This window comes from Symphalangus syndactylus, chromosome 2 (genome assembly GCF_028878055.3).
Source record: "Symphalangus syndactylus isolate Jambi chromosome 2, NHGRI_mSymSyn1-v2.1_pri, whole genome shotgun sequence".
Classification (NCBI taxonomy): domain Eukaryota; kingdom Metazoa; phylum Chordata; class Mammalia; order Primates; family Hylobatidae; genus Symphalangus; species Symphalangus syndactylus.
In genome coordinates, this window is record NC_072424.2 from 90,665,118 (window position 1) to 90,737,206 (window position 72,089).

The following is a 72,089-nucleotide window of genomic DNA, read 5'->3' on the forward strand; positions in this document are numbered from 1 at the left end:
TAACAACCAGAAATGTCTCCAGACACTGCCAAATATCCCTTGGAGGACAAAATTGCTCCTGAATGAGAACCACTGGTCTATAGTCATGTATTTTTTTTATACAAAAAGGAAGAAGTATTTTGGAAGCATGTCCTGTGATAAGCTATTCATAAAAATAGTAAGAGTTTGTTTTCTAATTAATTAATGTCCCAGAAGACCTAGAAACTTTGAGTATTCATCAACATAGACACAGTAACTCATCTCTATCACTTGAATACACCAAGACATGCATATATTGTCTTCATCAAGTTTACATGGATGTTTCTTGTTTGAAATAACTACTGTTTAAAGTTTTATCAAACAATTTAATGGTTAATGGAATACCTACCATATTAAAATATTTATGATTATACCTATTATGTATGCTCTCAGAAGATTACTGGAACATAGTCTTCAAATAATAGTGGTTAATGAATAGTGGTTAATGAATTTTGGTTAATGAATAGTGGTTAATGAATTTTCTGTGCTTTTTTAGGTATTTACTTAATTGGAATCACTCACCATATTCTTCAATTTGAAGATTAATAATACTCTGTTGGAATATGACAGAAAATACACTATTCATGGAGTTTACATATTTTGGAGAACTAAAAATATTATGCATCAATTTACATCAGATGCCTAGGACTTCTCTTTGCATAGCATGTTAGAATTTGAAGAGACATGCGAAATAATCTTAGGTCCTGCCACTTTAATGGTTTTGAAACTGAGGCTTAGGGAGGTTAAATAGTGTCCTCAAAATAGCACAGCAAGAGAAAGTTCTGTGACTAGATCCCAGGTGTCTGGAATGCTTTCCAGTGGCTTCTTCACCATGTCATGCTTATGGTGGAAGGCAGCATCTCAGCTCTGGGTCTACATTTAATCTATTTCTATATTTTGAATTTAATAATATCAATGCAGAAAATACTGGCTTGCCTAGTTATACTGTCAAAATATCGTTTAAAACCTTAAGACCCTGCTTGTTAGTTCAGGTCCACCAGACTGCCTACTTAAATAAAACAAGTAAAAATGATGGTGAGAAATTCTTAAGTACCTGTTTGATGAAATATCACTTGATAATTCTGGAAAGCTTTCCTGTTTATTTGAATATTATAGCATTTAATTGGAATTAAATGAATGCCTGATGTTGATTTTCTTAAAAAAAGAAAAATTCTGTTGCATATTTATTGCTACACTTATTTGTAATAAAGTGTGATAAATTCTCTCAAACATGACTACAAGGCCTGCCATGGCATGTGTTTTGTCATTGCTGTTCAAGTTTACCAGGTGCTGTGTGTGATAGTTCAATTACCTAATACCTATTTATAAAATCAAAATATCGCAAAATGTTTGTTCCTTCAGCTTTGGGCTCAATTATAAGAAATGTGAATGCTGAAATTCTTTTGAGATATTTGATTAAAATAGGACCATCAGATAATCCACAAGATGAATAAATTATTTTTAGATGTTCATCAAAATAAAAATTGATAAAAAGTACTCCTGTCGGGATGCTGCAGACCTAGGAAGGTGGTCTCAGTTTGAGATGAGCTATTCTAATAACAATTCCCTTGCTATTTATAAAGAATGATATAACTGGCTCTGACCATTGAAATCACCCTTTAAAATCTTCTGGCTCACTAAAACAATCCCTTTTTCATTCTATTCAAGATACTCTAACTGAAAAGTATTTTGACTATCCTTATATAGAGTTAATATAACCTCAACTTCAAATGTTATACATTTATCTTCTAGTGGGCTTTATTATATTATAGAAAAATGGGACATTGAAAACATAATAAATACTAGTTTGAAATGGGCAGAGAGAAATTGAAAAAAGATATTTAAAAGACGGAATGACTGTGTAGACAACTCCAACATACCATTTCCAAGTCTATACCATAATTCTGCTTTCAATTAGACTATTCTTGGATCAATCACAATATATTTATTTCAAGTCAGAGCTAAATACCTATGTCCTGTATGTGTTATGGTACTTGATATAATGGTACTTGATGTAATGGTGTTGAGGCTAGAAAATGAAACCTAATGTGATCACAACTTCAATGAGTGTGAGCTGAAAAAGCTGCTACTTAATGCTGGTCTTTCTACAAGTGGAAGCTTGAAGTTTGCTTCTGTTAATTTGGGAAAAAAAATCTTAATTTTTTTAAGTTAAACAAATGAAAAGTAATTACCCACCAATATTATTCATGAAGAAAACTGTTAAGTGATCTTAGAAGAAAATGAGATGCTTAAAAATTAATGTATATATGTGGAATCAGAACTGTAACTCTGTAGATTTTTTTTCATTTATTTGTTTTCAATGGGGCATTGGAATTTGACCCTGTGATCTCATTATATTCTCCCAGATTGGGACGGACTCTGTTAAGCATTATATTCTTCCAGATTGGGATGGACTCTGTTAACCCCATTCCAAGAAGAAAGCAGTTTCAGAAATAGTTCCTTTAAGTGGATGTGAATGAGAAAGCTTCATGTAAAATGCATCATTGTAGAATTATCACAACAGAGAATGAACATCTATGCCTCTCTCTATTGTACTGTAATACTGTGAGGCTGGGCATTAGCTTTTTAGATGTTATAGGGATGTGGAGATGTCTTTAAATTGTGAACTAAACTGCTGAACTGCAATCTGTGAGCCCAGTGAAGGTAAGCTACATTTATAGTATGCTGGGGGTTAACAGAAAACTGGAAGAATCAAGGCATCTCTTTGAATCCTTGCTACTGCATTTCGTAGCTGAGGCATTGAGTCATTTAAATTTACTGAACATCAAGTTCCACATATGTAAAATAAGGAATACAATACTTGGCTAAGAGATTTGTTGGTAAACAAGCAAAAGGGCTCAAAATTTGGGAAGTATTAGAAAACTTATGTGCATGCTAAATATCAAACCAAACCCACCTCATCATGTGAGGACATTCATTTGTTCTCTCTCTCTGTGTGTCTCTCTCTCCTTCATCAATTCATTGATGTGAGCATCCATCTCTCTCCAATAGAACCTTGGATTCTATTTTTTAGCTTTGCCTCCTCTCAGGTGACTTCTGAGCCTCTGACAGGCCCCTTGGCACAATTTTACTTCCCTATTGGCTTGGAAATAGTGTAACCTACTCTTGTGACAGACACCGAAGGGCCCACACAGTAGAGAACATTCAGGTGGCTATCACGAGGAACTAAATACACAGAGGCTGGTGCTAGACCCAATGTATGGATAACTGGCTCTTTTCACTCTACTTTTGGCTAGTGAACACAGCTGTCAACTGGTACTCCATTCGAGACCTGATAGACCTGATGTTTGATGGTCTTGGCCATGTTGATAATGTCAATTCATTCATTACTGGGAAACAGGAAGATAAACTTTTTACTTTCCCTTTCATAAATTTGAAATTTTTTGTTATCATTGATTTCTGCAGATACAGAGAAAGAAAAGACTTCTTTGAACTCTTTGAATAAGAACAGAATTCCCTTCTACCCTGTTTCTGACTTAATACTCCAATAAAAGCTAACCTTTTAACAACAGCAGCTGATACTTACATAAGATTCACCATGTGTAAGTTCTAGAACCAGTTAGTTCCTATGTACTATCTTAGTTAATACACACTGTAAGATTATGAACTAGATAAAATAATATTTTTCTGCATTTTAGAGATGAAAAAATATATTCTACAGGGTCAGAGTTAGCCTGTATGTTTTCAATAATTTTTTACACATTTGCTTTTTTTTACTTGATGATATATTGCAAACATTTACCTGTGTCATTACAATTTTTTCAAAAACTTACATTGGATCGATTGAATATCCCATGATATTCTATCAGTTAGATGTCTCAAAATTCAATCAACAATTCCTCTATGATTTAATGTTTTATCTGTTGAAAGTTTTGCTAATACAAATAAGGCTGGCATGAATGTTTTATAAAATACTTTTTGTCTGTATTTTTCATATTTATAAAAACATTTCTTAAAGCAAAATTATAAATCAAAATGTATGATCATTTTTGAGACCCTTGACTGATTTCCAGACCGTGTATCACAAGTCACAGTCCCTCCAACAGTGTAAGAGATGATCTCATCACACTATGGTGAATATGAATATTCAATCATTAAGAAAGAAAAAGAGTAAGAGAAATGAAAGTAGGTATAGCATCATTATAATCATTATAATGATTTCTATTCCAATCATGTGATTTAAATGTCTGGATCTTTCTTCTTTAAACATGTATATAGCTTTTAATTTTGTAATATTTTAAAAATGAATTCTATATGACACTAATATAACAGTAACTTTTTCTGTTAGATTTTAGGCAAACATTTTAAAATTTTATTTGCTTTTTAACTTTAAAAAATTTATACTCATAATTTAATTTTTTTTCAAATTTAAAATGTACCAAATAATCACATGAAGTTGTATACTTCATACAAACAGGGTTCTAATCTTCACAATCCTTCCTGTTTCACATTCTTTAGACTACATACTTAGTAATCTCAAATAACATATTCATAATTTATATTTAAAACATGATGTCTTTGGGTAAATCAATTCATAAATATAGACATAACAGAGACACACACACACACACACAAAGAATATAGGTTTCTAAGCTCCCCAACTTTTCTTTTTCTTTTTTTTTTTTTTTTTTTTTTTTGAGATGATGGAGTCTTGCCCTGTCGCCCAGGCCAGAGTAGTGCGGTGGGGCCATGTCAGCGCACTGCAAACTCCACCTCCCAGGTTCACGCCATTCTCCTGTCTCAGCCTCCTGAGTAGCTGGCACTACAGGCACCTGCCACCACGCCTGGCTAATTTTTTTGTATTTTTTAGTAGAGACGGAATTTCACCGTGTTAGCCAGGATGGTCTCGATCTCCTGGCTTCTTGATCCACCCGCCTTGGCCTCCCAAAGTGCTGGGATTACAGGTGTGAGCCACCGCACCTGGCCTAAGCTCCCTAACTTTTCTACTTAAAGTATTTTTCTGCCAGTGCTTAAAAACTCATGTAAAGTTATTTGTAAGAATTAGGTTATGATAAATTTTCTTCACACTCTTTCATTTTAAGCCAATATTGTACTTAGGTTATATTGTGCTTTTTGCTTTCTATCACAGTTTAGTAGACTTAAAAAAATAAAATGATATCTATCTACCTGTGTACATTAATACAAATATACATGTTTGTATCACATAATTGGAAGAGCTTGGAAGGAAAAGATTTTTATTCGGAGGGCTGCTATGAGCACAATATGATGGAAATCATTTGTCGTTAAATCAACAGAAACGGACTTAAAGAAGGCAACTGCCTGAGACCCCATTTCAATGAAGGAAGAAAAGAAGGAAGTCATGTTTTGATAAAGCTATCAGAATTTAAATATATGTACTAGGATTCCGTATCTGTTTTGGTTTAAAGAAAGAATTTTTAGTTGGGTAAATCTGACAAGATTTGAAGATAAAAACAAAAAAAAATCTGGATCTCGTCTTTCTCTTATAAAGTGCGGTTTCTTCACATCACTCAGGAATGTTTATTCCAACTTAAGGCAGAACAGAAAATTGATTAATGCTGACTGCTCTCCTGTGTCTCTGTACTGTGTTTACCTGAAATACAAACCACAATTTCAATAAATGGGTTTGTCTGATAACAAAAAATTGAATCTCTCTGAAAATTCTGAATAAAATGTATGTGGTTTGGTTACATCTCTTTCCTACAGGAAAATGTACATAGGTAATATCATTTTCTAAAAATGAATTAAGAAGAAATGACCAAGAGCTTATTAAATAAAGAGTGAAATTAGATAGGCTTTAAACCCCCCAAACAATATTCTCCTATGACTTAACTTCAATTAATATTAATTTAGAAAACCTTTTTCTTTCCCCCATAGGTAGCTTTTAATCAATTTTTCCCCTGATTCAAAACTATTGGATACTTAAGGCAGATGCAATTCTATAACCTTCTTCTTCCTCTACTACCCTGTAGAACAGATGATACAAATCTTTTCCCTGTGTTCAGATGGAATGTTTTATAACCACGTGGTGAACTGGTAGCTTGAATTTTGTACACTGCTACTTGCCATACTCTCTTCCAGCCCATGTTCTAGATAATGCGTTCTTATATTGAGGTTATTTTGGAACTGAAACTCCTCTGGATTTGTTCTGGTGCATTTTTGCCTCATGCTTCTAAAGTTTTCGTTTAAAAGCTGTGGGTTTTTTTTATGATTTAAAGCCAAAAAGTATATGCTTGTGCTTAATGAGTAGTTCTATTTTTAATTTTCTGAAGAACCTCCATACTGTTTTCCATAATGGCTACACTAATTTACATTGCTACCAACACTGTATGAAATCCATCTTTCTGCATCCTCTCATTTCCAAGAGTGATAAGAAATCCAGTGTAACAACTGTATAAACCAGAAGAATCAAGATTTGCATATTAAACACAAACTGTATTGATTTTCCATGAGAAGTCTGCTCTGTCAGTAGTCCTCTAAATTATGATGTCTGTATGGTTATAGATTCAGAGCATGAGTGATGATGGTCCGATGTTAGGGAGGCCATATTTACAGCCAGAAGAGTATTTACCCCAGACAGATGAACTTTTTGTTTTTGTGATCTAAACAATAACAAACAACAAATTTAACTTTTAGTAATCGTTTTCACTGATGTGCACATCACTGAATTAAATTCTATTCCAAGGGAAAAATACGTGGTATAATGATACTGAAGTCAGTAGTTCTTGACAATCTGAATCTTATTTTGAAACCTTGTTATAAGTCAGTTATGAGACAAGTTGTAGATTTTTATTGGTTCTTTGCAATTAGAGATTGATATGAGATGCTACTTGTTCTGGCTGACAGTTGATAACAAACACGTCCTGTGAATATGTTTGAGAAAAACGACTTGTTATGAGGTTCGTTGAATGGTAGTAAAACCGAGCGTAATTTACCAGCAGTATTATTCACTCTAAATTTCTCAGTTACCCCATCTGTATTTCCTTCTTTATTTTCTGTCAATTTTTCTCTATCTCTGCCTCTCTCCGATGTCTCTCAAGTAAATTGCTTTTCCTTTTCTTTCTATTTCATTTAACAAATACATTTAACAAATCGTTCTTAAGTGTGTGGTATGTGCCAGACACTGAGTGTATGCTGGGTATGGAGTCATGACTGAAATAGTCTCCATTCTAAAGAAACTGTCAGTAGTTAGGGAGTGTTTATTTTTTATTTTATTTATTTATTTATTTTTTTATTATACTTTAGGTTTTAGGGTACATGTGCACAATGTGCAGGTTTGTTACATATGTATCCATGTGCCATGTTGATTTCCTGCACCCATTAACTCGTCATTTAGCATTAGGTATATCTCCTAATGCTGTCCCTCCCCCCTCCCCCAACCCCACAACAGTCCCCGGAGTATGATGTTCCCCTTCCTGTGTCCATGAGTTCTCATTGTTCAATTCCCACCTATGAGTGAGAACATGCGGTGTTTGGTTTTTTGTCCTTGCGATAGTTTACTGAGAATGATGTTTTCCAGTTTCATCCATGTCCCTACAAAGGACACGAACTCATCATTTTTTATGGCTGCATAGTATTCCATGGTGTATATGTGCCACATTTTCTTAATCCAGTCTATCGTTGTTGGACATTTGGGTTGGTTCCAAGTCTTTGCTATTGTGAATAGTGCCGCAATAAACGTACGTGTGCATGTGTCTTTATAGCAGCATGGTTTATAGTCCTTTGGGTATATACCCAGTAATGGGATGGCTGGGTCAAATGGTATTTCTAGTTCTAGATCCCTGAGGAATCGCCACACTGACTTCCACAATGGTTGAACTAGTTTACAGTCCCACCAACAGTGTAAAAGTGTTCCTATTTCTCCACATCCTCTCCAGCACCTGTTGTTTCCTGCTTTTTTAATGATGGCCATTCTAACTGGTGTGAGATGGTATCTCACTGTGGTTTTGATTTGCATTTCTCTGATGGCCAGTGATGATGAGCATTTCTTCATGTGTTTTTTGGCTGCATAAATGTCTTCTTTTGAGAAGTGTCTGTTCATGTCCTTTGCCCACTTTTTGATGGGGTTGTTTGTTTTTTTCTTGTAAATTTGTTTGAGTTCATTGTAGATTCTGGATATTAGCCCTTTGTCAGATGAGTAGGTTGCAAAAATTTTCTCCCATTCTGTAGGTTGCCTGTTCACTCTGATGGTAGTTTCTTTTGCTGTGCAGAAGCTCTTTAGTTTAATTAGGTCCCATTTGTCAATTTTGGCTTTTGTTGCCATTGCTTTTGGTGTTTTAGACATGAAGTCCTTGCCCACGCCTATGTCCTGAATGGTATTGCCTAGGTTTTCTTGTAGGATTTTAATGGTTTTAGGTCTAACATTTAAGTCTTTAATCCATCTTGAATTAATTTTTGTATAAGGTGTAAGGAAGGTTTTTACATATAACACTCCCTAACTTTCTAGCCATATGTAGAAAGTTAGGGAGTGTTATATGTAAAAACTGGTGGTTTATTCTGCTTCTGGACAACATGGTGAGCTACATTGCTCTGTAGAACCAGTCACTGGACAGTAAGAAAGGTTGATGAATTTGGAGTCAAGTCACACATTGCAAAATTCTGGTGAGCATTATTCACATTTTATTCTTAATAAATGACACCTCCTGAAATACACAATGCAATGTGAATTGTGCTCCCTGGAGTGTATAAAGTCATAGAGAAACTCTACTCAACCACAAATAAAAAACTGAAAAATCTTGGAGAGACCAAAGGTGTTCATATCTTCATGGAACCAGGGTAGTTGGAGGTAGGGAAGTTTTCAAGTTAGGGAAGGCCAGGAGCCTCAAATAAAATGCAAGATGAGTTGGCCTTCCTTTTTGTGCCTCTTTTCTTTCCCTAAGCCCTCAATTCTATGGGCAGGAATATAAAAACACCCACTCTGAGGTAAGAAAAGGGAGAACTGTAGTCTGGTTGTGGCGGAGGTCCTCTATCTGTGAGCAGGCACAGCCTGAGGAGTTCCTGAAAATTCTTGCATCTCAACCCTTTTTCCCTACTGCATGAGCTAATAAGAACAGAAAGTAAGGGGCCAGGACGAAAGCAATGACAGAGTGAGAGTTACTACAAGTTCCCTGGCAGTGAGACAAGGCTGGAAGGGCTATGAGTCTATGATACAAAGCGATAATTATCTCTCTTCACCAAGAGGTGCACAAGTTGCAACCCAGGTTTTTGTCACTCTTCTGAATAACAAATATCAGTCAAAGCAATTGATAGATCGAATAAAATTCGAGTTCCTAGTTACTGAGAAGCTTAAACACAATGCAATAAAAATCACTATTAGAAAAAGTGATACCTTAAAGGCAAAACAAATACAATAGAAATAATAAAACATTTAAACTTGGAATCATAAATACATTCAACAGATAAACGATTAAAACATGAAGTAAAACATATTTTCAAGAAAATGTGCAGGCATTTTGGGAAATGTCTGAAATGAATAAATTTTTAAAAACAATGAATCGGTTGAACGACAAAATATATACAGTAAAAAAAAAAAATAGTGAGCTGGAGATTGAATAGCAGAACACTCCCAGAAGGAATAGGAAAGGATTAATTGGGGATGATAGGGGAGAAGGGCGGGAGAAAAATAAATGAGTTAAAAGGGTGTATATTGGCAGAATTTTGAGCATCTGGATGACGAAGTCACCAGAGTATTTTTGGATGAGGAAGTGTATCCTAAACAAGACTCCAAAAAGTACAAACAACGAAGAGAAAAACTGAAGGGTGTGATTTTATCACAATCGAAGACTTACCTTCTAGGAGAGATATTAAAGATAAAACTACAAGTGGGAAAAACTATTTGCAGTGGCTAAAACACAGAAGAAATTTTAACCTGTATGTACAAAGACACCAATGCACTGCTGCTGGAGATGTAAATTGGGGCAGGTATTCTGGAGAAGAATTAGGAAACACTACATGCAGTTATAACTTTTCAAATATGAAAGTTGTATTTGATAGACATATTTGAAATGACTGGAAAAGAGGTAATTATGGTGAGAAGGGAACTGAAGTGAAATAAAGATGACTGGAAAAAAATAAGAGAAACAAAAATGAACTTTGGAAAATGAGTATAGAATGTCATAAGAGAAGTATACTACCAATACTACCAATCTATCCATCATTATCTAAAAGAAAAAATAAATGAATGACTTTAACAGGGAATTATAGCCCATACTAACAGATAATCACCAGATGTTCTTTTTGGTGGTGACTAAGGGTGAGGATAATTTTTGTAGTCTTTCCTCTAGATGATAGTTTTCAGGAAAAAAAAAAAAATCCAGAGGATGTAATGCTTGAAGTGAATCTTCAAAGATAAATAAGAATTAATGCATTGGACAAAAGTTAACTGGGGAAAGGGAGTTTAAGAATGTAGGCACTGTGGCCAGGTGTGGTGGCTGACGCCTATAATCCCAGCACTTTGGGAGGCCACCTCTACCTCAGTTCATTCTCCATAATTTTTTCCAGAATAATATTCCTAAATGCAATCCGACCATGTCACTTTTCTACTTTAACTTGCTCAGAAGCTTTCTTTCAGGATAAAGCCCATGATACACCCTTCAAGGCCTTTCATGATCTGCCTTTGACTAAATTTGAAACTATCCTCCTTTTCTCAACCTAGTGACCTACAGAGAGTGCCCTGAATGACATCTGTTCTTTAAGGCCTCTGTATTTTTTACTGGCAATACAGTGACTACATTCTTTTTTTTTTTTTTTGAGATGGAGTCTCCCCTGATCGCCCAGGCTGGAGTGCAGTGGCAGGATCTCGGCTCACTTCAACCGATGCCTCCCGGGTTCAAGCAATTCTCCCACTTCAGCCTCCCAAGTAGCTGGAATTACAGGCACCCATGGGTTCCCTTCTTACCATAATTACCTCTTTTCCAGTCATTTCAAATATGTCTATCAAATACAACTTTCATATTTGAAACGTTATAACTGCATGTAGTGCCTGTAATCCCAGCTACTCAGGAGCTGAAATGGGATAATTGCTTGAACCCGGGAGGCATCGGTTGAAGTGAGCCGAGATCCTGCCACTGCACTCCAGCCTGGGCGATCAGGGGAGACTCCATCTCAAAAAAAAAAAAAAAAAAAAAAAAAAAAAAAAGAATGTAGGCACTGTATTGCCAGTAAAAAATACAGATAACTTAAAGAACAGATGTCATTCAGGGCACTCTTTTGTAGGTCACTAAGTTGAGAAAAGGAGGATAGAGTTTCAAATTTAGTCAAAGGCAGACCATGAAGGGCCTTGAAAGGTGTATCATGGGCTTTATCCTGAAAGAAAGCTTCTGAGCAAGTTAAAGTAGAAAAGTGACATGGTTGGATTGCATTTAGGAATATTATTCTGAGAAAATTTATGGAGAATGAACTGAGGTAGAGGTGGGTATGGAGTCTGGGGAACAAGGTAACCAAGCCTTACATAGAGGCTTATTGCCATAATCCTACAAATACATGAGTGAATCTGATAATAGACAAAGTCAATGGAGAATGAGATGAAGAGGCAGAAGGGAGAGACTGAGGAAGTAGAATTCATAAAAGTAGTAAAGGTGAAGGGATGGAAGAGAAATCTCAGTCAAAGTTTAGATTTTTATTTCAGTGAGTGAAGGTAGAAAAAGCAAAAGGAGTTGCAAATGGGGCAAGGGATGTGTGCTGATTTTGGAGCTTCCTACAAGATAAAGAAGTGTTTGACAAATTTCTGCAGTAATGATTTGAAAATGTAGGCATGGAACTCTGAAGAAAGACTGAGGTGAAGTAGGGATTTAGCAGTCAATAATGTACGACATGGATGTGAGCAAGATTTCTTTTTTTTTTTCTAATTTCATTTTTTGACTTAAAACTATCATTAATATTATTTTTGATTGAAAAATTATAATTGTTGTGCACATGTACCCTAGAACTTAAAGCATAATAAAAAAAGAGAAAAAATATAATTACACACATTTATGGGATACAATGTGATGTTTCAATATATTTTCACAATGTGGCAAGATTAAATCAATCTGATTAACATATCCATAACCTTGATTACCATTTTTTGTGATGAGACATTTGAAATTTACTCTCTTAGTTATTTTGAAATACATAACACATTATTATGGATTATACTCACCCTGCTGTACAATACCTCTCCAAACTTATTTCTCTTATCTATCTGAAACTTTATATTTTTTAGCCAACAACTCCTCATTCCCTTACTCTATTACCCTCCAACCTCTGCTAACCATCATTCTATGGGTTACCATGCCCAGTCACAGTGCCTACATTCTTAAACTCCCTTTCCCCAGTAACTTTTGTCCAATACATTCTACTCTCTACTTCTGGAAGTTTAACTTCATTAGATTCCACATATAAGTGAAATCATATGGTATTTGCCTTACTTTGCCTGGCTTATTTTACTTAGCATAATGTCCTCCAGATTCATCCATGGTGTCACAAATGAGATGGTTTCCCCCTTTTTAAAGGCTGCATAGTATTCCATTGTGCATGTATACCACGTTTTTCATCCATTCATCCGTTGATGGACACTTAGGTTGATTCCACATCTTGGTTATTGTGAATAATGCTGCAATAAACATGTGAGTGCAAATATCCCTTCGACATATTGATTTCAGTTCCTTTGGGCATATACCCAGAAGTGGGGTTACTGAGTCATATGGTAGTTCTATTTTTAATTTTCTGAGGAACCTCCAAACTATTTTCCATAAGCGCTTTACTGATTTACATTTCTACCAACACTGTAAGCAATCCATCTCTGTGCATCCTCTCTAACATTTATTTCTTTCATCTTTTGGAGAAAAAACATCCTAACAGGTGTGAGGTGATACCGCATTGTGGTTTTAATTTGCATTTCCCTAATGATTAGTAATGCTAAGCATTTTTCCACGTTTCTATTGACCATTTGTATGTCTTTTGAGAAACATCTATTATGGACTTTGCCTACTTTAAAAAAATTAATGCATGTTGTCAACCCAAACATTGGGTTGTTTTTCTTGCCATTGAGTTGAGTTTTTTATAATTTTTGGATATTAGCCCCTATTAGATATATGGTGCTAGAGTATATTTGGATGTTTGTTCCCTCCAAATCTCATGCTGAAATTTAAGCCCCAGTGTGGCGATGTTGGAACGCAGGGACTAGTGGGAGGTGTTTGGGTCATGGGAAAGGATTCCCCGTGAATAGATTAATGCCCTGACTGGGAGCGGTAGTGCATTTTCACTTTGTTTGCTTCCACTCTGCTAGTTCCCACAAGAGCTTGTTGTTAAAAAGAGCCTGGTACCTCTCTCCACTCTCATGCTTCATTTTGGTCCTTGCACACATCAGCTCTGCTTTGCCTTCCACCACGAGTGGAGGCAGCCTGATGCCCTAACCAGAAGCAGATGCTGGCACCATGCTTCTCATACACACTGCAGAACTGTGATGCAAATAAATCTCTTTTCTTTATAAATGTCCCAGCTTCAGGTATTCCTTTATAGCAAAACAAAAATGAACTAAGACATATGGTTCATAAATATTTTCTCCCTTGCTGTGAATTGTTTTTTTGCTTTGTTAATTGTTCCCTTTGCTGTGCAGAAGCTTTTTAGTTTGATGCTATCTCATCTATTTTTGCTTTTGTCACCTGTGCTTTTGGGATCTTATCTGAAAAATCATTGCCCAGAGCAATGTTGTGGAGCTTTTCTCCTATGTTTTCTTATAGAAGTTTTACAGTTTCAGGTTTATATTTAAGCATTTAATCTATTTTTGAGTTGACTCTTCTATGTAGTACAAGTGTCTAATTTCATTCTTCTGTATGTAGATATCTAATTTTCCCAATCCCACTTACTGAAGATACTGCCTTTTCTCTATTATGTGTTCTTGGCATCTGTGTCAAAAATCAGTTGACAGTAAATGTGTAGGTTTATTTCTGGTTTTTCTATCCTGTTACATTGGTCTATGTGTCTGTTTTATGCTAGGATGATGCTGTTTGATTATACTTGCTTTATAATATGTTTTGAAATCAAAGACTATGATGTGTCTGGCTTTGTTCTTTCTATTCAATATTGTATTGTTTTGGCTATTCAGAGTCTTTTGTGGTTCCATATGCAGTTAAGGGTGGCTTTTTCCATTTCAGTGAAAAATGCTATTGAAATTTTTATGGGGATTGCATTGAATCTTTAGATTGCTTTGAGTAGTATAGACATTTTCACAATTTTATTTCTTCCAGTCCATGAACACAAAATATCTTTTCATTCATTTGTGTTTTCTTTAGTTTCTTTTATCAGTGTTTTATAGTTTTCAGAACACAGGTCTTTTGCCTCCTTAGGTAAATTTATGCCTAAGTATTTAAATTTTGCCATGGTAAATGGGTTTTTTTTCTTAATTTCCTTTTTAGACAGTTTGTTGTTAGTAAATAGAAACAGAAACACTACAGATTTTTATATGTTGATTTGGTATCACGTAACTTTACTGAATTAATTTACGAGTTCTAACAGTTTTCTAGTGGAGTCTGTAGTGTCTTCTCTATGTAGGATCATGTTTTCAGCAAAAAGAGACAAGTTCACTTCTATTTCTTTCTTTTGCCTAATTGTCCTGGCTAGGACTTCCAGTACTATGTTGAAAAGAAATGCAGAGATGGTGAGATCCTTGTCTTGTTTCTAATCTTGAAGTAAGAGCATTCAACTTTTCAACCTTGAACATGATATTAGCTAAGGGTTTATCATATGTGGCTTTTGTTGGGTTGAAGTACATTTTCTCTGTACCTAATCTGTTCAGAGTTTTCATCAAGAAAGGGTATTGAATTATGTCAAATGCTTTTTCTGCATCTGTTAAGATGATCATGAAATTTTTATCCTTTATTTTGTTAATGTACTGTATCACATTTATTGATTTGCATATGTTAAAAAATTATTGCATTGTAGGGGTAAATCCCAATTGATCATGGTGAATTTTTCTTTTAATATGTTTTTGAATTCAGTTATATAACATTTTGTTTGCAGATTTTTGCATCTATGTTTAGCAAGGATATTGGCCTATATATATTTCTTTTCTTGTAGTGTCCTTATCTGGCTCTTATCAGGGTAATGCTAACTTCATAAAATAAGTTTGGAATTATTAGCTTTACTTTGATTTTTTTTTGAAAGAGTTTGAAAAGAATTGACATTAGTTCTTCTTTAAATGTTTGGTATAATACAACAGTAAAGCTAATCAGTTCTGGACTTAAGAGGAGACTTTTTATTACACATTCAGTCTTCTTGCTCATTATTGGTCTATTCAGATTTTCAATTTCTTTGTGATTCAGTGTTGGTAGGTTTTATTAGTTTAGAAATTTATCCATTTCTTCTAGATTATCTGATTTGTTGACATATAATTTTTTACAATAGTTTCTTATAATGATTTGTATTTTGGTTATATCAATTGCAATATCTCCTCTTTCATTTATCATCTCATTTGAGTAGTCTCTCTTCTTCCCTAGTCTAGCTAAGGGTTTGTCAATCTTATCTTTTCAAAAAAAACCAACTCTTAGTTAAATTATTTCTCTAGTCTCATTTCATTTATTTCAGCTATAATCTTTGTTATTTCCTTCCTTCTGTTAAATTTGAGGTTACTTTGTTCTTTTTCTATTTTTCTAGTTTTTTGAGGTAAAACATTAGAGTATTTGTGATTTTTTTTCATTGATCACTATAGATTTTCCTCTTAGAATTACTTTTTGCTGCATTCTATGTTTCGGCATGTTATGTTTCCATTTTAGTTTGTCTCAAGGTATTTTTTTAATTTGTTATTTGATTTCTTTTGTGACCTATTGGTTGTTTAGGAGCATGTTGTTTAATTTCCACATATTTGTGTATTTTTGAAGATTTCTCATTATTGATTCCTCATTTCATGCCATTGTTATCCAAGTAAATATTTCATAAGATTTCAGTCTTCTTAAATTTATTAAGAATTGTTTTGTGGCCTAACATATAATCTATCTGGAGAATGTTCTATGTGCACTTAAGAAGAATATATATTCTGATGCTATCAGATAGAATGCTCTGTACATGCATATTAGGTCCATTTGGTCTACACTATAATTGAAGTACAATATTTCTTTACTGATATTCCATCTATATATTGAAAGTGGGGTACTGAAGTGGCCTATTATTATAATCTTGTAGCCCATCTCTCCTTTTAGATTATTAAATCATTGCTTTATATATTTAGATGTTCCAGTGTTGGGCGCATATATATTTACAATTATGATGTCTTCTTGGAAAATTAACTCCTTTAGCACTATTTAATGACTTTCTTTGTCTCTTTTTATAGTTTCTGACTTAAAGTCTATTTTGTGTGATGTAATTATAGACACCTCTTCTCCCCTTTGGTTTCTATTTGCATGGAATATCTTTTCCCATTCTTTTTATTCCATTCCTTTCAATCTATGTGTGTTCTTACTAGTAATGAATCTCCTATAAGCAACATATGGTTGAATCTGGTATTTTTTGAAATCCAGTCTGCCACTCTATCTTTTATAGGGGATTTTAATCCATTTACACTCAAGGCAATTACGGATAGGTAAGAATCTGCTATTGCCATTTCATAATTGGTTTTCTGATTGTTTTGTAGGTCTTTTGTTTCTTTCTGTCTTGCTATTGCTATTGTGATATTGTAGTGACAGTATCACACTACATTCCCCTCTATCTTCCTCCTCCCCTCTGTGGTTGCATGGTTTTCTATGGTTGTTTGCTTTGAATTCTTTCTTTTTATAGTCTGTGCAACTACAATAGGTTTTTGCTTTGTGTCTACCATAATGCTTACATAAAATATCTTATCCTTATAACAGGCTACTTTAAATTGATAACAACTTGCTTTTAATAGTATTCAAAAACAATACTTTCACTCTTTCCCATCTTTTATGATTTTGATGTTATAATTTATATTTGTTTTTATATTTTTTATCCCTTAATAATTTGTTATAGCTACAGTTGTTCTTAATAGATTTGTCTTTTAACTCCACTAGTAGGGATAAAATTGTTTTACATGGCACCCTTACAGTATTAGAGTTAGTATGACTACATATGATTTATGTCATCAAGTTTTTTACTTATTTTATGCTATTAATTAATAGTCATTCATTTCAGCTTAAAGAATTCCCTCCGACAGTTTCTGTAAAACAGGTCTGGTGGTGATGGGCTCCCTTAGCTTTTGTTTATCATAAAAAGTTTTTACTTCTCCCTCATTTTTGAGGGGTATATTTGTGGATAAAGTTCTTGGGGCAGGTTTTTTATTCATTTTTGTTTGTTTGTTCATTTTTTCTATCAGCACCTTAAATATATCATCCTTCTCTCTCCTGGTCTGTAGAGTTTCTTCTAAGAAACGTGCTGAAAACCATATTACAGCTGTCTTCAATGTGATGTATTTCTTATCTTTTGCTTCTTTCAGTATTTTTATTTCTTTGATTTGTTGTAATTTGCTTATGGTATGTGTTGGTAAGGTCCTCCTTGGGTTTAGTTTGATTGTGACCTCTGAGCTTCCTGTAGTAATATTTCCCCAGAATTTTGAAATTTTCCATCATTATTTTCTTGAAATATGCTCTCTAGTCTTTTTACCTCTTATCTCCATGAGGACCTCTTATTATTTGAAGGTTAGTTCACTTGATGGCATCCCATAATTCCTGTAGGCCTTCTTCATTCTTTTTTATTATATACTTTTTCTTTTTGTTCCTCTAATTAGATAATTTGAAATGTTCTGCTTTAGACCTCACTGATTCTTTTGCTTAAGTCAGCTATTAAAGCTTTCTAGTGAATTTTTTAGTTCAGTTATTATATTTTAATCTCCATGACTGTATTTGTTTTTTATTACTTCTATTTCTTTTTCAAATTTCTCATTTTTGTTCTAAATTGTTCTCCAAATTTTAATTTTCTATTTGTATTTTCTTATAGTTTCTTAAATTTCTTTAAGAGGATTATTCTAAATTATTTGTCATTTTATAGATCTTCATTTTTTCTGGGTCCATTACTGGAGATTTATTATTTCCTTTTGGTAGTATTATATTTCCCTGGGTTTTCATAATCCTCGTGTCCTTAAATTTATGCCTGTACATTTGATAAATGTCTGTCTTCTCTGGCCTTTGCAGATGTTCTTTGGTGGTGATAGGCCTTTACTATTTAGTTTAGCCTGGGATTTTGTATGGTTTGACTAGTAGCAACCATGAAAAAGCAGACTTTGGTGTCAGGTTTTCTAGTTGGGCTGGATCATTTCTGTGATCTGAGGTTAAATGGTATTGCTGGTTGTGCTCCATGGTCCACTGAAACCACTGACTGAACTTTGTTGTCAGATGGGAATGCTGGCTGGTCTCTAATCATCTCTGTTTGAACAGGGTTGCAGGCTGTCTTCCTTGAATGGGTGGTATTGTTGTTTAGAATCTGTACTTGGGCATTTCTATATGATGGGTTCTGAGGCTGGATGAGGTCTCTGGGTTGCTGCTTGGCCATACAACATGAGCAGGGCCAGAGGCTGTGCTCCACAGATAGGTGTAGACTTGGGCTTGCCTCCTGGCAAAGCACCAAGACTTGGTAAAGCCACCACACTGTGGTTAGCGTTGAGTGGGGCCAGATGCTCCCTCTGTGGGTAATTACTGACCTGCAATTGCCTCCATGCTTTGAATACTTAATGGAAACGTATGAACTTAGTTGGACCACCCTCTTGAGTTGAGTGGGGTCAGATGTTCCCTTTATGGGTAATTGCTTACCTACAGCTACCTCTTGATCTAGGGAAGACCTAATGAGAGTATCCAGGCTCTGTGGGAAAATTGGTTAGGGGTTTAATCCTAAAAGACCCCTGAACCGTGTTTCCTGCAGTGCAATGCTATTGGCTAGTTATTTGGGGTGGCATTGCTGTTGGCTGGAATGTAGAAAAACCACCAAGAACTGTGCATTGGTCACTGTGAGCCCCACTTTCATTTTTTTTTTTTCTGACTGACCCCAGGGAGTCTAGCCCTGCTAGTATTTCTAATACTTCTTTTGGAATGAGACAGGAGTTAGCCTCCCGTGAACAGTCCTAGAACAGTGGTGGAGCAGAATGTCTGCCTCCAACTCACTTTTCCCATTGTAGAAACCGAGAGTCCAGAGGAATTATCTGGTGCTGTGCCAGCTTGAAGGAGGGGTAGCACAGTCAAAGAGAGCCATTCATTTTATCATTCAATAGCAGCTTTCTTGGTTCTATAGTCTAAGAGAGTGTATCAGTCTGATTTCTAAGATCTGGGGTATTTACAATGATAGCCTTGACTGTGGGTAGTTGCTAGTTGGATTTCTGTGGTTGCAGGGTGAAGCCAAAGAGCTCCTATTCTACCATCTTCTTGACATCACTGCTAGATGAGATTTCTTCAGAATGGGTTTTGGAGTATGCTACAAAGGTGGCAGAGGATAAAATCTAAGGGAAGAGTTAGAAGAAAAGGAAGCCATAAAATCACTATGCTTCAGTAGGTCTCCTTTATTAAGTTAGAAGGTTTTTATTTGGGAAGTCTCCTTTCTTTCTTCCTTCCTTTCTTTCTTTCTTTCTCTTCCTTCTTTTTTTATTATCAGTAGCTATTGATACATAAATTAAAAAGTATTCCATCAAGTCATTTAGGGAAAATATTACATCTTGTCTTCATAGATGTTATTTTACATATTTCTCCATACTGACTCAATTTGGGCCTCTATTTGGGCCTCTAGTCCAGCTAGTTGTGGAAAGTCTGGTATTGACAATTCATAAGCCTAGTGACTTCCAGGTTAAAAATGGAAGACTCAAATTAAATTAATCTGTACTTCTTCACTTCCTTTATTTTCTCCCCCTCTCCCTGGAGGTGATGTAAATTATAATGGGGGAGGTACTTAACATATTATTCTGTTACCTGGGGAGGGTCTTCAATGAGTGCCGTCATCCATTTTTAGAAGCTTCTACCAAGGTGTCATTGATCTTGCCTGCTTTTCAGCATTGACTTTTGTTTTCGCTTTCCCAGCCTTAGCCTCTACTGGTCAAATTCCCATGTGCTGTGGGTCCCTGTCCTCACTCTCAGTTCCTACAAATTTGTCAGCCAGCTGATTATTTTAGAGAATGCTTTAGAACTCTTAGGTGCTTTTCCACCACTGATTCTGGTGCATGCACCTAAGCACCTCCATCAGCTGTAGTTCTTGACAATTTCAACCTCCTGTGGCACAGGGGGGTTCTCTACGAGGATTTCATTTTCTCCAGGGATGTGGTCTCTCTAATTCTCAGAAACCTGGACAGTATCACACTACATTCCCCTCTATCTTCCTCCTTCCCTCTGCAATCATACTTTTTCTCCTTTTAGGTGAGTAAAACTAATGTATTTCACTAATCTCTGATGCATGATTCATAGCCTGTATCTTGAACCTCACAACTTTGCTCTTGATATGCAGAGGCCAGTTATCTGTAATTCCAACAGTAACATTTTTTATTCTAACAAAGGCTGCATATTGCACATCAAAAGCACATTAACCTTAAAACTACTGTCTGCATTTAATTTAAAAAATCTATTTAGCTTGGCTCAAAATCAAGCTTTATGCTCGAGGCCACCACATATAGAAAGTGAGAGATGCTACCTTAATTATGAGGGAAAGGAAGGACTACATAGAAAGCTGTAAAACAGCAAGCTCTTAATATATATCACCATATTATCCCATTATTATTTGATACCTATTTATGTATTAGCCAAAATAGGCTTTCTTCTGTAACAAAGACTCCAGAAATTTAATGCAATAAAGGCTTATTTCTTGCTCATTCCCAGAGCAATGCAAGAAGGTGGGGGATGGGAGAGTAGATGGTAGCGATACTCATTTAGGGACCTATGGTCCTTCCATCTGGTGGGTCCACTATCTTTCAAGGCCTCAGAGGATTCCACTGGGTTTCTGCATCTGCCAGAAGGCAGGAAAGAGAAAGTGAATGGAAGGCCCATGAGATATTTTATGGATCAGTTAGTTTGGTAGGCAGAATTCTGAGATGGTCTCTAAGATTCCCCACTCCCTGGTATACACACTTTTTGATTATGAGATATTTGACTCCTGTGCTTAGGCTATGCTATTTGGCATAGTTGACTTTTAGAAAGAGAGCTTATCCAAGTGGGCCTGATCCAATTACATAAGACTTGGTCAGAGACTGGAAATCAGAGACCCAAGATGAGAGAGAATTGATGTGAATTAATTCACATCAAGATTTAAGATAAAATACTTACATGTAAAACCCAAAACTACAAAAACTCTGGAAGACAACGTAGGCAATACCATCCTGGACATAGGAATGGGCAAAGATTTCATGACAAAGACATCAAAAGCAATTGCAACAAAAGCAAAAATTGACAAATGGGATCTCATTAAATTTAAGAGCTTCTGGACAGCTAAAAAAAACTATCAACAGAGTGAACAGACAACCCACAGAATAGGAGAAAATATTTGCAGACTATGCATCTGACAGAGGTGTCTAATATCCAGCATCTATAAAGAGCTTAAATTAACAAGAGAAAAACAAATAACCTCCTTAAAATGTGAGCAAAGGACATGAACAGACACTTTTTCAAGAGAAGAGATTCATGTGGCCAGTAAGCATATTTTATAAAGCTCAGGATCACTGCACATTAGAGAAATGCAATTTGAAACCGCAGTGAGCTATCATCTCACACTAGTCAGAATGGCTACTATTAAAAAGTCAAAAAGTAACAGATGCTGGCAAGGCTGCAGAGAAAAGGGAGCACTTATACACTGTTCATGTGAGTCTAAATTATTTTAACCATTGTGGAAAGCAGTATAGTAAGTCCTCAAAGAGCTAAAAACAGAACTACCATTTGACCCAGCAATCTCATTACTGAGTATATACCCAAAGGATTATAAATCACTCTACTGTAAAGACACATGCACACACATGTTTACTGCAGCACTATTCACAATAGCAAAGACATGGAATCCACCTAAATGCCCATCAATGATAGACTGGATAAAGAAAATGTGGTACATTCTATACCATGGAATACTATGCAGCCACAAAAAGAATGAGGTCTTGTCTTTTACAGGAACATGGATCAAGCTGGAGGTGATTATCCTTTGGAAACTTACACAAGGACAGAAAACAAAATACAATATGTTCTCAATTATAAGTCGGAGCTAAGTGATGAGAACTCATTAAAACAAAGAAAGGAACAACAGACACTAGGGCCTAATTGAGGATGGAGGAGGGAAAGGGGCAGAAAAAATAACTATTGAGTATTAGACTTCATAACTGGTTGATGAAATAATCTGTACAACAAACCCTCATGACAAAGAGTTTACCTATGTAAGAAACCTTCACATGTACCCTGAACCTAAAATTAAAGTTTAAAAAAGTAAAAAAAAAAAAAATGAATTAAGATAGAAGAATGAAAATTAAGAATTGAAGCTAGAGGGGCTACATGACAAAGACCTGAGAGCAATCTGAAGCAGACAGACAGCTTGTAGGGAAATTAGGATCTCAACCTACAGCTTCAGGAAATGAATTTTGCCAACAACCAATGAACGTGAAACATCCTGGAACTCCATGTAAGAACAACAGGCATTATCTCCCTAACCTGTCAATATCCTGTGACATGATGAGCAGAGTATCCAGTCATGCCATACCCCAAAATCTGACCTAAAGAAACTGTGAGACAACTAATTTGTTTTTGTTTTGTTTTGAGACGGAATCTTGCTCTGTCACCCAAGCTGGAGTGCAATGGCACAATCTTGGCTCACTGCAACCTCTGCCTCCCGGGTTCAAGTGATTCTCCTGTCTCAGCCTCCCGAGTAGCTGGGACTACAGGTGTGCACCACCGCTTCTGGCTAATTTTTTTATTTTTAGTAGAGATGAGGTTTCACCAGATTGGCCAGGCTGGTCTCGAACTCCTGACCTCGTGATCTGTTCCAGGTGTGAGCCACTGCACCCAGCCTAATTTGTATTTTGTTTTTTTTTTTTTTTGAGACAGAATCTTGCTCTGTTGCCAGGTTGGAGTGCAGTGGCACGATCTCTGCTCACTGCAACCTCCGCCTCCCAGGTTCAAGCGATTCTCCTGCCTCAGCCTCCTGAGTAGCTGGGACTACAGGGGTGCACCACCACGCCCAGCTAATTTTTGTATTTTTAGTAGAGACAGGGTTTCATCATGTTGGCCAGGATGGTCTTGATCTCTTGACCTCGTGATCTGCCCACCTTGGCCTCCTACAGTGCTGGGATTACAGGTGTGAGCCACTGCGCCTGGACTAATTTGTATTTTTTAATGTTGCTAAGCTTGTGGCAATTTCCTATGCAGCAACAGGAAACTAATACCGCTTGGAAGTGACTTACTTCACTTTCGTCTACACTGCATTAAACAAAATTTAATCATTCGAACCCATCTAACTGCAAGAGACACTGGAAAATGTAGATTAATTTGTTCCTAGGAACAAAAGGAAATGAATTGTTCAGCACATAGGAGTGACTTTGCTATTGTTATTTATTTTAGCCAAAGATAACCAAGTCATATTCTCTGGGGCCTTTAAAATATACATCCTGATACATTGCAGTATTTAATATGATTCACTCATTTTGTTTTCTCACGATAATGATAAGTGTAATGTCAACCATATTTAATGTTTAGGCCTGATTTTCATCTGAATATATTAGGTGAACTTCAACAAGTTGTTTTGCCGCTCCATTTCATTTCTGCTTCTATATAAAATAGCAGATGGGTAATCCAAATCACACATAAAAGGACAGACACTGAACCTTTAATAGAACATCTGAGAAGGACAACTTAGGTACTGGCTTAACAGACATGGAAATTAAAACTATTCCTTCTTGGGTCGTGTCAATGACCATATCAATGCACTCTGATATTCTCAATAGGAAAATCAATATAACTAACGCTTGGGTTCATTATTCTCTCTCTGCCTTTCTTTTAAGAAATGTTTCTGACATAAATTTAATGTATAGTTAACACACGGAAATGTGATGGTGGCTTTTTGCTTATTTTGTTCTGAATATTCTCACACAGATCTTATCCACAAACATATTTTTTATCAGTTACAGATGCTCACCCTCCAACTGACGTTTTTGTCTTCCGTTCTAGACCTGTGTTTTCAGTTTCTTAATCAACATTTTTACCTAGTTATATGAAACAGTTTCAGACCTAATAATATTTCAAAAATTGTACTCACCATATTTCAACCCAAACTCACTTCCAAACCTTATATTTCTTATCTTAAAGAATCATATCACATTCATTCAGTTCCAAGTTGGAAATTTGAGGGTAATCTTGAACTCTTCTTTTTCTCTTATGTCATCCTGTCACCTAGTCCTATCTTCCCTATGTTCCACATAGTATTCAGATCTTTCCTCTGCTCCCCATTTCAACTAGATTTCATTAGCTCAGACCTGCCTTATTTCTCTAGAATACTAGAACAGCTTTTTAATTAATTTCCCCGACCCCAGTTGGATTATCAGCCACATAGCTGTGAGAGTGATATTTCTAAAATGCAAGTCTTATTAACAATGCTTAAAATCATTTAGTGGCTCCTTTTTGCAGTTAGGTAAGAGTCAAAAGTTTTAGATATTTACCAGGGTCCTTATTATCTATATCCTACTTACATTTCCATCTAATCTTTTGCTACAACCTCAAGAGATCACTCTTAACCAGCATTATAGAAATTCTTTCAGTTTTCTGATGGAGGCGTACTCGCTGGCACCTTTGAGTCATTTCAGTATCTTTTTCTTAATTTACATTTCAAACTTCTTGAATAATAATTACTATTAAAGACTTTAAATCGTATCTTTTCTTTGACGAGTTTGTTAACTTTCTTGGATAAAGTGAGGTGCTCTTGAGAAAATTTGTAACTATGGGCCTCTACCATGATCATCTTTCCAATTATGTTCTTATTGCCAATTTTTGAAAGTCTCCTACAGTTACTAGATGTTTTGGGAGGTGAGGCCTACCCACTCATTTAATCTCCATGTACTCAGACAATAGCTTAACACATAAAACATGGGAGGCACTCAAAATTGCTCTATGAATGGACAAATAAATGAACCACAGGGAGGGAGTTAATTTGAGAGAAAGTTGTCGGATATAATTCAAAACACATAGTAACTAAATGTTTGAGAAGAAGAATTGTGGTGGTTTATTCTACTTTCTTTTTTTTGGTCTTGACTTTCAGAGTGATGCTTTCTTCTTTATACTTCCCCAGAGACAACACGTAATAGGTAATTCTGTGTTGAATAATAACCAGAATGCAAAATTATTATATTACTTTTTAAAAAACGGCTGTTCGTAACAAAAAGTAACAGACAAAGATTTGAATGAATCTTTTGAAATTTTATGTAATTTCTATTTAGACTAATTTATATACAAAGAAGGGAGTAAGTAATTTTTTGTCATTCAAAACAACTAAATATTTCAAGCAAACATTTTAGGATAAATGATCAACATCTAAAATTCCTTAAAAAAGTGAAATATGCAATTCAGTTCTTCAAGAGGGGCTTTTTTTCTTATATTTAATTTCACTCAGGAAGATATGGTAAATTATTGTCAGGTGTAGTTAAATTTTGTAAAAGGCCTTTTTCAGGAAGACAGGCATTATAGCAAGGTTGTATTTCTTCCTTGATTCTGGAAATTGATATACTGAAACAGTTCATAACAGTAAAACTGTATCTAAGTTTTTGTTTTTACCAAACTCAATGCTCTGTAACATAGTCCCCAAAACAAATAATGGGGAAAATAGTTTAGAAACAACGAAATGTTCAAGACTGAGGCAATCATGTTTGCACCGGAATCCATGAAAGCTACAGTTTCAATAGTTCTGAGATTCATTATATAGGTTTTAGAGACAGACAAAGAGAGAGGCAGAGAGAGAGAGAGAGACAGGGTGAGAGAGAGAGAAAAAGAAAGAGGGAGAGAAAGAGGAGAGGGTGGAGAGACGGAGAGAAGGACTAAAACGTGCACTTGTATGCATGTATTTATGCCTAATTGCCTTATCTTTGTATGAATAATCTATAAAGTCAAGCTTATCATTTCAGTGAGTCCTTTAATCATGCACAGTGTCAGTTAAATAAAAATTTGGCCTTTCCCCTTTCCTTTCCCCTTACTTTCTATATATAGAATTTGAGCTGTATAAAAGTGAAATTTTACTCAAGGATTAACCAATTAAATATCCATCTTCTTCATTTGAACTGATTCAATATACCAGAACTGGAAGAAGCCTGAAAATCCCTTCATGGCTTTTGTTATTGTTTCAGGCCTTTTGATTTTATAAGCTCTGGATTTTTATCTTAAGTTTGAATACAAAGAGCAACTTAGACTCATACTGTGCCCTGTGAAATCCCATATGTGTTTTCCTTCTCTGTGCCTCATTTTCCTGCATTCCTAGTATATGATGAATCCTGTTCTCAGTTTACAGGGATGTGGACTATTTTGGGTTGTGTCCAAGTATTTAACATTCTAGAAAAGGCAGCAGTGTTTTAAAGGGCCTCTTCGTCAGAAGACCTCTGAGATTTCGTAGCTACACAAAAATGAAAGTTATTCTCAAAGTAAATTACTTCACATTGAATTTCTCATTTATCTGAAAGTTCCATTCATCTTTAAAAATGTTATTTGTTCATTTTGTCCTTCCCTTGAATGTAGAAAAATATACTTTATGATCTCTCAGCCAAAAATACATGTTTAAACAAGTATCACTTAATATATGTGAGCATATGTGAACAAGTTTTAATATTAATTAAGTTACTTCTGTTTAGCTAATCTTACATTATATGATGACCTAAAATTATCAGTGATAAATTGCCCTTTATTGATAATTTATGTATTGAATTTTACCAACTCTAGAGTAATGATTTTTGTTTTTAAAATAATACCAAGAAGTACAATTTTTTGATGCATATTTTACATAAAGTTTTCATATTTACATACTATGTAATATGGCATTTGGCTGGAAAAATGTGTTAAGGGAGTTGGAAAATATCTATATAAATCAATAATTCTATGATCTTCACAAAGTCTATCTGTTAAGCTAATGAATGTTACAAATAATACCATTAGTCTTGACTAATACCTAAATAGAAAAATGATTTAAACATTGAGGGGAAGAGAGATTTACTTGATTTAAATAAACATACTCCAAAGTTACTAAATTGTTTCATGCTGAAGGATTAGGTACACTATTATTTGCCTCTGGTAACATTCTTGACAAATAATCTTATGAGACAATGGGTATTTAATGAACACCTGTGTCCTTTGCATTGACCTAGGTGCTATAGACTTCACTTTACAGCTTATAGTCTCTGGCCCACATTGGAAATACAGTATTTTGGGTGAGGAAAGATATATACACAGGGAAATATCATTACATGTGGCAATTTATTTGATTCTCAAATGTAAAAGTGTGATGCATTATTTGGTACAGAAAAATAGATAATGGATCTGCATGTAATAAAATGGTATATGTAGTACAATTACAAAATGCAACAGAAGACAACGTAAAGGACACTTTCTTCATCATCATCAACAGGAGTCAACTGTGAAGAAACAATAAACTTTGGATTTTCAAATAGCTCTGCCTGAAAAAATGCTATATCCATTATGATGCAAAATATAAGATATTTTAAAATTAGGATGAGAGACTTTATACTTCAGTTGTAACTTACGGGTCTTCTCTATTTCTACCTTGAAAATAAATAATTTTACCTGGATCACTGAATTGCTTTAGGATATAATATGGTAATATGTTGAAAACTTCTAGTAAAATGCCTAATAATGGCTACCACTCAGAAAATGATGATGTTTATTATTATTTTGTGTTTAATTTTAAAAAATGAGACTAAATCTGCATGACTGAGACTTAAGTTTTCACTGACATCTCAAGATAAAACACTTTATGGTTTTTATGCAAGTATAGATTATTTACATGATACTATCATTTTTATTTCATCTATGATTATATATGTATATTTATATTTGCATGTTTGTCCAGACTAATAAAAATATGAATGACTAATTTTAATATAAATTCACATAATGCGAACATGTGCATATATGTGTGTATGCATACATAAATATGTTTATGTACTTATACATATAGAGATACTTATTATTTCTTCCTTCAAATTGAAGCAGTAGGCATTGCTTTAAAACTAGTTATTTTTAGTCAGGCTCATTTATCAAACTTTCTTTTTTGACGTGAAAGTTCTCTACTTTGTCTTTATTTTAGTATGACTGCTTGCCTCATATGTAAATAAAAACAAGGAGAATCTTATTTTTACAAAGGAAAAAAACCTTAGACAAAAATAATTTTGAGAAATAAAAGTGGATAACGTATTTTCCACATAAATGTATTAAACATGATTAATACACTGAAATATAATAATTTTGTAACTCAAAATATTTCAGTTAGTGAAACAGTCATAGAACTAGAGGATCATTCTAGGCATGCAGATTGTATTCCCAGTGTAAGGAGCTTCAGGATCAATTATCAGCATACTAAATGGGTGGCGAAAACAATGTCGCCAATAGTGCTAGCAGGTGCTGGCTTATCCTTAAAGAATGATGAAGCAGTACCAACATTCTTCTACAGTTTTTTTTTTAAACTAAAAACATTATAATTCTGGAAACACATTGATACAAATCAACCCCTTCCAATGGTTAATGCACCTTTTAAATAAACAAACCTACATTTTTTTCCTGAAAATATTTCTTGAAATAGAAATATCAATGAGTAACCATCCTCCCTTCTTATCTTGCTTCCTTTCTTTTTCAAATGCCTACATAATACTAATTATGTAGAAACTGTTTTAGCAGCATAAATTCGCCCAGTACTCAGAACAAGCCCATGATATAGGTATTATTATCCCTATTCTAGAAATTGCATAGTCATCATTTTTGGTTTTAATTATATTGGATAAAGTGTAGTAACAAAGCTTGTTAAGGATATATAAAACGCTTATGATTTTGAGAAGCTCTTTGGTTCCATATAGGCAAATAAGAGCATGCATTTAAGTAATTAACCAAAAAAAGATAAAATAAAATGTTATTTAATTAGGTTAGTACTGACCTTTTTGGCCTTAAAATAATAGACTTATTTACAAAGTTTCCTTTCTTTTTTTTCCTTTTTTCCTCTTTTCCTTCCCTTTCTCCCTCCCTCCCTTTCTTCATTTCCTTTCTTCATTCCTTTTTCCTTTCTGTCTCTCTTCTCTCACTCTCCTCTCTCTCACTTTTTTTGGGTTTTAGAAAATTAGGTGTTTGGTTTTTTTTTTTTGAATTAAAGTTAGTGTAATATAAGTTACTACCAGACAGAATTGTAATTTTGGTCTCTGATTCCATTCAAACCTATATGCAGCCGTGAACATCAGATCTATGTGATTTTTGCATAAAGCAGAGCAACTATATAGCCTTTCTCTCAACCTAGTTGAGAAAGGAATAATACGTATAGTTAATACAGATGTCATTTATGCAAGCATTTTTCGTCAGTGTTGATTTCTAGTTTTTACTACACAAACTCTTGTGCATATTTTATTTCTTAAAGTTAGTTTGCATTAGTTTTGTTGTAAAATTATAATTAATGATTCTGAATATTACATATTTTTAAAATAATCTTAAATAATATTTTACTATATCAAATAATTTTCATGATTAGACAAATGGGCAGGTTAAAAATTGGATCTATAATTAACAAGGTACAAATAAAAGCAAAGCAAATGATCCTATACTTGTTTTGTCAGTTCTTCCCCCAAAATACCTCTATCCTCCTTCCATCTTTCCCTATATTCACTGCCACACCTTTATCTAAGGCACTTTATCACTTTATCACTTTGCTTCTCCACTTTTCCTGACTAATATTTCTGTTTTTTAATTTCACTTCATTTCAAAATGATCTTTGAAAAATACATACCACATAACTCTCTTACCTAAATCTTTTAGTATCTTCCCATTGCCCTTAGATTAAATTTAAATTTATAGCACAACATACAAAATTTTTCATCATGCATGTCCCACCTACCTTTCTAAAAATCTTTCATAGTCCTTTCTTTGTTCTATGCAACAGTGATATTAGGCTTCATTTTATTTTTCTGTGTCAGAGCTGGAAAGTCAATAAGAATAATGTTGTCTTTCTCAAACATTATTGACTCCAAAAAAATTAAGTTACCTTTTACATTACCCTCATGCACATATTTTACTGAAACAAAAGTTTTACCAAACAATGTTTTTTAGCTATAATGCACTCTATTATTTGTATCCATTTCTTTCTATAATATTTACAAAAAAAAATACTTGGCAATTGGTTCGCTAAATTGATTTCATGACCCTTTAGTGAATCAGAACCCACAGTTTGAAAAACATTGGTGTAGTTAGTGGTTAAGAGTTCATGCTCTAAAGTTGACAAAAATGAATTTATATCTTGAGACAACCATCGGCTGACTGTATATAAACTTTGGCATACTTGACCTCTGAATCAGAGTTTCTTAATCTAAAATGGTAAGCAATAATAGTATTTTCTTTATGTCATTGATATAATGACCAAATTACAAAATGCGTATGAAGTACTTAGACCAGTGCCTGAGACTGATAGAAATGATTTTTATTATTGACACTTTTGTGAATATTATTTGTTGTATATATAGGTCTTTTTTTCTTACTAGAATACTATTTTCCAATGTCCCACACCCATATTTTATGGATAATTCCACCTCATTCTCAAAATGTTACATCTGTGTTGTCTTCTTTGACTCACTAGGTCTGGACTCTCAACTCAGCTGCCTTCAGAGGCCGAGTAGGCAACTGAAATTCATGAAGTCATTCTATGTGATGCCATGTTCATACCTGGGGCAAATATATATATATATATATATATATATACACACACACACATATATATACACACACACGCACACACCCCACACATGCATACACAATCACACACTCACACATGACAGCTGATTTGCAGTTTATGCCTGAAATTAGATCCTCTTTCTATAGGTTCACATAGCAGCCTATACTTTGCTTTCTACAATATTCGTTATCAATATTGCAAATATTTGTTTACTATTTCTCTCCCCACCAAAAACTATAATTAACTTCATATGGATAAAACTATAACTACTTTATTTACTTTGTATTCCTAGCCCCAAGCCCAGTGCTTGAAACATGGTATTCCTGAGTGGAATACAACAGAATGGAGTGTCCTGGTATGAGCCTAACTTGTGCTTACTTGAGAGTTCCGATAGGTCTTGCCTTTGTTGAAATACTGCCTGGCATCAAATTGCCTAAACTGGAAAAGAGGCTCAAGGACAGTGGGCTATGCTGGAGGGAAGGGCTACTTCTGTATATAGCACCACTGATGATGACTAGCTTGGTCATCAGTATCATCACCAACACTATTATCCTCAATGCTATTAGCCCCATCTTTATGGATTTATGCTTAATCTTGGAAGAGGAATCTAGAATCCTAGCCATTTTACTAAAATCCCTCTGAGAGATTCAGAGTGCAAATCAGCATGAGTGGATTCAGCAAAGTTGATGCCAGAAACTTTGACAGCAATAGCAGGAATCATTGTCAGCTATACAATGATGCTGTATTTTTCTGCTTCGGCTATTGGCAGGCTTGGAACAGGCTCAATGGCAATAGTGTCAATGTGAAAGGGGAATGGTGCATTTCTAAAGAAGCCATCTCACAGACCAGGAACTGTTGGGTCTATGGAATCCCTCCTGGTTACCCAAATTTGGGGTTTGAGAATATTTGTAAGACCTCTTCAATGGTTTCAAAGATAAGTTGAGAAGGCTTTGGTAATTTAAACTGGGCTGAAATTCTAGAACATGTGGATGATGGCACAGCAGAAAAAATACAGTTTGGAGACATTGAGATCCAAATTTTAGTCTCAGATTGGAGAAACATAAAAATGATTATAATGGTTGGTCCGTGGAAATTATGGGTAATTCTTTTATGTTATCTTTTCTGTAATGTTTATAATGCAGTTTGTTATTTCCAAAATGAAAAAAATATTTTAAAAGAATGCTAATAACAATAATAGTCTAATTACAAAAAATAATTCATGTATGTTAATAAATTTGCTATGATATGTGGAACATTTGTGTGTGTGTGTGTGTGTGTATGTGTGTGTACAAACCTGTAACAGAGTTCAGGATATGTAACTTAGCCAAAAGAATTGCTAAACTCAATTCATAAAAGAGAAACCTGAAACTTGACTTGTCCAGATTTTCCCATAAAAATAGAAATCAAATATGCCTTAGAATCACCAGCTCACATAAACATTCTTTAGCCTCCATTGATTGAATACTTCAAATTAAGTAGCAAACTAAAATAAAATTCTCAAGATAGGAGGAGGCTGGTGTGTGTGTGTGTGTGTGTGTGTGTGTGTGTGTGTGTGTGAGACAGTGAAAGGCTGAAAGTAATTGTTGAGCCGGTTGGGAGGACCTAAAATAACAGGGTGTACAGTAACCTTTATTTTTCCTCTCCTAAATAAATTATTCAAGTATGTTTTACATTTATCTTGATTTTTATTTTCTCTAAAATTATTACTTAGTGACAGGCAAACACTACTAGCATTATTTTATGTAGCACTAAATGATAGAAAAGAGAGATTTATATGTAGCCCAGAAGCTTCAGGGAGATGAAGCAGATACTATCCAGAGAAGTGTCGTAGACTCGCTTAGCAAATGTTTTCGCAGTTAAAATGGAATCAAAGTGCTTATTTACCTCGGAGGAGTTAAACCCATAAGTCCACTAATAGTAATTTCGTGAATGTTAAAACTGTGTTCAATTTTGATAAAAGATGTTTTAATGAATCCTCCTGCATTCACTCATTACAGAAGGCATGCATATGTTCTCCTATTTGCCAACAGAAAAACTTTCACTGCAAGAGAGAAGAAAAACCCTGACATTTAAATTCAGTATAAAATTTTTTCTTTTGGTCCTGAGATTGGAAACCAATTAGTGTTGGGTTAATGTACTGACCAGTGTAGAAATGGAATCTGAAAATGGTTCTAATTCTCTCTTTTATTTATGTACTTTTGTGCACATACACTTATCTATGATAACTCTATTTTATAAACTCTCAGAAGAAATGAAAAGCAAATCAAGTAAAGCTGGTTTAAATAATTTGAGACTGAAATAATGCGGTAATTATAATTTCTGTGTATGAATGGAATGTATCTCCCAAATAATAACCTCCAAACCCATATGGCCTACAATTGGAAAATCACTGTCATGCACCATAAGACATCAGCCATTAGTTCCTGCTCATGTGCCATTTGCCATTCCTTTGGGTTATGCAGTGCAGTAATGCTGAGTGTACTCTTTGATGTTATCTCTCTGAATCCTGCTTGTTGCAAGCTCATCACACTTCTGGCTGACTCTGAAAAATGGCAGCTAGCTTTGGGGTCGATGGTGGGAGGGAAGGGTGCTTAGCTACTTTTAAGCTACAAAGAATATGCTAAATTATGCTTCAGTGTGGCATGAAATCAGAGTGTTACTGGAGATAACAAAAAACAAAAAAGCAGAAAACAAGCTGTCATAAACTGCTCTAGGATAATTCAATTTTTCTACTTACAAATGTGATCTATAAGAGATAAAATATAAAGTACATAGTAAGCCTTTCAGCCTACATGTGTTGGTAATGAAGAAGACTGCTACGTTGCATGTAATGGAGGGCTGGAACATTAATGTTCAAGTGTCAGGCCACTTTCATTGCTTGCTCCAAAATATAAATGAGTGATACAGAAGAGAGTATAGTTAAAAAATACTGTAGTGATAGATAGCCATGTGAAAATCAAGAATTGCTTTGACAAATATAATTTTAATAGCATATTAATTGTTAGATCTTATTAATAGCATCACAGGCCACCTACATATATATTTATTTGATGCTTTCATCAACCCTATTTTGTAGGCATTACTCTTGTTTTCAGATGAGGAGGTCAATTAGTAGGCTAAATGACTTGTCTAAGATTGCACAGACAAAAACCAGGAGTCATGGGTTAAGGCCCAGAGCTTCTACTTCAAGAACATGAACCTGTGCTTGGAATCTGGTCTTTGAGGCCAGGAGACCAACTGAGTGTGCTCAGTTGTTTAAGACCCTTTGGCCTTTGGAATGCTTCAAATCCATTATTTTATTTATTTGTTTTATTTTTATTTTTAGAGATGGGATCTCACTCTTTTTGTCCAATCTAAAGTGCAGTGGTGCAATCATAGTGCACTGCAGCCACCAGCTCCTGGGCTCAAGAGATCCTCTTGCTTCAGCCTCCTGAGCAGCTGGGACCACAGGTGTGTGCCACCATACTTGGCTATTTTTTTGTAGAGATGGGGGTCTCACTTTGTTGCCAAGGGTGGTTTCTGTCCTCAAGCAATCCTCCCACTTCAGCCTCCCAAAGTGTTGGAATTAAGGCATGAGCCGTGGCACCAAACCCTGAATCCATTTTATCGTAAGTGGTTGACTTACCCAATTCTAGCGCTGGCATAATGCTCTGGCTGTTTGCACATTATGCCAAACATGCTTGTTGAGAAAGGAATGCCATTTTGGAATAACACTGTCCAATATGTGAATTATTAAAGATAAAATAATATTTAAAAAAATTCACTGTATATATTCAACTACCCTAAGACTTAACACAAATCCTCTACTTTTTTTCCTTTTTTCTCATGAGATCCATGAGGGATGATTGCTCAGTTCTTCAAAACATGCCTACCAGCATTCTTTCACAGAGACATGAGACATACCTCTCTCTTCTTTAAAAGTCCTTATTCAACGCCACTTCCTCCAGAAAGTTTACTCCATCTCCTAGTCAAAGCAGCCTTGGACACCAAGTCTATCATATTCTGCATTTTCCCATAGGTAAAGAATTATTTCTGCAAAGCTCATATGTTGCTTAGGTCTCTGTTGCTTCAATTTTGAGGTATAAAATATCCTGTCTATTTTTGATGTTTTCTCAAGCTTTCTTTAAAAAATTCCAGCTATGCTGAATTTCTTAGAAATTAGTTTTTCATTTTCTGACACAAAATAATTTTAGCAGCTAGCTTTTACTGCATCTAGATATTTGTCTAAATTTTACTGGATTTACATACATCTGCAAGCCTTGAGGCTCTGAAACCATAATGTGTCTCTCTTTCTTGCTTTTGCTGACCCACAAATATGAATCTTTTAAGTTCCACTTCAAATGCTATATCTCTTTTTGAAAGACAAAAAAAAAAAAAAATTCCTAATTTGAAGGAAGTTTACCTCCCAGGTACCAATATCTTTCGAACACTAAGAAACTAAAAAAGAAATACCATTTTTATATTTTCCATTGTCACCCATATATTAATAGTTTTTGTTCACATATTTTGACTTTGCTAGATTATTAAGGAATTTAGCCATCAAAAATTCTCCATGAAAAGAGGTAGATTTCAGACACAAATTCACGTAAATAAGTGAACTCTGAACAATTGGAATTCTCAATCCATACTGAAAGTATGTGGCGTAGAATACCTTCTGTGAAGACAGGGTGTTTACCATAGCACTAGTGTTAAGTACATTTGGGCCAGGTTTACTAAGCTTCAGGCAGGTTCAAAATTCAGCTGCAATATACTGGGGCAAGAGGCAGCCAAGGAATGTCTGAGTGGTAAGAAATGGCCTCTAAATTTACAATTGACAGAGTAATCTCTACATTTAAGAATCATCAATGTAACGCAATGGGGTTAGTGTAATAAATTACAAAGTAATTTGTTGAGGTGATATTCAGACTTATTTTCCATTTCTATGGATTCCTATTTCAATGATTTTTATTTAAAGAAGATAAAATATAGACTAGCAGTAATTGATATTGCATATAAATTTCCCCCAGTATGTTTGAATTTTACGTCCTTGTCCTTGCAATAACAGTGGTTCATACTCAATCAACATTTCGGAGTGCATTACTGCATTAATTGCATTGTTTTACCCAAAGTTAAAAATACCTGTATTTTTATAGTGAGCTATATAAATGACTGAATTTAAAAATGTGTTCATTTATAATCAGACTTGTGGATTTTAACTTCTATCTTTATATATGTATATATACAAAAAACAAGTTATAGGTGGAATTGCAAAGTCTAAGGAGGTTTTGTAGTTGATGTGTTATAAATCTATAAATATATAATCTATAATATTTATATATTATAGTTATATACAAATATATTTATAATTACATATTAATATATAAATATATTAAGATATTTGTATATGATAAATACATATTTACAGATTCTATGTATATATGGTATATATTTATAATATATATCTCTATGTAATCTATAAATATATAATCTATAAATTGTGTAATATATCAAATATACTTTTGAGTAAATAGCTAAGATCAAAATATGTCCCATTATGATCTAAGTCCTGCCCATCTCTTCAAACTCCCTCACACTACCTTTCACTTTATTGCTAACTTTGGTAAATCTGGCCAGCTTTCTTTTGTTTACTAGAAGACAACGCCCCCTGTATTTTCTCAGCATTCTATGCTTTCTACTCTGTCAGGAGCAGTTCCTCTGCTCTTCTTGTAGCTGGTCTTTTCTCTGATCATCCATTCTTAAGTAGATTCTTCTTGCTATACTCTAGGACAGCACCTTTTTTTCTTCTTAGCACTTATGACAAACTATAATGATTTCAATTATTTGTTTCACCACATACCATTTCCCCAATTAGAATGTAAGCTTCTTAAGGATAGTCACCTGGCATGTCTTGTTCACTGTGCATTTAATAAGGTACTGGCTGTTCAGTATTTTTTGAATGACCGAAAGAGCACACTTATTTCACAAGTATAATTTTCTTTTATTTTGTATTCTTGGAAATATGAATACAAATTTCCTGAACCCTCCAGGTCCTAAGCTTGAATCATATACACATTGAGTAATAGGACTATAAACAGAACTTAGTTTATTTCTTCTTGAAGCCTTTATTTGCACTTTCTCTACAGTATTTCTGGAGTATTTTAGGTGTTTACTAACACATACTCTAAAAACATGAGAAACGTTGTTAATGTCTATACTTATGATTAATAGGGTTGTGCTAAGTTGGTTGCTTTAAAAATTGTGAAAATCTACAATGTATGCCGAAAAACCACAAAGTATATTATAAAAACTTCTGTGCAATGTGAAACTGTACAAAATACCTAAACATAAGCAGAGGAATAGGATTCAGAAGGAAATGTACTATATGTTGAAAGTGTTCATCCAAGGGTAATGGGATAATACGCATTTTTGATTTTTTTTGTATTTTTCAATATTTACAATCTCTATATTACATATAGATATATAGAGCTATGTCTCACTCTTAAAGGTAATTTGTTTTCCCAACTGCTCAGTGATTTTCAAATATTAAAAAACAAATATCCAGAAAATCACTGAGCAGTTGGGAAAACAAATTACCTTTAAGAGCAAGATACAGCTTCAGAGAGTGGAATGATTAATTCCTTTTATAACTACTTATTTAGAGTTTTATATGTTCGTGGAGCTATTGCAGGATGTGTCATGTTTGCACGAAAGTGAAATCTAGTTTCTACCATTAACTATGTAAGATATCTTTACATTTCACTGTAATTGAAGATAGAATGTTGCAAATTATTATGAAGAATATGAGATAGAGAGATGGGAAGGTTATTTCCTGGGGTATGATTAAAGTACTTCATGGCATTGGCCATCAGCAAGAATGTTGACAATGAGAGGAAGACTATACGGATCAAAGGACCGACATCCAGAAAGGCGGAGAGATGAGGAGACACACGATGTTGTGGAAAAAGGAAGTAGATAAATGTGTGTTAAATAGGAGATATTGAAAAAAAAGTTCAGTAAAAAAAAATAAATAAAATGAAAGATTCATGGGCCCAGCTTATGGAATGACTAGAAGGGCAGTCCACTGAGTAAAGCAGGAGTCGATGATAGAATTTACATAGCATAGAATTTTAGATAGGGCAGGTTTTCAGGGCATTAGAAGAGTCAGGGAGATACATGTAATTTTAAACAAGTTGAGTTTGTATACGTTTGTGTATCATTTGCAAGATATGCTAAACAGTGAAATATATGAGTCTGAACCTCAGGAAAGAGATATGGCTTGGACATAGAAAGGTGTGAGTTGTCTTTGTCCAGGTGGTGATTGAAGTCACTGGCTTGGATTAGATCCTCTGAAGAGTCACTCCAGAGTATGGATTGAGGCTTAGTAACCTGGGTATTTTAACTGCCAAACAGAGAGAATAGAGAAAAGGAAGACAGGAGGCTCCTGCGGAAGTTAGGGCAAGTGCCAGCCAGATGTGATGTCATGGCAATAGAAATGGAAGGAAGAGGAAAAATATTAGGGATTCCTCTGTTGTTGTTTTAGCGTTCTGTTTAGATACCAAAAAAGATTAGTTAGCGTGAATAGTATTATTTTATACAGGCCAGAGATTTCTAAACCTGGGAGTATATTAGAATTATTTACAGAGTTGCCTAATAATTTAATATACAGAATATACATCAGTTGAATGAATAAATTAATGTTAAACGAATGTCTTGATCATCTTTACCAATACATTTTTTATTTATATTAACTTATGAAATTAGAGTATAAAAATTCCATTGAATCTAGTAAAATTCAATGTACTCTATGATGCAAAATTAGTGAGATTTTGTGTGGGGGTGATTTTAACATTCAAAAAGAAAGAATGACGTTTAACTCATCAGTAGCTAGGAACATTGAAAATTCCCAGATTTGGAAAATTCAGGGTTCTTAATATCCCTCATCTGGTGCTCTCCTTTCCTGTACCGGCAAAATGGTTATTTGTTAGCAGTTGTGAAAAAAGCCATAATATGACCATAACGTCATAGTCCGCTAATTGTTGAATTATATTTACCTCTCTTCATATTTCCCCAGTTTTGCACCTGGCCTTGGGTGTTTTCATTATACAAAGTGCAAAATCATAATGTCTCCTTGTCTTTCTAATTAAAAATACTAGCAAAGGAACGAGTTAGCTTTTTAAAAATTTTCTCTTCTCACCAATAACTCATTGAATCCCCTTTTCATTGCTTTCCACTGAATTATTAATGCTTACTTAAAAGAGAATAAAAGCAATGACCTGAAAAAGGTGCCTCTAGAGCTCTTGTTAATAATTATTCTTTCAAAATAAATCAGGAAAAAATTTTCTTTGAAAGTAATTAGAAAGGCTGTACCAATAGTAAATAAAAATGTACCGAATTCAACATCTGTACGTTTCCGTAAGCATAATCACTATAAAATCAACCTAGAGAAACTGTCAGATGACTAATATTAAAATGAGAACTATTAAATTTGCATTTTTTTATTTCTCACCACAACACAAACACACTTTGATATGTAATTAGTAATGGAGAGATTCAGATCGTTCCACGTTTGCTGACAGTACCTGATTACAATTTTTCCCTCTATACTCAATATTCAAATATACTACAGTGCTCTTACGATATGCTTATTATTACAATTTTATTCTACTTCCAAAGGATATATATTGTATGATTTAATATGGAATCACCATCAAACTTTTAAAAGAACAGCTTTAACATTGGCAAAGAGATCTTCAAAGAGAAGAATTTTAAAGTAGGGCCACCTCTTCCATCATGTATAATCTTCTTCACAGACAATCTGTTTCTCTTTCCATATCACCTCATTCTGTATGGGTTTAATTTAGAAAAATCCCAAAATTTTGGAATTGGGAATAAGTTCAGAGAGTATTTAAATCTAGCCCTTTAGCCTATTGATATGTAATGCTATTTTACAATATTGCTGCAAATAGTGACTGACTTGAGATGTGGCTACACCTTGTAGAAGTACTTCTTATTATTTTGGCCATCTGAATTGTCAGGAAGCGGTTTCTCATAAGCAGCTAAAGTATCTTCCCATCACTGGTTTTAATTATACTCTCTAGAGTTATGTGGAATAAGATAAAGTATATCTGATCTAACCAATTTTGCTCAACTATATCGAATTCGAATAGCAAAAACACAAAAACCATGAAGATTAGTGCATCTTCAGCTTATCTATGACTTACTAGCTGTTTTATGCTGCTGTGAACTTTTGAAGTGGTTAGTATAATTCTTTATATTTTGGCACATAATAAAAATTTATCCTCTAACCCAGTCTATGAAATCATATCAGAGGGTAAGTATATGCAAAACTTTTGCCATCAATCTTTTGTGATTTTTTTCAAGATGATATGTAAAATCCATGGTTTAATGAGAATAACATAAAAGGACATTATTTAGTAGGGTCAAATAGCTCTATGTGAGAGATTAGGACTTGGAGCCAGGTTGAAGTAAACTTTCTAAGTGCTGAGTTTTCTTCAGTGAGAAAGAAAACTGGTCCTAGAACCAGAAGGTTGATATCAGAAATAAACTAGACTGTCACTTTTTAACTGGCTAATCTGCAAGTTGATCTCCTTGCACTGTATCTATATGACTGGGATATTAATGCTCTTCCTATAGGGCTGCTGTGAGAACCATAAATGAGGTAAGTAATGGTGTCTCGAGCACACAGGCACTGTGGCATACTGGTTAAAAGCAGTCTTTGAATCAAAGTTGCGCTCTCACCTGGCTTGTCACTGATTATTCCTGTGCTTGCAAAGTGGCTATTTGTTAGTGTTAGAAGTTGTGGACAAAAGCCGTAATATGTCTATGACCATGATATCAGTCAGTTAGTCGTTACATTGCATTTACCTCTTTTCATATTTCCCCAGTTTTACACTGCCACGGGATATACCTGCGGTATAAATACCTGGGGCCAAGTAATTCAACTTCCCGGAGTCTCAGTTTCTCCATTTACAAAATGAAACAACATAGGCTTCATAACTGATTTTTTTTTTTGGTGTTGAAGTAGCACTCTTAGAAACCTTACACAAATGTCTTTTCTGTGTGTGTGCACAGAGAATATTTAAGATCTACTCTCTTAACAGTTTCAAGTATACAGTACAGTAGTACTAGCCATAGACATCATAATGTGCATTGAATCCCCAGACCGTATTCATTTTAAAACTGAAAAATTTAACCCTTTGACCAACATCTCCCCATTTTCTCTCTCCCCAGACTGTGGTAACAACCATTTGATTCTGCTTCACATATTTGTCTTTCTCTGTCTGACTTATTTCACTTAGCATAATGTCCTCATTGTTCATCCATGCTGTCACAAGCAACAGGATTTTCTTCTTTTTTATGGCTGAATTATATTTCATTATATAAATATACCACAATATTTTTATTAATCCATCCACCTACAGACACTTGAGTTGCTTCTATGTCTTGGCTTTTGTAAATACTGCTACAATGAGGTTAGGTGCTGTTGTCTCACCTCTATAATCCTAGCACTTTGGGAGGCTGAGGTGAGAGGATTGCTTGAGACTAGCCAGGGAAAAATAGTAAGACCTCATCTAAATTAGTTGGGCATGATGTTGTGTGGCTGTGGTCTCAGCTACTCAGCTGGCTGACATGGGAGGATCACATGAGCCAAGGAGTTCAAGGCTACAGTGAGCTGCGACTGCACTCCACACTTGGTGACAGAGCAAGGCCCTGTCTCTAAATAAATAAAGAAAAAATCTATAATAAACATTGGAGTGCAGATACCTCTTTGAGATACTAATTTTGTTTCCCTCAAATATATATCCTGAAGTGAGATTGCTGAATCCTATGATAATTGTATTTTCAATTTTTTGAGGAACCTCCATACTGTCTTCCATAGCAGCTTTACTGATTTTCATTCCTGCCAACAGTGCACAAGAGTTCCCTTTTGTTTACTTCTTTCTGCCCCTTGTTATCACTTGTCTTTTTGATAACAGCCATCCCAGGTGTGAGGTCTGTTTGATAAACAGTGTTGGGAAAACTAGATATCCACATGCAAAAGAATAAAATTGAATCCCTATTTTACACCACTCAAAAAAGTTAACTTGAAATGTAAGCCTCAAAACCATGAACCTCTTTGAAGGAAACATTGAGAAAATTCTCCATAACACTGATCTTGGCAATGATATTTTTGGATATGATCCCCAAAGCACAAGCAACAAGAAAAATAAATAAGTAAATGGAACTACATCTAATTAATAAGCTTCTGTACAGCAAAGAAAATGATCAACAAAATGAAATTGAAATCTATGAAATGGGAGAAAATATTTGCAAATCATAATCTGATAGAAGGTTAATATTCAAACTATACAAGGAATTCATGCAATTGAATAGCAATAAAGCAATCTGATTTTAAAATGGCCAAAGGACCTGTATAGATATTTCTCCAAAGAAGACATAGAAATGGCCAACAGGTACATGAAAAAGTGTTCAAATTCACTAATTATCAGGATTTTCAAATTTTTCATAAAAATTTCAAATATTCATGAAGTTAATAACAGTGTAATGAACCTCAATATTCCCATCACTCAAATTCAACAATGAGATTTTGCCATACTGACTATCCTTTTTTATTTATTATTGTTAATTTTATGAGAACTAAATGAAACTGAGTGCATGCAATACTTAGCAGAGTTCCTGGTACAGAGTGAATGCATAATATGCAGTTTCCATTTAAAGTTATTCATCCATAAAATAGGGATAATATTACCTAATATGGAGTAATTTTTGAAAAATTAAATCCCAAAAAAGTAGAGGTGACAGTTCTTTTTAATTTGAAAAGTGAAATAATATTGCACAGATAATTAGTATGATTAGAGAGGATCACTGTTAATCACAGAAAAGGAGAAGCAAATAGTAGTATATCTCTATGCCTGCAACAAAGAGGAGAGTGTTCTACTCCTATGCACATAGGAGAAAAGAAAACTGATGTAAACATAGAAAGATTGGTAGTTGCCAAACATAAATTACCCAAGGCCTATTGTTGAGTAGAATTGACCCTAAGAGGCAGAACTTAATAAGTGTCCTCCCTTTTAGGATGGGTAAATCTCACCATTGGGACGCCTTGGGAAATATACATAGGAGACAAGTTTTCAGCGTCCTGACCTCCCCTGCTCCTTTTCCTTTACTGTATTACCTGGAGAAGCACAGCCCACTGAAGATTGTTGCCTTTCACAGTTCACCTTACCCAGGTTCCCTGTAGGACATAGCAATACCGATGGCTTATTTTCTGATAACCTCACCTTCTTGCCTGTCCCGACGTAACATTGCCCAGATGGTCCTCCTGCCACTATGGCTTCTCATTTGAGGCCGTGGCCCACTTTTCCTCTTCCCACCCCAAATGAGGGCATCACAGCTCCTCTCTTGGTCTGTCTTTCTCTACTCTCTACATCCTCTCCACTGGCATTATCCACCTATTCTCCAGCTTTCAAAAAATTGTAACTAAACAGATGATTCTCAAATCTACCTGAGTCTACTCAAGCTTCACTCCTATAGTCCCCAAGGCCACCTAGACTATTGCATTTGGAAATTTCTGTGATACTTCAAACAAACTCCATCTAACTCTCCATCATAAATTGTTAGTTTTCTTCTCCCAACTTCCTTAAGTGTGAATTCAGATTTTTAAAAATTGTATGCTAAACCCGTATTTTAAAATAATAATCCTTTCTAGAAGGTGCTTTAAATGAGATAGATTTAAGTTTAAATCATATTTAAGCCACTTGTATCAAAAGGCGATGAGGAGCTCTGGACTTAATGAACCTAAGTTTCCTCACGTATAAAGTAGAGGTGATATACATCTGGAAATGTTGTGAAGACTAGGCATAACATATATAAGCATGTAGAGCAATGTTTGACATATAATGGTACATAATGAATAAATAAATAATTAATTTGAAGCTACTTGCTTAAATTAGTTATAAATTTAAGTTTCATTTTAAGTCACTGAGTATTTGGTGCCATGATTCTTAAAATAGAATATTCTATTTATCAGTGGTTAGTTGATATTTTTCCTCAATAACCTTATTGAATGGTGCTACATGAGTAAACATCTCTGCAGAAAACATGTGAATGTTGCTAAATTGAAAAATTTAGCAAAGTGTTTGCTATTGAATCATAGCAAAAATTTACCAGCCTAATAATTATGGTTTTTCATCCATGACAACTATGACCTTTGTACATCTCCTTGCTGCTCATGAAGATCCATCCAAGATAATTAGAAAAAGTAGCGGAACCACTTGGAAGAGGATAGCATGCACAGATAATAAGGTGCCAATGAGATATGTGCTTGACAGGAAAGAAGTTACACATGTAATTGAACCACTACTCTCTGAAATGCCCTCTTATTAAAAAAAGTAAATAAGTAAGTAGATAGTGAAGGGAGTGGTGAGGATGGTGGTGGTGAGGAGGGTAGAACAGGTGGTGGGAGGGATGAGTGGCTAGGGTGGTGAAAGGGGGAGATTCGTGGAGGAGGGACAAGTGAGGGAGAGTAAGAAGAGGGAGATGGTGAAGAATGGGGTAGAGGAGGGGGTTTTCAAGGAAGGGGAGATTATGGAGGGAGGAGAGATATGGAAGAAAAGAAGGTTATGTAGATTAATGTGGAGCAGGTGATGGTAGATCCAGAAGGTATTAAAAGCTACAAAAAGTAAATAACAGCTTGTTTGTTGATAGACACATCAGGCGTGGCATTCTATAAATAAGATCATCTTTGAAGCAAACGCCACCTTAGACCCTTTAATGATACATTCTTGAACCGGTTAATATGTAAGCACAGTGATTTGTATTACCATTTGTCTTTTAGAGGTGATCTCCCTCCCACCCATATTCTATGCGTGGGAGATATTCTTGAACATATTGTATCTTTTAAAGGACAAAACAAATAGCAAACATAATTGTTTAAATGTAAATATTTATTATGGTTGGAAAATGAAAACTGTTTAGAATTTTTAGTCCAGGTTTTGTGTTTATGAGACAAGTTAGTATTTTAAGTGACTCCTAATCAGGAAGCAGAATATTGGATATTCTTCTGATGCTTGATACCCATGCTGGTAAGGATAGAAAAAGTTCACTCTTGGGGTCTCCTTCGGTTAAAGTCTCCTAACTCTAAAAAAACTTCGAATTTATTTTTAGTGTATATATGCTTCAAATATTTCACAGGACATACCTATACTAAAATATTATTTGCTGTTGATCTAAATTTTAAACTTAACTGCAGTTCTGTATTTTATTTGGCAACCCTATTCTGGGCAAGTCACTTAATTTGCATTTCACTGGGCCTTCACTACAGGAGTGATGTGGGATTTTTCTATTAATCTCTCAAAAGCACAATGCTACATTTTTTTTCTGTGAATATAGAAAAAAGAAATAAAAATGGAGCACTTATTTAGGAATTTCAGCTCAAAAATTCTGGAATTCAGGTGCTCTCAGGCTCACAGGTTATATTTGTATCCCCTCATGAGTCATGTACTATGGACTTAGAAATTCAAATTCTGTATTTGAAGATGGATACTATGATACATATTCCATTGAGCCAATTTTGGAGTATTTTAATTTAATAATAAAAATAGATGGCATGTATTGAGTATAACCTGTGAAATTCAGTACTTTAAATACATTATCTAATTTGAATCTCAAAACAATCTTATGTGTTAAGTAATAATTTTATCCCTCATTTTTTAGGCCAGGAAACTGAGAGACAGAAGAATTGAGTAACTTGCTAGTGGTTACACAACTAGTAATAGGTATGGCTGGGATTTGAATGCAGACTGTCTGACTTAATAGTTTTTTTTCTCTTGATCACTACTCTGTTCTACCTCTAAACCTTGAGATAAAAAGTCTCACAGACACAAAGTTTAGCTTGAACATTTTACGATATATTATAGAGATTTGCTTATTAGGCCAAAAAAGAAATAGAAATGATGTAACAATAGAGCTAGTCCAGCTGGTTGTTGAAGCTCAATATTCCTCCTTATTCTCCTTTACCCATGTTCCCTGACTTGTGAAAGCAAGCAAAGAATTACATGTTCACAAAAGATCCCTACCTTATTTCATGCTACGGGTTGAAAATAAGACCTGTGAAGCTGTGGCCAGTAGCAAAAAGTGCTAAATAAGGTCATCTTACTTTAATTGGCATTTGTAGGTTGATACAAGAGTCAGCACAACTCTTTGTCTTCTTTCAGTTCCTTCTAGACTTAGACGATGACTTCCTGTCCTAGGCAGGGACCAGCTCAGTCAGCTCCTGGGACAGTGCCATTTCTCAGGCTATTTCACAGTAAAACCAAATTACAGATCAGCAGAGGAAATGGCAAAGTAATCTCTCTTTGCACAGAGACAGCAGAAAATGTATGAATAAAGTGGCCATTTAGTCTGGCTACTTTATGAAAAAGGTAACCATTTTTCTTGATCGACGTTAGTCAAAAGTAATATCAACCCAGAAAACAAGCCTTTTTTAAAGAAAAGAATATATATTATCCGATAAACTCCTTTGTGTTGGTGGGTTAGTCCTTTCTTGGTTGATTTAAAAGAAACTGTTCAAAAGTTTACGGCAAAGCATGAACATGAAGAATTGTTTACCTCATAGCATCCTGAAAAAGATCTAGGCTTTTCTATTTTCATTAAAATAGTAATAAAAAGAAATTTAAACCTTGTGTTAGAAAAAGTTTTACTACAATATTATTTTATTATTCCTTGGTGATACCTAGCATGCATATCCAATAGAGACGCATCCAGTGCATACCACCAAGGAATAATAAAATAATAATCTCATTATAAACTATAATACTATTATATATTTATAACTTAAATATATTTTATAACTTAGTTATACATTAGTTATAAACTAATAACAAAATAATAGATTATAAATCTCAAGTTTTATAGTTGATAAATCTCAAGTTACAGGATTAAAGGGATGACGCTATTTCAAAAATCCTTTCCTTAAAAAAGTGATTTATTTCTACAGTACCTGCAATTATCCGTGGCCACTTTAATTGCTGAGTATACAGAATGATTATTTACAACACAAAAGCGAGAGAACAATCGTGGAGATTACCACAGAACTTTTTCTTTAATTTGCCGCAGGTTTGTGAAGGAGAAAAGGAAAAGCATGAGAAATGGTTGAGAATGCCATTGTGATCAGTGTTCACAGAGGCTTTCTTTTAAGAAGAAGGAAGTTTGGTCTCCTTTGACTTTAGAGAATTGGTTCCCACTTTACTTAAATAACAACATTCAGTATAGTTATTGAGGACATGTATCAAACAACCATTTATAAATAGAGTATTCTATTTTAGGAATCATGATTCAAATAATCACTTAAAGTAGAACTTAAAATTTTAACTAATTTAAACAACTAGCTTCAAATAAATGTATTATTTATTCATTATGTACCTTTTATTTATCAGACTCAGCCCTGATGCTTTATATATGTTATATTTAATGTTCACAACAACTTTTCCAGATGTATAATATTATCTGTATTTTATATATGGGAAAATTTAGGCCCATTAAATTGAGAACTTGCTCATTGCCATTTGATACAAGTGGCTCAAATGGGATTTAAATTCAGTTCTATCTCATTTCAAGTACCTTCTAAAAGGATCATTATTTTAAAATAGGAGTTGAACATACAATTTTTAAAATTAAAAAAATCTGAATTTATATTCAGGGAAGTTGGAAAAGGTGCAAGCTTGCAAACAGTTTCCCCCAAATTTAATTTTATACATAGGTATATATAATACCTATGTATAATTTTATACATTCCTGTTTGTGTATACACACAAAACAAAAAACTAACATTTTGGGGACAATATCCCCACTTGTTGAGACCAGGGTACAATGCAGCCTCATACAAGAAACTTGGTCGATAGTCTTGCAGTTTTGATGCAGTTTTGGTAAACTGGGAAGAGTCCTAGATTTGACACAATTGTTTTCCTTGAAGGCATAATTATATAATGAAAACCTGAGAGTGAGCACTAATGTAGCTTAACATGGGAGTGAAAGGATGGACACATACTGGAGACGCTGGAAATGCTCCATTCAGAACCTTTCCACTGCTGCTTGTCAGTACTCCAAATCCTCAGCAAGGGGGCTGGAAGGAAAGCGGGAATTTACATCTCATCATTTCTTTTATATTAAACTTCGGTTTCTCATAGTGGCTCAACTTACTTCTACTGTTGAAAGAAACTCCTGATCTGGAGAAGTTGGGCACAAGTAGCTGAGGAAAAAAAGAAAGATGAAAGAAAAAGAGAAGGCCAGGGAGAGAGACAGAAAGGAAGGAAGGAAAGAAAGGAGGGAGGAAGGGAAAGAGAAAAGATTGAGGAACAATTTCTTGCAACTAATTTTATCAGAAGCTATAATAGCCAAATTAAATAAAATGCTGCTTCTCTCGTTGACTTTCCTACAGAGTGCCTGATAAGGTAGCATACCTAAGGGCCACACTTACAAGTGAGAAATGACACACTCCCTCTTCAGCAGAACTGGCCCTTGAAAAAGGGACTGCAAGAATTCCAGGGAAAAATCTGCGGAGACTTTTCAAATGGCAGATGCTCGTGGCCTTAACATTCTTTACTTCCTCCTCAAGCACGTGAATGGCTAAATAGATGATATTGACATCAAGTCTTCCTGCTCAAGTTATAAAGGAAGAAATCAAACATTGCCTAGATATATAGAAGGAGTTCTCAAGCAGAATTTAGCCACATTATTTTGAAGCCAATTGAAAATCTAGAACATGGAATGACATCCAGATTGAGCACCAGAAATAAAGAAAATATAGCCTAAGAAAAACACTAAAGAGCATAGTTTGAAATACTTTTTTCCAAGGAAAACATAAGAAAATCTTATTTTACCTTCTCAAGGAAAAAAAATATACACACACACAGTATATATAAAATATATGCGTGTGTGTATATAGATTTGTATATATCTGTATACACAACTTTATATGGAGAGAGAGAGAGAATAAGGTTTTTAAAAGAAGAATAAAAAATAGTCCCAGGCTTTTTCTCAAAATATTACCATAGTCCCCCTTTATCCAGGGAGGATACATTTCAAGACCTCCACTGGAGGCCTGAAATTGCAGATAGTACCTAATTCTGTATATACTATGTTTTTTCCTATACATACATACCTATGATAATTGACCTATGATAAATATACCTAATTTAATTTATAAATTAGGCGCAGTAGGAGATTAAAAACTTACTTTTGACATATCTTTGGCTTCTTTTTGGCATATCGAAGTTGCTTGCATTACTACTCTTGTGCTTTGGGGCCATTATTAAATAAGGGTGACTTGAATACAAGCCGTGTGATACTGAAATAGTTGATCTGATAACTGAGGTAACTTAAGTAACTAAGGGTCAGGTAGAGTAGACAGCATGGAAACGCTGGACAAAGGGATGATTCACATCCTGGGAGGAACAGAGCGGGACAGTGTGATATTTTATCATGCTACTCAGAATAGCACACAGTTAAAAAATTATAAGTTGTTTATTTCTGGAATTTTCTGTTTAATATTTTTAGCCCACAGTTGACCTCAGGTAACTAAAACTGCCTAAAGCAAAACTGCAGATAGGGGGGATCTATAGAATTTGCAACAATACAATTTCTGCAGATTTTTGAGGAAAAGAGTCATAATTCATCTAGAGGATTGGAGTATCACGTAGCATTCTTAGTATATGGGTTTCCAAATCAAGGGATAGATTTTGAAAACTGCTTATTGCATTAATTATTTAAGTTGATTGAGATGCACTCCCTAACCATTGTTTATTACCTCTAAAACAACCCCAAACCAGTTTTAATTGAACTCTTAAATATGTAGGATTCACTAAAACCTACACAGAAATAGCAATTGAGCCAACATGTATTGTTTTGGTTAAATGCCTAGGTACTCTAAAAATAATGAAAAACGGTCTAAGAACCAGTTTTTTTTTTTTTTTTCATTCTTGGGTGGAAATGTTGACTACTGATTTATGCTTATGAATAAGAGAAATGAGACTTTGAGAATTTTCATTTGCTGTTAGCCAAATGTAGGGCAAATTTAGAAAGCTTACTGAATTTTTTTCTACAGCAATCATTTTTTAAGAAGGAATTAACATTCGTATTATGTTTGATTACAAAGCCAGGAAATACAAGGAAGCAAATAATAACTGCTGTGAAAACTGACCTAACTCTCCACTAACCCCAAACATCCAATCTGTAGAGTCATATATGTATGTGTGTGTGTGTGTGTGTATTCTATAGGAACTGTAGCTGTGAAGAAGCTGCTGGCATAGAATGGGCCTGGGGAATCAATGTGATCCATAGGATGATTTGTGAAGAATAATCTCTTACTTAAAAATAGGGAACAAGTGCCAAGACAGAGACAGAGAATAACTTCCCAAGTGGAAGTCGAGGAATTCTGTTGTTGGTCAAAGTTGGGACTCTGGGGAGCTATACTAGAATGGATGCTGTCCAGATCTCAGGCCTTAATTATGTGCAATGTCAATCTCCCAACAGGTACCTGTAGAAAGGCAGAGCAGGGGGACAGAAGAACAAGGAATGTATAGGACTGCCATTCCAGCCCATGGGTAACCTCCAAGTTAGAGGAAGTGAGAAAATCTAAGAATCAGATTCACTCTTTATAGTGACCAGGGAGAATGCCATGTATACAACAAGACTATAGTTTGTGTTTCCGAATTATGTAGGGAGTTGTCCTTAGAATATGTGCTGTAACATTACAAATATGAATATCTGTCTTTGATAAGTAAATGTTTGCCCCTTTCCATCATGCTTGAAGACAGATATTAGAAGAAACAATGTATTTTTTTTCAGGAAAATATTTTTATTAAGGCACAGGTTGCCCTTCTAGGAAGAATTAGTGCAATAGATAAAATTTATGCCTTTTATCTGTTTTAGTGGAACAGATGCCATCTCCTTTGATAGATAACTGGGATATAAAATTTTTGAAGTGCTGATTGCAACTATGCATTTCCTAATGGAATAGATATAAATTTTCAAACCACAAACTCAGGTGTACAAAAATGTAACTACCTTTGCCTTTTTCCTTAGTTTAACTGGATCTTTACTTTGAGTTATTATATTTGGTAGCAGAAAATTTAAATGTTTTTAACTTTAAGTAGATGTATACATTGTAGGGTATCATTAATCATTTCAGGTTTAAATTTACTCAATTCCAGATTTCCCTTTCCCTGTGTCTTCTCCCCAGCTTGGAACATTTCAAGCACCTATATGCCATCATGACATGGGGCAGACATCTGCTTGGTGGCTCCCATGCCCCATCAAAGTGGCCTTCACTAAGCTTTACCTTGTCCTATTTGGCATTTGTGATCTTTATTTTAGTGTCTGCCAAGAGGCTGGTGTTCCTAATGGGTGTACTTCAAAATAACTGCATCTTCATCTTGCACAGCTCGACCAGAAAGCCCCTCCATGTTTGCTTTCCCGTGGCACTCTAGGGTCATGGCAACTTGGTGGTTCTTCCTCAGGCCCTCTCTGCCCCAGACATGTCTTCATGATCTATGTCTTCTCTCTAACCCTACCAAGGCAGTAGAGACAATTACTTGAGACTATTATTAATACTTCCAAGCTTGTTTGGGGATATAGTTTTTATTTAGAAATTATTATTGTTGTTAAGAGGATACAGTTTGTATTTGGAAAGCAATCAACATTTATCTGGAGTTTCTATCGTTTTTCTTCCCTCAAACTCATTTCAGAAATGGAACAGAGATTACAGGATTCCTGTCTCAGGGATGCATGCCAACTTGAATCCTCCAGTACTCATCAAGCCCCTATATATGTCAGGACTGGCCCTGCCTGGGGACAATATGCCTTACATGGCTCAATTTCATGGTTTAGTTTTCATGGAGCAAAGGCCAAGAGATTTTAAAAAGGGAAAGATTACACTACAACATCTGTATCGTACAGTGACCGCCAGTATAATTCTACTTAAAATAAAGCAAAACAAAAGAAGATAATTGTGATCCATGCTGTGTCCACTGTAAAGCAAAATAAGAATTTTCATCCTTTATGAAATATTCAAATAATTTTATGTCATCTTTCCTAACATGAAATGTAACTTGAAACCATAACAGAGTTGGTTCAGCTGTTTCCTGGAGAAGGGCCTGGCACAGTGTTTGAATTCTCTAGCATGAAGATACCTTCCAGAAGGCCGAGTAGGAGTGGATTGCCAAGGTTCTGCTTCACGCCTTGATGAACATAAACCAACATTTCTCACCAGTGAAGACTCAGATTATGGTGCTGAAAATATGTTTCATCACAAGATGACAGGTGGCCCAGCAGCAGCAGTCACTGCTTATTCATGAACCATTTTATCACAGAATAGAACCACATACATATTGACAAAGACATCTTTGCTGTTATTGTGGGAGTCATGACGTCCTACAACTTCTCTGTATCTGATGCTTTACCAGTTATATGAATCACCAGCTTTTTCTAAGAAATAATTTACACTTTTAATTATAGAGTTATTTACATAAATTTTTTGGTTAGATGTTTATAGCCACATGTTAGCTGCCAGTCTTTTTTTTTTTTTTTTTTTTTTTTTTTTGACAGAGTCTCGCTCTATCACCCAGGCCAGAGTACAGTGATGTGATCTCCACTCACTACTGCAACCTCCGCCTCCAGGGTTCAAGCAAATCTTGTGCCTCAGCCTCCCAAATAGCTGGGATTACAGTTGTGTGCCACCACTCCCAGCTAATTTTTGTATTTTTTGTGTTAGCTGCCAGTCTTGAAAAATATTTGATTGCAGATTCCAAGATAGTGTTGCCTTCTCATTGAGACCTACCCCAACTAACCTTTTAAAAATTGCAACCCTCTTTTCAATGCTCTGCTATTTGTTATTTTTTCCCTTGGCACTTAATCACTTTTTAATATATTATGTACATCATTTATTATATCTATTGTTTATTGTCCATTTCCCTCCACCAAGAGGTCAGAGCAGAGATCTATTTTCATTCACTAATGTATCAAAAATATCTGACACATAGTTGATGCTCATTAATATTTATTGAATGAGTGAGTTTGCTTGTAGATATCCTCACAGATAAAGTTGCAAGATTAACTCAGTGGAGAATGCTTATGTCACTCCTTCTGTGAAAAAGAATTACTTTGATCACATCTCGTCGCTTATGAGATTCAGTCCAACTCTTCAGTTTCATAATTGGCCCTCAAACTGTGCCTTCCAGCTCCTGCTTTTCTTTTATAGTCACTCAATGTGTAATCATAGTGTAACCATAGCAAAGTAATAGCTACGTTCCTTCACATGGTGTTCGTCTTTCTATGCAGCAAGGCTTTCCCTATGTATTATTTAGCTATGTGGCATAATAAGGCATAAAAATCTGCCTCAAAACCCGGGGCAGTGTCTTAAGGCAACACACATTTTTGGTTTTTCACTTAAGCGTTGTGTGGGGCAGCTTTGATTCAGGCTGGGCTCAGCTGGGATCTGCTGGGCTTGGCTCCAGGTGGTAGGCTGGAATTAGGTCAGCTTTGTGTGCCTCCTCATTCTTCCTGGACCAGCAGCTATTCAGACTATATTCTCTTTCTGGCAGATTACCGAATGCAAGGGGCCACATGCTAGCACATTTATGGGCTCTGCTTGCATCATGACTGCTCCCTTCCATTGACTAAAGCAAGACACATAGTCAAGCCCAATATCAATGTAGTGGAGAAATATGTTCTACCCAAAGGAGAAGAGATAGGTAAGTGGTAGATATGTTCTACCAAAAGACAAAAGAAGTAGATCACAATATTTTCTGATCAACACAGTGTATATCTCACACATTATTCCTTGTTGGCATATCCATCATGACCTAGCACAAATGTTGCCTACTTTAAGAACCTTCTCTATTGCAGTAGGTAGTCAGGTCTGAATTTTGAAATCCAGTGCACTCTGCTTACAGCTATTCATTAAGGCGTAGGCTTGTCTCTTCTCCTGGACTCTAAGGATCTGAGACAATTTCCTGTTAAAATTTCTATTCCCAATATCTACCATACAACCTAGCAAGTTATAGACTTAATAGATGTCATTTGTATAAGAATGTAGATAATCTCATTAAAGAAAACCAACTCCATTCAGATTCCATCAATGTCAGCTTTGTGTCTATCTGAAATGAGAAAACCACCATATGAAACTTAGTAGATATTGCATTAAATGTAGCACATTTAGGAAGTGTTCCCATTTAAAACTGACTAGAAGCAGGTGATTTGAAATTAAGTTCCATAATTAAATACCATATAGCATGCTAAAGTGTTCAGTACAATTTGCCAAGGGTTTTTCCACAGAAAGTGATGGAAATATTCTTCGGTAGAAATTGATATTGAATGTTTAGAGCCTTGACAGAAAGAACTCCTTGGCAGTCAAAAATGTAGAATATTCTTCGCTTTCTCTCGAAGTTCTGCTACAAAAATCTCAGTTTTGTTTCAGTTTTTTAAAATGACACATATAATGTCAATTGACAAATGCCTGAATTTGTTCTAGATGATAATTATTCCATTCATCTACCCATCCTTCTTTCCAACCTACTATCTATTCATTAGTCCATCTCTTTATTTATGTATTCTACTTTTCTCAACTAATTAACCTTAGTTTTATTTAACTTCACTCATAATCCAGTTTAGAATCCATGATTTATGATTTCAATTATACCTTTGCCAATATCCTGACCTGCTATTTCCCTTGGCCTTTTCATTGCTTTCATCTGAATGAAGACTGGATAAGTCCAAGTACTTATTTCCATTACATCTCCTTGAACCACCTAAACACCATTTGGTTAAACTAAAAAAGTCAATTCCCATTCCACTGTCTCAATCACAAATACACTATTGACTTTTAAGATTTATATTTTCAATACTCAATTAATTTCAAAATGATCTCATACAGTGGTTGTCAAATAAGTTTGATCTATGAAGAAAATGATTAGAGCTTGGGATTGCCATCCATAGCATTAGTAGCAGGCTGCTTAACCTTATCAGCTGCACGCTTGACAATTATAAAATGAGTACCAACTGAAATAATTTTATATTTAATTTATTTTGGATAATCAGGTTTGCTGATTTTTATGATGAAATTTAAGTTTTATTCTCTCTATGGAATCCAGGCATGATGTTTCCAGTTCATTCATATTCTTACCTTCTAATTTGTATATCTCTTATCTGGAAGGAACCACAAAACATACATTATTACCAGCTGACATATTCAGATGGATTAATGTACCAGAAAAAAAAAAAGTTTTCACCTTGGAAAGGAGAGTCAAGTCTTGATGCACTGGGGAGTAAAATGGGTATGTTTTGAAGGAGAAGCTGGATGACAAGAAAATTTCTAGTACAGGAATTATAAAACTAAATGCCTTAAAGGTCAGGACAAGTCATGCAGGCAAGGTGTTCAAAAAATGCTTGTAAGGAACTGTGGATAAATAGAGTCCCTATGCCACCTAAAAGCATTCCAGTCCTACATATTATGTCAACCAAATAAAATAGCCCAGAATCCACAATGTGAGGCTGCTGGTCCAGAGAATTGAGCTCAGTGGAGTAAAAGAGCCCCAAGCAATAAGGCGTAGAAGTCAGCAAGCATATGTGGTGAGAGGTAAGCCCTCCAGCACAAAGGCATGCCTTTAGTGTTGTCTTATCAACACCGAGAGTTACCACGTTAGAGAATTATGTGCTTAAGGCTTTACATCTTTTATAAATATAAGTTATATATCAAGGGATAATTTGTCATAATTCCATGCATTATCAAAGATAGAACTAAAATTCCCATAAGCAATAAGAACAATAACAACAAAAAAGGAATATCTGCTGGAATCAGCCTTAGGGATTGAAATTGGAGATTTAGTGCCGTCGGGAGATTTTCTCTTTTGCCTTTCTCTTTTTTCCCCCTCTCTCTTCTCTCTATCCATTTATTTTTCATTCTCTTTGCATATATGTTCCATTCTCTTCTGTAAATGGGTTTTTCCTATGTCCAGCAACCTCATCCTATTGATAATCATGAAAGAGAGAGAGATAGACAGAGACAGAGAGAGAGAGAGACAAAGAAACATTCCCTTTATTCTATTATTCATATATTAATCCTATAGCGGTAATCTAATTTACTTTGTGTCACATGTACTCTGCATGGACCAATAATTATTACTTGGATTATAGTTTACCATGAGTGACCATACTGGCCAGGCATAGGTTTTATTTCTATTCCAGGTGACCAAAGGATTGGTCTATAACCAGGGAAAATGAATAAGAATGCTTGATAGGCAAGAAAATTAGTACCCACAGTTCACTACATATTGATGCTAATTAGACAGCTATACCTCAGTGAAAATAAATTAATTAAAATCTTTCTTGAGAAAGAGAGAAACAAAGAGCATAAAGGCTGGAGACTCCGAGCCATATACTTGTTAAGTTTATCGACAGTAAAGCCTGACTTCCTATCTGGAACCTAGGAAAACATTTACTAGATTTGATGATCTTGGATAACCTCTCTGAACTTCTTAAATCTCAGTTTCCTCTTCCATAAAATGGGAATAATTTTTCACGGTATATCACCTACGTCTAAAATGGTCACCATATCATGATTCCAAGCACTTACCACAGAGTAAACATATGTAAAATACTTAGCACAGAACTCAATAGTATTTAATTTTCAATAAGTAGTATTCAATGCATTAAAGCTATACTGCATTGATCAACTAACAAGAGAATGAAAAGGGGATCTCACTAGGAGGCCAGGGAAAAAGAAATGAAAGTCCAAGGTTTGAGGGTCAAGAGATGAGCTTCGTGGTATTGTTTTTCAAGGTTGACTACAATGGTATTGAAGTTTATTCTTTTGTTCTTCTACATTTTAAAAATTATCTGTCTAAATACAGTACAGCCCATAAGTACAAAAACAGAAAACTATGAAAATAAAACAAAAAAAAAAGTTGTATTTGTTCTTAGCCACATTATGTCATTCAAGCTGTAATTTCCATATGTTAGCTATGTTGCTGTCACTCCAAACAGAGTGATGGAAGTTAAAAAGTATTTAAAGGAACTTATGGTTATTCCCAGACATCTGGATATTTGTCATCATGGAGGCAAAACATCCATATATTTTCATCAAGAAGCTTTGAGATTAGGCAGCAATATACAGGGAATATCTAATAGGGGTTTCCTTTTTAATTTGTCTCTAGTGGTCATAATGGTTTTGGTCTGGCATAATGCTAAATTTTTGTTTGTTTTGTTGTTCAATATGAAGATGCCATGTGCTCTGAATATATGCCATAAAGTTTTCCATAAACTTGGGATTAGTTGATATTGCTCTATCCTAGTGCTCTCTGTGGCAAAGAGTGTGCATTTCATGGTGGTGTCCATGGAGAAACAATGAAACTACCAACTAGCAAAAACAAAGATCGCTACTGTACAGGAGCTCTATAAATATCAGGTTTTTAACACCTGGTTCCACATTAGTTGAGACAAATAGATTACCCTAAGGACCCAGGTAAAGATGAACAAGTTCATAAATTCAATGGTTTGCTTGCCTTTGATATTTTTTTCTCATAGCAAAGCTAAAATGTTATATTTTTCTTCTAAGATTTCATTTTTTTCATTCTCATTTACCAAAGATCTTTAAAAATACAATTCTTAATAAGATCCTGCCCACATCAGCATAGATAATTAAATTTTGAGCAAATACACTTGACTGTTGGATCCACGTGAAGACCTATCCATGCCACTACTGGGCTGACTTTCCCTCAGATCCATTCCCTGCCTTCTTCTGCTAAGCTCTGTGTCACAGAGACTGAATTCTAGCTATTGCATTCTTAGCCTCCTGAATTAGCTGGCTTTTCTTGTGTTTGCCCAACAGAAGTTACTGGCAGGAGATTGGAGGATGGAAGAAAAGGAGAGGCCAGGGTATTTATTTTTGTGCCTTCCTCCCACGGGAAGCATCTCCAGCAGCTTTATCTTTTCTATGGCTCCAGCTCCTATTAGGAATCAAAAAAAATGTACCACTATTTCAACTGCTATTGAGTCACTCCAGCTGCTGAACTACAGTAAAATCTCTTCCAGCCTAAGACTAGGAGTGGAGGCATGTTTTTATTGCTAATCTTGAGGTTGCCTCACCACACTCAGAATTAATAGTTCTTCCATCATCAATTTGCTACATCAGATCTCTTAGTTTTAAATAGTTTCTATTTTCCTGGCTGGATGCAGACTGCAACACCAATTATCATTACTTGCCCAGTTGTTAAATAGAGAATATACCATTTTTAAACAAGTAACTCTAAAATATTCCAAATAGTTAACAATTTTTGTCATTAAAATTAATTTTTTGTACTTGTACCAGCTTAATAAGATGAAAATGGGAAAATGTAGTTTTAAAATGTGAGCACATGGCCTCAAGCCACAATCATGGCCCCATTAAATAATTCTGCTCCTCTGATTTAGCTACAAAACATTGTATTGAAAGTTCAACTGCATAAGTTACTGTGTATATACTTATAAACTAGAATAAGCCTGTTTTTGTGCAATCTGGAAGGCACTTTCTCCCACATCTTCAAGGATCAGTGTCATACAATGGCCTAATGAAATCCAAAGAGCCCCCTTTTCCCTGGAATGTTGCACAAACCAAAAAAAAAAATAAATAAATAAAAATAAAAAAAAGGACAAGTTTGACTGTCATATTCTCAGGAAGGAGGAAAGTTGGAGTGATGAAGGCACTGCATGCAGGAATTCTGAACTCATACGCCTTGCGTGTCTTCTATATCTCCTTGAATGGACATTAATAAGGGTGTATCTTATTGGCCCATTCTACTTAAATCTGTATAATTGTGCCACTTTAACATTTTCAGCCTTCTAATCCTTTGAATTGTTTACCTAACAACTAACCATTTTATTCTTTTATATAGAAAATTTCCTGCACTTTGGGAGACTGAGGCGGGCGGATCGTGAGGTCAGGAGATCGAAACCATCCTGGCTAACACGGTGAAACCCCGTCTCTACTAAAAATACAAAAATATTAGCCGAGTGTGGTGGCGGGCGCCTGTAGTTCCAGCTACTAGGGAGGCTGAGGCAGGAAAATGGTGTGAACCCGGGGGGTGAAGCTTGCAGTAAGCAGAGGTAGCGCCACTGCACTCCAGCCTGGGCGACAGAGCGAGACTCTGTCTCAGAAAAGGAAAAGTTACTATTCTGTTGAAATTGCGAAAATATTCTGCAGAGGATTCCCAGCTAAATCGATGCAGAGAATAAATCAGGAGACAGCTCATGACTGTGATATGATTTGGTTAATTTATTGAACTTCTGTCTCTCTGCTAAGCTATAAGTGCCATGAATATCTGCTCTAAGGAAAATACAGACATGAACAATTCAACTATTGCAGCAGGCTTGCCAAAAATCAAGCTACTAACACACTTACCAAAAACCCTTCTAATTAGCCATGTAATTACTCATAACTGACATTTGTTTAATATTTTAGAAAGGATGCATTTTTATTTAACTTTACTGACATATTTCTGAGGAGGTAGAGTATGTATCTGTAGCTCCATTATACAGATAGGTTATATCAGAGAGGTTTGATAACTGCCTCTATTCACATCTATTAGTTTTTCTACAGCCTTAGTTACATTTATTGTTTTGGCTCTAGAACTATTCTCAAATTCGCTGTAGCCCTGATTCAACCACACATTTTTGCATTATTAGTAAACATTTACTTATAGGTAATGACCTACACATAGAAAACACTGAAGTCTGATTTAAAACCAGGTTTTCAGGGCTCCAAACTCTGAGTTTCTCATACTTCACCACATTGTATCCTAGAATTTGGCCTTCATGTAAACATACCTTGACCTACGAAACTGTGAAACTGAGGAACTCCACTAAAATCTTACCAAAATAAGTTAATGGCTGCAGAAGACTGCATAGAAGTGAGCTAATACACTTTGCCCTTCAATGCTTGCTTCACACCGTGATGTCCTTCCTCTTTTTGAGCCTTTTCTGAACATTTCTCTAATATTGAAGCTTAGTTGCTTTGGATGCTAACATAGTGCACCTTGGGAAAACTTTGATTGCTACAAAGTGCATTCTTATCTTGAGTCAAATGCTGTCTTTCTAATTGCAATTTATTTGTCCTAGCTCCACCTTTTGGGCTTAAATAAAACAAAGATTCTCTGTTTCTCTTTTAAAAAATACTTGCAAAAAACTATCACTCATTGAATGGCTTATTCTCTGAGCAAAATATTGCCCGTCCATACACCCAGTCCTAATAGAGGAAAGTTTTCAGTTCCTTCTCCACCTCAGATAGTTTCCTCTGTATAGGCTTTGCTGAATCTACATAGCTCCTATTTTAAGGTTTCCAGCTCTAAGCACAATATTTCTGGTATGGTTATATTGAAAAAAAAAGAGGAGCAAAGCCTTTTCTGGACACACTGGTATCTGTTTCTGTTTTCTATCATCTCATCCCTCTCATGTCATGCATCACTCACACAGAGCTCATGGCAAGCACAGGTTCCTGCTGGTTCCCTCATGTCCTGCTGTAAAGTCATGTTTTCCCCGACTCTTCTGCTAGCATGTTTATTTTGAACTTAAATCAATTTTCATTTATTAAAATTCATCTTTTTTAGCAACATCATAGAGCATACATTTTGAAGTCATATTTGGTATGGAAACAACTGCTCAACATTCAACAAAATCCATTTCCTCTTCTTCCTGGGCACACATATAGGTCACATGGATGTTTCCTAGAGCTGCTGTACAAAGAAGCATACATTAGGTGGTTTGAAACAGAAATTTATTCTTTCACAGTTCTGGAGGTTAGAAGTCTGCAATCAAGGTATTGGCAGGTTTGGTTCATTCTGAGGGCTATGAGGGAGAAGCTGTTCCATGCCTCTCTCCTAGCTTCTGGTGGTTGGCAGCAGTCTTTGGCATTTCTTAGCTTGTAGGTGCATCTCTCCAATCTCTGCCTCCATGATCATGTCACATTCTGTTTGTGTGTTTACATGGCCATCTTCTTCTAAGGATACCAGTCATACTGGACTGGGGACTAACCTTCCTCCTGTTGTATGACCTCACCCTAACATAACTATAATAATAATATCTGCAATAACCTTATGTCCAAATAAGGTCACATTTTAAAGTGTTGTATGTTAGGATTTCAATGTTATTTTTTGCAAGGCACAATTTATTTTTTATTTTTTTATTTATTTATTATGTATCAGTTTTTCTTCAACTTTTATTTAAGTTCTGAGGTACATTTGTTGGATGTGCAGATTTCTTACATAGGTAAACATGTGCCATCGTGGTTTGCTGCACAGGTCAACTCATCACCTAGGTATTAAGCCCAGCATCCATTAGCTAATTTTTCTGATGCTCTCCCTCCGCCTAGTGTTCTTACCATTCAGCTCCCACTTGTAAGTGAGAACATGCAGTGTTTGCTTTTCTGTTCCTGTGTTAGTTTGCTGAGGATAACAGCTTCCAATTCCATCCATGTCCCTGCAAAGGACATGATCTAGTTCCTTTTTATGGCTGCATAGTATTCCATGGTGTATATATACCACAGTTTCTTTATCCAGTCTGTCATTGATGGGCATTTGGATTGATTCCATGCCTTTGCTATTGTGCATAATGCTGCAGTGAACATACATGTGCATGTGTCTCTATAATAGAATGATTTATATTCCTTTGGGTATACATACACCCAGTAATGGGATTGCTGGATCTAATGGTGTTTCTGTTTCTAGATCTTTCAGGAATCACCACACTGTCTTCCACAATGCTTGAACTAATTTAAATTCCCATCAAATGTGTAAAAGCATTACTTTTTCTCCGTGGCTTCTCTGTGGCTTCTCCAGTTCTCCAAGAACTGTTGTTTCTTGACTTTTTAATAATAGCCCTTCTGACTGGTGGGAGATGGTATCTCACTGTGATTTTGATTTGCATTTCTCTAATGATCAGTGATGTAGAGCTTTTTTTCATGTTTGTTGGCCACATAAATATCTTCTTTTGAGAAGTGTCTGTTCATGTCTTATGTCCAGTTTTTAATGGGGTTGTTTTTTTTCTTGTAAATTTGTTTAAGTTTTTGTAGACTATGGATATTAGATCTTTGTCACATGGATAGATTGCAAAAGTTTTTTCCCATTCTGTAGGTTGTCTGTTCACTGTGATGATGGTTTCTTTTGCTGTGCAGAAGCTTTTTAGTTTAATTAGATCCCATTTGTCAATGTTTGCTTTTGTTGCAATTGCTTTCGGCATTTTCTTCATGAAATCTTTGCCTGCAAGGCACAATTTAACTCATAATACCATACTACCCAAACTTTCCTGCAGTTACATGTAGTTATATAAATTATATTACTGAGTTCTAGCTAGTGGAATGTGAGTGTATGTAACACTTCCGCACTTGATTCATAAAAATATCCCATGCTCTTTTTTCCATTTTGTTGGCTAGATACAGCAATGAGAATGGAGAGCCACAAATGGAAAGGACCTGGGTCTCTGACTTGCATTTTGAGGAGGGCCACCTCTTAGAGACCAGTACCTGCCTTAGTTAAATGAGCTGAACATAGATGTATTTTATATTGAGCCATTATGCTTTAAAAAAAATTATGGACTTTCCAAATCCTGAGTAATACTTTGATTGACTTCAGTTCTATCATTAACCAGATGTATGAATTTGCGTGTTATTTAAACTTTCAAAGTCTGTATACTTTTCATAAGAAGAGATGCAATATCTATCATTCAGCCAGTGATGCTGAGTCCCTATTAGGTATCAGGACCATGGTTCTGTACAGTGAAAATAAAGATTCCTTTCCTCAGGTAACCTACATTCTTCGGAGGGAGATGAATGCTAGACATGTAATCAAATATATAAATATAAAATGTCCGTAGAGATATAGACTAAAAAAATGATCAAGATTTACACAGATTAACTGGGAGGGAGGCTTTAATAAGGTACAGTAATCAAGAAGGCCTCTTAGATATGGGAAGGGGTTGGATGTGAAACAAATGATGAGCAAAAGCCATCCATGTAAAGGGTGCTTTGGCAAGTTCAAGGAATTAAACCAAAACTAGTGTGATTAAAGCAAATGATAAAATGTCTGGAGCATAGGATATAAGAAAGAGGAGAAATATGAGATGAAGTAAAAATGTAGGCAGGATGTATGTTATATAGGCTTATAGCTCGTTACAAGATTTTGGTTCTATTCTAAGAGACTGGCAAACCAATTGGAGCATTTTATGATCTGATTTTTATTTTTAAAAGATTACTCTGATAACCATGTTTTCACTGGATAATAGGAAAAGCATGGAAGCATTTACTAGGTATTTGGAGTAATCCAGGTGAGAAATAATGGTGACTTAGCCTAGGATGGCAACAGAGGACACAGTGAAAAGTAGTTAGGTTGTGTTATAGCAAATAAATATGTATCTGGAATAATGATGATGATGATGACAGCAATTGCAACAAAAATAGCAGTAATAATAATAATACCTGGCAATGAATTTAGCCTTTACAATTGGCTTTTATTCTTCAGCTTTCCTTTTCAATTTCATGCACTATAAACATTTAAATCTTATCTTATTAATATCCTTTCCTGGGTCATTAATAAAGTTGTCAACTTCTAATTCAAGAGTGAACACTTTTATTTCCTATCCATTGATAGCCATTATAATGATGTTAAATGAATGAAAATGATATAATCCTACAACCATAAGCATAATAGAAAGTGAGACATCAGCAGACGCTTAAAATATCTCTGAAAGATGAAAAACAGATGAGTTGATGGAATCCAGAGTGGGCTGCAGGTAAAGAGGAAACTAGGCTGCCCCTGGCAATAACGCAAGTGACCTCAGATGATTGGAGTGAAAAGTGGGTCCGAAAGAGAAAGAATAATTAAGTTCCTATGTTTGTAATAATTCTCCATCTCTAATCCAGAAGCCAAGTATTACCTACCAAAGCAAATATATACAACAAAGTAAACAGCCAAAGGAAAATCAGTCTCAGAATAAATTTAGCTGCCTAGCGAGAAATGGGGCAACTAGTATATTCTAGTATTTAGAAAATTTTAGGCACAGTGACTGACACTCAGCCCTGCATCCTGCTTGGCAAAAGCAACCTGTCAGTAAAACCCATTTATGAGCGGAATGGTATCAATCAAATATTTTATTGTATCATTTTAAAATATGAAAGAAAACAAAAGTAATATAAGAAGTAGGAGGGAAATTTATTCTTATAAAGATTTATATGTGTATGTGTGTATGTGTGTGTATATATATATCTGTATATATATATATATCTGTATATATATACATATATATAATTCATAAAATAAAAGAGTAGCATTACTCACCAAATTAAGGATCAAGGGAAAAGAAATAATTACTAATTACAAAATTAGTAATTGAAAAATTGTTAGAAGATGAAGTCAAAGGAATTCCTCAAATATATATTAAAACACATAATCACAGGAAAAAGATAACAATGACAAGGTATTCATTTAAGACACTCAGCACTGAATTAGTGTTCTGAGAAGGGAGCATAGACAAAATGGAGATAAAATTATTTAAAAAAAAATACAAGAATATTTCCAGAGCTATGGTAGATATGCTTAAACTAAAAGAGCTTGACAAATGTTGAACAAAATGAGTAATACTTTAAAAAATTGAGCCAAAATTGAATACTTTGAAATATTGAACAAGTATTGAACCAAATGAATAATACTTTAAAAATGCTTTCTAGATGTATCATTGTAAAAATCTTAGAAAACAGGGGCGTTCCATTTATCTAGCGCTGTGTGGCAGACCACTTCAAAATTTTGAGACTTCATTAATATGTGAAACAGCTTGATGTAGCCATTCCACAATGTATACATATATCAAAACATCATGTGTGCATCATGTTGTGCACTAATAGATACAATTTTTGTTTGTCAATGAGAAAGCTAAATTTTAAAAAACATGGCTTCAAACAACAGTGACATTAATTTTACTCACAAATCTGCAGGTGGGGCAAAGCTCAGCTCATCTCTGTTCTACTTCATGTCAGCTCTGGCAGCTCAAAAGCTGGGGTTAAAGTCCTTGGAAAGCTCACTCACTTGCATGCCTGGGCAATGGGAAAACGAAAAAAAAATCTGTGCTGAACAGTTGGGTTTCCTCAGGCATCTCTGTATCTCTATGTGGTCTCTGTGAACCTTCCAGCATAGTGGCTTCGGGATAGTTAGACATCTTACATGTTAGCTCAGGCCTCCTAAGGTACATATCGAGAGAGAGAGAGAGAGAGAGAGAGAGACTCTACCATTTTTCTTTTCTAATAAATATTTTATCTTAGAATTAAGATTAACAGAAAAGTTAGAAAGATAGTACGGAGTCCCTACATACCCTGCATTCATTTACCCCATTCCTAACATCTTAAATTAATCCATTATATTCATCGTAACTCCTCAACCAATATTGATATATTATTATTAAAGAAACGACATCATTTATTTAGATTGTATTCCTTTTTCTCTAACATCTTTTGAGGATTATTGGTAGTATTTTGCAGAATGTCCTTCAACTTGAGTTTATCTGATATTTTTCTCATGGTAAGACTAGGGTTTTGTTGGTGTAGAGAGGAAGACCACAGGGGTGAAGTGCCGTTCCCAATATAATATAGCAAGAGAACTTATCTTCTCACTGATGATATTAACCTTGTTCACCTCGCTAAAGTATTGTTTTTCAGATTTCTCTATTGTAAAGTTATTTTATTTCTCTCCTTCCTATACTACATTATGTGGACACAAGTCACTAAGCACAGCCCATATGTGAGGAAGGAGAAGTCATGCTCTGCTTCCTTGAGGGTGCAGTATCTACCTAAATTATTTGACATTTTTCTCTATGGAAGATTTCTGTCTTCTCTCTCATTTAGTTTTCAATCATAGTAGTACAGACTCACAGATATTTATTTTATACTTTGGGTTGTAATTCAATATCTTATTCATTTTGTTGCTCACATTGTTTCAGCTTTGACCATTAAGCATTTTTTCAGTTAGAAAGGGTTCCTTTGAATTACCACCATTGTTTTGTTTTTTTGAGCAATACTCTAAATTTTAACACATCAACATACTCCAGATTCATCTTGTACACTTTCTCTCCCAGCTCTAGAACCAAACATTTCTCAAAGGAGCCCTGCTTACTTTTATTGGAGAATGGAGTTAGAAACTGTCTGAACACTGGAGTACTCATTGCTTTTAGGCTTTCTCAGCAAATGGAGCAAGGAAATATATGTATGCATACTAACACGTGTATTATATATACATATGTATATATACACACATATATATAATTTTGCTTTTATATATCTATCAATATCTATATTAAGCTAGACACAAGTCCCTACAAATATCTCTGATTCTAGTCTGGTACCTTATGCTTCATTCCAGCCTTTTCTCCTTGCTTCTCTGTAACTGCTCACTCCAACAGAGAAAACCTGACTTCTTCCACCTGCCATCTATTTACTTATTGTTCAATTCTAGTATGTATGTGCAGAATTTCAGAATTCTTAACCTGTACTCCCATGACAAACAACTTTAGCAGGAACAATCCAATGCTTATGTATAGTTTCCTAGTCTTTATTCTTCCAGTTTTCAGTCATTTCCAAAGTTATTTAGCTGAAGATTTATTTTCTCCACCCTTTTCAGTGAGATTATATCACACATTTGTAATACAGTTAGATTATTTTGTCACAGTCTGCATTCTATCCTGGGATCTCCTGTATTCCTGGTTGATTTTTTTTAAATTCATCTATTAAGCTTTATTCTTAGTCCTTGAAGTCCTGTGGATTTTGAGAAAAGGAGAGGTCAAACAGTATCATTTTGAATCATTCCTTAATCATAAAAACATCTTCACTTCTTCAACTCATCTTAGTCAACTTTCTCCCTTCCCAATGGCCCTGGTGCCATTGATATATTTTCATCTCTATGGTTTTCCCTTTTCCAGAATATGATTTCAATGCAATCATATTGTATGCAGCCTCACAGGACTGATTTTTTTTTTTTTCACTTGGGAATATGTACTTAAGATTCATCCATGTTGTTGTATGGATTAATTAATAGCTTATTTGATTTGATCATGAAACAACATTCCAAAGTATAAATCTGTACTTTTTGTCCATTATCCTGCTGAAAGACATTTTGGCTATTTCTGTTTTTTGACATCTATCACTTTTTAAACCTAGCCTTTAAAGTCACACAGCATCACTTAGGTTACATTAAATTCATTAGGAGCAAGTCACGAACATCAGCCCATATTCAAGTGGAGAGAAATTAAACCCAACCTTTGTAGGATGAGTATCAAAGTGTTTGTGGTCATGTCTTAAGACCACCTCAAAAGGATAGAGAAAAATATCCTGACTATCTTCAGGGATTCTTCAACTCTCCAAACTCAGTTCATGAGTGTTGGAATAATTATCTATTGCTATGTAACAAATTATCACAACCTCTGCTTCTTAAAATACTATTCATTTATTATCTCACAGTTCTGTGGGTGGGGCATCTGGAACAGGGTAGGTTCTTTGCTCAGGATATCACAAGGCTAAAATCAAGGTGTTGGTAGAACTAAGTTTTTGTTTGAAGGTCATAGGGGAGAATCCCCTTCCAAACTCATTTAAATTTTTTGTTTGTTTGTTTTGTTATTTGTTTGTTTTTTTCAAGCTAGATTTGTTTATTTGGGCTTTTAAGACTGAGGTCCCTGTTTTCTTATTGGCTGTCAGCTGTCAGCAGGGGATAGCTCTCAGCCCCTAGAGGATGCCCCTCCTCACTGGCCCTTCACAATGTAGCTGTTTGCTTTTTCCTAGGTCAGCAGGAACATGTGTCTCTGACTTCTTGCTCTGCTTCTTCTGTATCTGAAATCAAAATCTAGATGTAAGGGGACCATGATGAAGCCAAGTCCACCCAGATAATTTCCCTTTCTTAATGTCAATTGTGCCATATAACATAGTCTAATCACAGAACTGACAGCCATCACCCTCATTGTCCTGGGGATTATTCAAAGTCTGTACACCAGGACCTGAGGATCTTGGGGGTCATCTTAGAATAATATCTACCACAATCATGGATTATACTTAAAGTAAATGGCACACCTTTGACCAGCTATTGGAATGTCACAAAGGAGAATCTATTTGCATATGCTTTCTTGAGTGGCAGAGTGGAAATCTCATTGAAGTAGATATTGAAGTATATATCTACTTAAGTATGTACGGGGCATTATGCACACAATAATAATATAAAAAAGTATTGGTTTTTAACGTTTAGGTTCAATTCACAGATGAATTATGAAGCTTTGTCATAATAATGGAGTAGAATGTCATCAATCTTGACAATATAAAAGTCAAAGTATGGTTCATACAAATTGGTTGGTGGAAGAAGTATGAGAGGTAAAGAAATGATTATAGGTATTGATATACTTATCTAGCAATAAAGGGATGGTATATACTGTCTAAAATTGAAAAACAAAAACTTGAAAAAACAGAAGTTTAAATGAGAGGTTAGCAAAATTTTTCCTTTACAGGGCCAGATAGTAAATACTGTAGGCTTCGCAAGTGATACGGTTTCTGTTGCAACTACTCAGGCCAGGCATTGTGGTATGAAATTATCCATAGAGAACCCTAAACGGATAGATATGGCTGTGTTTCAATAAAACTCTATTTACAAAAACTGGCAGCAAGCTGGATTTGGCCTATAGGCCATAGTTTGTCAATCCTTGGTTTAAAGAATATTCTTTAAAGACATAAAAAGTAAAGTAGTGCTCTAACTTTATTAAAAAGAGGTGAAGATAAAGCAGATTTTTAAGTAAGCTAAATCTTTACAGCCACAGCATAATAAGCAATAAATGATGGCTAAAGTTAAAACATCAAAAAGTGGTACTATGAACAATCATTTAGAGAAAATTGAAGCAATTATTTTAAACACTGAAATCACAGATTATTGCTTCCAGGGAGTGTGTTTGCAGTGGAGAGAGATGGGGTAGGATCTACTGCTTGTAAGCATAAACTACTTGGTACTATGAGAACTTAAATATTTGCATATTACTTTGATGACAATTTTAAAGAATAAACTATTGAATAAAACAAATTTGTAGACAGACCCTCCATTTACTAAATTGATTGACTCATTAATTATCAGTTTTGATTACTATATTATTAAAATCTAATTATTGCAAAGAATATAATATTTCTTATTATTTATAAGGCTACAGCAAGAGTTTTCATAAATTCCATGGTAAAATTTAGAGATTGTATGTAACTATATTGATAGAATTTCCCTGAAGGACCAGATTTTGCCTTATTTTTTTTTTTATAAAAGACTAGTAGACAATGATCTGACATTAGTAAATTTATGCAGTTTTCTCTTCTAAGAACTAAACAACCATTCTTTGAATACAACTTTGTAGAAAAAAAATAGTGTTTATTTCAATTTTATGGTGAAAATTTCTATTTGTCCATTATTTTTATGGTGATTTTCCTGTTCTGTATGTTTCTTTAGATATTCTTGGCAGTGGTTCAGCTATCTCATATGTGAATCTCCTTGAGACCACAGTAATTTTCCATGACACCATTTGTTCTAGTCAGAGATTACATTTTAGCCCAACAGCCTGTACTTTATAATATTCTTATCTTCAAGGTCTTCCATTCCACATTACTAATGCTTATTTTCTATTTTTTAATGCAAATGCTATTTTTCTTTATATAAGAAGTGAAAGAAAAATGAGACACGTAGTTTCATTTTTCCTTTGGTATTTGTTATTATGATTCGCTGTAGGCAACAAATCAATATTGTATTTGTTGCACATCCAAACATATAAAACATGAATTCCACAAAACTTTTTTATTGAGTTATAGGGTACCCCGTTGATTTGTAATCAAAAGAAAATGCCAGTGTGTTTTCCGAGCATTACATTATTTTCATAAAATTATAGGCAATGTGTTACTATCCATTGGAGAGTATTTTATTAAAAACTACTAATAATAAAATCAGCACATCACCAAATTAACAATTTTTATGGGTACTATTAATTTGGTTAACACTCAGATTGTTCTTTCTATGACCATATGATTATGAGAAATGAAAACATAATAAAAATAGTCATGGGAATTAGAAAACTGGTTCAAATTAACCTATTACAGTTTTGTTTTTACAAGTGTTTTCACTATTTAAAGAAATATATCACTTATTTTGAGCAAACTCAAACAAATGTTAATCTTAAAATGAAAAATGAAAAAGCTTTCTCTCTTAAGATTATCAGTCTAAACTATACCTAAGTGTAGCAACCAAAAAATTTCCTAATTATTTGACTTGAAGTGCCTGGTACTATTTATAACAATAGTTGTAATAAAACTAACATATATGTCCTACTTACCACTTGTCAGGAACTATGCTAAGTGCTTTATATATGCAGTGTTTCGTTTAATTCTCTCAACACTCTACGAATATGTGTTATCCCCTTTTAAATACAGCAGAAAACTTGGGTCTGAAGTATTAAACATTGTGCCTTGCAGGATAAATGTTTGAACAAAAGTTAGGCTCAGCAGAGGCTGAATTTGAATTAAGAAATTTAAATTCACGAATAGGAACAGCTCCGGTCTCCAGCTCCCAGCCCCAGCGACACAGAAGACGGGTGATTTCTGCATTTCTGCTTGAGGTACCAGTTTCATCTCACTAGGGAGTGCCTAACAGTGGGTTCAGGACAGTCGGTGAAGCGCACTGTGCGTGAGCCGAAGCAGGGCGAGGCATTGCCTCACTCGGGAAGCGCAAGGGGTCAGGGAGTTCCCTTTCCTAGTCAAAGAAAGGGGAAACAGACGGCACCTGGAATATCGGGTCAGTCCCGTCCTAATACTGCGCTTTTCCAACGGGCCTGGAAAACGGCACACTAGGAGATTGTGTCCCGCACCTGGCTCGGAGGGTCCTATGCCCACAGAGTCTTGCTGATTGCTAGCACAGCAGTCTGAGATCACGCTGCAAGGCGGCAACGAGGCTGGGGGAGGGGCGCCCGCCATTGCCCAGGCTTGCTTAGGTAAACAAAGCAGCCAGGAAGCTGGAACTGGGTGGAGCCCACCACAGCTCAGGGAGGCCTGCCTGCCTCTGTAGGCTCCACCTCTGGGGGCAGGGCACAGACAACCAAAAACTCAGCGAGAACCTCCACAGCCTTAAATGTCCCTGCCTGACTGACAGCTTTGAAGAGAGTAGTGGTTCTCCCAGCACGCAGCTGGAGATCTGAGAACGGACAGACTGCCTCCTAAAGTGGGTCCCTCACCCCTGAGCAGCCTAACTGGGAGGCACCCCCCCAGTAGGGACAGACTGACACCTCATTCAACCGGGTACTCCTCTGAGACAAAACTTTCAGAGGAACTATCAGAAAGCTGAATTTGTGGTCTCACGAAAATCCGCTGTTCTGCAGCCACCGGTGCTGACACCCAGCCAAACAGGGTCTGGAGTGGACCTCTAGTAAACTCCAACAGACCTGCAGCTGAGGGTCTTGTGTGGTAGAAGGAAAATTAACAAACAGAAAGGACATCCACACCAAAAACCCATCTGTACATCACCATCATCGAAGACAAAAAGTAGACAAAACCACAAAGATGGGGAAAAAACAGACCAAAAAAACTGGAAACTCTAAAAAACAGAGCACCTCTCCTCCTCCAAAGAAACGCAGTTCCTCACCAGCAACGGAACAAAGCTGGATGGAGGATGACTTTGATGAGTTGAGAGAAGAAGGCTTCAGACGATCAAACTACTCGGAGCTACGAGAGGAAATTCAAAACAATAGCAAAGAAGTTAAAAACTTTGAAAAAAAATTAGAAGAATGGATAACTAGAGTAACCAATGGAGAGAAGGGCTTAAAGGAGATGATGGAGCTGAAAGCCAAGTTTCGAGAACTACGCGAAGAATGCAGAAGCCTCAGTAGCAGATGCGATCAACTGGAAGAAAGGGTATCGCTGATAGAAGATGAAATGAATGAAATGAAGAGAGAAGGGAAGTTTAGAGAAAAAAGAATAAAAAGAAATGAACAAAGCCTCCAAGAAATTTGGGACTATGTGAAAAGACCAAACCTACGTCTGATTGGTGTACCTGAAAATGATGGGGAGAATGGAACCAAGTTGGAAAACACTCTGCAAGATATTATCCAGGAGAACTTCGCCAATCTAGCAAGGCAGGCCAGCATTCAGATTCAGGAAATACAAAGAACCCCACAAAGATACT